This window comes from Neospora caninum, chromosome IX (assembly GCF_000208865.1).
Source record: "Neospora caninum Liverpool complete genome, chromosome IX".
Lineage (NCBI taxonomy): Eukaryota > Apicomplexa > Conoidasida > Eucoccidiorida > Sarcocystidae > Neospora > Neospora caninum.
The window spans coordinates 3,802,356-3,872,126 of NC_018390.1; the positions used below are offsets into that span (position 1 = coordinate 3,802,356).

The 69,771-nt window shown below is 56.0% G+C and overlaps 6 protein-coding genes across 6 annotated transcripts in view; 1 reads left to right on the forward strand and 5 right to left on the reverse strand.

Annotated features, from left to right (window-relative positions):
- Positions 1-1,998: 1,998 nt before the first annotated feature.
- On the forward strand, positions 1,999-7,635 carry NCLIV_042990 (conserved hypothetical protein; the record flags this gene model as incomplete). The annotated part of the gene is made up of 7 exons (XM_003881216.1): positions 1,999-2,631; positions 3,150-3,521; positions 4,509-5,289; positions 5,662-5,831; positions 6,077-6,419; positions 7,070-7,214; positions 7,599-7,635. 7 exons carry the CDS (start codon positions 1,999-2,001, stop codon positions 7,633-7,635), a joined length of 2,481 nt encoding a protein of 826 aa, XP_003881265.1.
- A 3,545-nt stretch (positions 7,636-11,180) lies between these two features.
- NCLIV_043000 (conserved hypothetical protein) lies at positions 11,181-12,657 on the reverse strand (the record flags this gene model as incomplete). Its single annotated transcript, XM_003881217.1, has 3 exons — positions 11,181-11,216; positions 11,797-12,005; positions 12,645-12,657. 3 exons carry the CDS (start codon positions 12,655-12,657, stop codon positions 11,181-11,183), a joined length of 258 nt encoding a protein of 85 aa, XP_003881266.1.
- Positions 12,658-23,531: 10,874 nt separating this feature from the next.
- NCLIV_043010 (hypothetical protein) lies at positions 23,532-24,488 on the reverse strand (the record flags this gene model as incomplete). The annotated part of the gene is made up of 4 exons (XM_003881218.1): positions 23,532-23,594; positions 23,819-23,917; positions 24,216-24,311; positions 24,429-24,488. The coding sequence occupies 4 exons, from the start codon at positions 24,486-24,488 to the stop codon at positions 23,532-23,534; spliced, it is 318 nt and encodes a 105-aa protein (XP_003881267.1).
- A 9,207-nt stretch (positions 24,489-33,695) lies between these two features.
- On the reverse strand, positions 33,696-60,267 carry NCLIV_043020 (hypothetical protein; the record flags this gene model as incomplete). Its single annotated transcript, XM_003881219.1, has 24 exons — positions 33,696-34,407; positions 34,863-35,467; positions 35,830-36,177; positions 36,590-36,745; positions 36,980-37,240; positions 37,724-37,942; positions 38,704-39,011; positions 39,541-39,717; positions 39,918-40,025; positions 40,417-40,627; positions 41,307-41,549; positions 41,864-42,511; positions 43,205-44,181; positions 44,513-47,263; positions 47,506-50,839; positions 51,175-51,353; positions 51,638-51,806; positions 52,235-53,245; positions 53,737-55,824; positions 56,341-56,604; positions 57,019-57,447; positions 58,126-58,607; positions 59,194-59,398; positions 59,929-60,267. 24 exons carry the CDS (start codon positions 60,265-60,267, stop codon positions 33,696-33,698), a joined length of 16,224 nt encoding a protein of 5,407 aa, XP_003881268.1.
- A 3,912-nt stretch (positions 60,268-64,179) lies between these two features.
- On the reverse strand, positions 64,180-64,875 carry NCLIV_043030 (hypothetical protein; the record flags this gene model as incomplete). Its single annotated transcript, XM_003881220.1, has 1 exon — positions 64,180-64,875. One exon carries the CDS (start codon positions 64,873-64,875, stop codon positions 64,180-64,182), a length of 696 nt encoding a protein of 231 aa, XP_003881269.1.
- A 3,698-nt stretch (positions 64,876-68,573) lies between these two features.
- NCLIV_043040 (ge13384, related) overlaps positions 68,574-69,771 on the reverse strand; it is a gene marked incomplete at both ends in the record, with an annotated part of 3,064 nt that continues 1,866 nt past the window's right edge. Inside the window, 2 exons of the mRNA XM_003881221.1 lie at positions 68,574-68,653; positions 69,413-69,516. Of these exons, the coding sequence (XP_003881270.1) occupies positions 68,574-68,653; positions 69,413-69,516 (184 nt within the window). The remainder of the gene's footprint in view (positions 68,654-69,412; positions 69,517-69,771) is intronic.

Here is a 69,771-nt window from a genome sequence, read left to right on the forward strand (position 1 = left end):
TCTCCGCCCAGTCGAGAGTGGTTTCATGTCTCTATACGCGAAAGCCGTCTGCGGCCTCTGCCTGGCACTTTGGGAATTTTTCTCGGCTCTTTGCCCGTTTGGTTTGCTTTTGGAACCCTTAAAGTCGCAGCATATCTGGAAATAAATTCTCGGCAAGTGCTGGGCCCGTAAACCGTCTGCCTGCGCGGCGCGCCCCGCGGATTTGCCGGCACCGTATATTCTCACAGGGGGGGGGGGCCTTCCCGCGCCCCAGGGTCAGCGAAGAGACACTAAACATTGGGCAACAAAAGCGGGTTTTCTGGCAGCAGGTGGCCCGGCGCCTTATCGCCGCTTCCGACTGTCGGGGACGCCGAAAATGCAGTGAATCGGTTCATCTCATTGAGGGGAAGTTGCAGAAAACACACGAAGAATCCGGGACATCCTTTGTCTGTTTTACCACTTGATCTCCGCTCCAAACCGAAGACTCGCATTTTGGTCCTGTTTCGACTCCGTCCCCTCCGTCGCAATCGGCATGAGGGGGCGTGGGTAGCTTCGATGTTTCGGCATTTGGGGATTTCTGTCGTTCGGGAAGCCTGTTTCTCCCGAATACGTCTTTTCCTCGCGGTGCGTCGGTTCGCCTCTGTGGCTTCAATCCATGTATGGATCACCTGAGTCGACGTTTTCCCCCGGTGGAGACTGCGCCGCCGCCCCTTGTGCGAGAGACAGAGCCCCAGATTTGTCTTCCATGCTCAGAGCTTCACCACTTCTATCCATCCCCTTGCCGTGTGAGAGCGGTTCCTACGCCTCTCGGTGAAGAAAGCATCGTCTGTTGAATCTCATGCTCCTTCCGTTGCCGTTCGTTTTCCAAGCAACCGGCGGCAACGGGGACGAAGCCCCGCACTCTGCTCGCCTGGCACCAAATTTTTTTGCATAGCCGTCGTACCTCGGGAAGAGCCTCAGGCGTCCGAAATGGTTATACAGTTTCTCGTGTCGTGCTTCCTCCCTCCGTTGTGCATGCTGCGATTTTGATATACTTCGCACACCACAGATCGCGGGAGGGGGATCTGCGGTTTACCCGATGGTGAAACCGACTCGTCTGTGCGTCCACGTGGGCCTTTGCGCATATATTTTTATTTTTAAATGTGTCTGTGAATAAGGAAAGAGGTAGAGCGGAAGCCGTGTTGATCCCTCTACACACACACACGTGCAAATTACAGATAGTTCTGCAGCCTCCGTCCATACATATCAGATGTACGGTCTAGTATTCATCACATCTACATATTTCCATGCACTTCAAACACACTGTTTACACGTGTCCGAAACACAGTTTGAAAGATACGACGGACAGCAGGTTTGCACAGGAAACGTTCTGTGAGTTCCCGAGGCGCAAGGTGTGAGGCGCCCAACCCCATCATGGACTGAGAATTCTGTCGGAGCGACAGTCCGACAGTAGCGCGTTCCCGGTTTGCATTGTAGGAAAATCCGTTTGCGCGTTGTCTCCTCGCGCCTTTTTTCTAAGAACCGGTTTTGCATGCGTCGATAGTTTCTGGGGATTGGACTTAGTAGACGGCGCGCACACGTGGCAGCCCCCGGCGTACCCCTCCGCGTTTTCTATCTGAATTTGTACGTTTGATCAACTACCACGCCGCTTCGCCAGATTTGTGGTGTGTTTGGATGGCCTCTTCAGCTGAGTTCAGCTAAGCTTTCTTTCGGGCGCCGCGTAGGGGTCCGGTGTGGAACTGCAATTCGTTTTCTGGCGCAGGCCGCCGCGGCGGTTTGGTGCCAGGTTTCGATCTGTTTGCATTCGCACATGTGGAGAGACATCTGACCGCTTCGTTTCCCAGCTTCGCACTGGACGTCGTTTCGGAGGCACGCACTCCGTTCGCTTGCTTCGTCTCCGTTCCCCCAGTCCTCGCCTTCGCGGTGTAGGGCGGGCCAAACAGCGGCAGCTGGACCTGTTTGCCGGCGCCGTTTTCCGTATTGCATCTTTCTTTGTCTTTCCTTCAAGCGTTTTGCGACATGTCGGTGGCGTCATCCGGTCTCACCCACTCGTGGGTACCGTGCCCGCGGGGTCCGGCTTCGCACTTGGAGGGGCGGAGCGCGTCGTCCCTTCAAAATTCCCGCTGTGCAGAAGACGCACTCGCAGTGCTCGGACTGGACGCGTCGGCAGACCTGAGGCCGCCGCCCCACCCCGGATCTTCTGCAGGAGTCGCGGCTTCCCCCAACGGCGCCTCCCACGCTGCTCCTCCCCCCTCGTTTCCCGCGAGTTCCCCCGTGCATTCTCTCCGCGGTGCACCTTTCCGCAGTCTCAAGAGACACAGCGCTACCGACTCCCTCGCTGGGGCAGTGCCGGCCGTGGCAGACCGGGCTGGGGGCCTCCCCGGCGCGTCGCCTGGTGCAAATATGCTTTTTTGGGGGAGCGGGGAATCCGAGGACGAGTCCTCTCGCTTCCCGAGTGATCTGGGCACCGGAAAGACTGCGTTGTTCCCGATGCTATCGCAAGTCCAGCTTAGTGGTTCCGACGGCGCGGCCAATGCGCTTGACACCAGTGCCGAATGGAATCTGTTGCTGCGTGCGGAGCTCCAGAGTGCAATGGACAACGAAGCGAGAGTCCATTTGCGGGCAATGAGGGAAGACCAGAAAGCGGCGCTGGTGAGTTGTGTTCCGCAACGCACACGTTGCCTCTCCTTTCGTCGTCCGGCACCGACCCCGCGTCCGCTGCGGGAGACACCCGAAGCATCTCTGCAGGCAGAAACCACCCACCCCAGGGGGGGAGATGAGCGAACTTGACACACTTTTTTGGGGACGGCAGCGTGTGCCCTGCCCTCTTAAGCAGTGTCCGGCTAGTGAGAGACGAGACACCGCGCAGGTCCTTTGGCACAGGGAGTTTGCGTTCGGCACTGCGCGGCGCTGTACGTGTACGACATTACAGCACACGCATGTGGAGTTGCGATCGGACGAAGGTTTGTATTTACACCGACATAGACCTATTTATGTCTGCATTCTTGCCCCGCCAAAAATCTCTCAACCGTGACGATCCAAATTTATTACGTGAAGGAAACGAAACGTGGAAGCGGTTCCGGAAATAAGCTCGCTCCGACGCGTTGCGTTTCGGGACACCAATGCCTCTCAACGGGTTCCCTCGTTCTTTTCTGCGTGCGCCCTTTCAGCGAAACTTGCTGACTCTCAGGCAGCATACATTGCAGGCACAGCTGGAACGGATCGAGAAGCTGTTGGCGACTCTCTACCGAGATTGTGACGCCATATTCAGTGTCTCGGACGTGCTGGCTCTCATTCCCGACGTCGCACCGCTCGTCCCGGCATACCCTGCCCGTTCACCATCAGCCGGCGGGTCCTCTGCTTACGGGACCGCTCGCTGCGTCTCCCCTCACCACCCTCCGGGCACCGCCAGTCACGTCGACCCTCTGCGTTCCCCCAGTCCCTCGAAGTCGCCTGCTCCACAGATGACGATCGGCATTCTTGGGTTGTCGACTCTCCGTGGCCCGGCCAGCGGGGGAACTTCAGGCACCGTGGGAACCGAGGTAGGCGACGATGGGTGTCTCTGAAAGGAGGCTTCTCTACGCGTCTCCTTCGTGCAGAGAGGACGTTCAAGTCTGTTTTATCCAGGCTGGTGCCGGCTTACAGAGTGAGCCGTGTCGAGGTTACAGTTCAGCGAGGTACCGTGAGTGCAAAGGCCTGTAGATGCGGGCTGCTTGTTTCAGAACTGACCAGGTCTGCTGGGCTGTAGCCGAACCCACCCTGGTGAGCTTTCTGGACGCTGCTTCACCCGTGTCGCGCCAGGCAGGTAGCCTGGTTCTAGGAAATGGCCTTGCCACTGTCGAGCCGGTCGGTTCCTGAGGCGACCAAAGGTGCCGTATGCGAGAACCAAACGCACGTGCCTCGCTTCTTTTGTGAGTGAAACTACCTGCCTTTCGCAGTTCACGGCCTTTCCTGAGCGCGTTGTGTTCGTGGCAGGCTTCGCAGAGCACCTATGCGACTCCTAAAAGCCAGCGGGGGTCATCCATGAAAGAGGACGGGTTCTTCTTCTCTTCGACTGGCTCCCCTTTGATGTCTAATCACCAACCTGGGCAAAACGAGGGCGACTGTCTCCGAGGCACTGGGAAAGAGAGCGGCGCCGGATTACCTCTCTCTGGAGTTTGTGCGGACGCCCAGCAGTTTCATCGAAGAAATTCGACGAGATCGAGGACTGCACCCACGTATACACTGGACAACCTCGCGGTGAGCGGCAACAAAGTTAGGATCCATAGTGACCCGGCGAAGATGCTCTTCAGAGCGACACTGGAAAGGCTCGCGTGTTCGTAGCGAGTTGTTACCCTCCTGGACATCCCGAGCGGTTTCACGAAGTCCGGCCTTCAAAGGCTCTTCTTAGCCCTACCACAGTAGACGGCGGTTTGGCAGGCGCGCGCACTGTTTCGCAAAACGAGCTTCGCGCGTTTAGTCTTGACAGTTCCTTGGCGGCTCAGCATTCGGTCTTCGTGTTCTGTGGCCTCTCTTTCTCCCTCTTGCAGAGTCTCTTTTCTTTGATTTGCGACGACGCTGGCCGCGCGGGCTCGACCACGGCGACGCTCGCAGACGCCCTCCGGGAAGGGCACTCTGTAGCTTCGGGGGCCAGTTCGGGAGCGCCGGCTTTGCCTACGGGCGCTTCCGAGACTCCTTTGTTTCAAACCCCCGCCTCTGCTGCTGCTCAGCAGCTGGCCGCAGATGTAGTTGCGTCCGACGCTCTCGCGTCTCTGGTGTTGAAGACACGAAGTCGACTTTCTGCACTGGAGCTGAGAGACAGGAGAGTACGTTTTGACGAGGAGCACAGAGAGCCCATGTTCCAGCGCCACAACACTCGGTCGGCGTCTCTTGGAGCGTCGCGCGTGTTTGGTGGGCAAGATTTCCTCATGTCGTCAGTGGGCACAGCGTTGGCGGCCGCAGCTGCGGCAGCTGAGGCTGCAGATGCACAGAACGAGGAGGAGTTTCTGATCGAACAAGGGGCTTGCCAGCTGGGAACTAGCGAGAGGGCAGGCAATTCCGATGGTGCGGCTGGAGTCGTCGCCCCGTCGCCCGGATCTCCCGTCTCCTTGCAGAACGGACTGCCCAGCCCTTCAGTGGGCAGCGCATTGAGGAATGCTTCGAGTGGCGGCGATGGGACATCACGAAGCAGTGGAGGCGCTTGGGAAGCACTCAATGGATCCATGACTACGCAGGCTGGGGAAACGTCTGGAGGCAATGTTGCGTATGCAAGACCCCAGAGACGAACCGTGACTCTCCCAGGGAGCACGAAGTATTTGCAACTCCAGTCGAGTAAGGAGAACGCAAAGTTGATACACGCGAACGGACAGGATTGCACTGACGTGCCAGGACACAAAAGTGGAGTAGGGCAGCGTCCCTGAAGCACCGGTAGTGTTTTCTGGTCTCCGGGTCGTGAGGGGGGCGGCTGCCGCGCTGTGGACCGGACACGACCGACGCAAATGCATGCATTTCTGGTGTGGCTTTCATGCCTCTAAGGGGAGCGCCACGTGGGCGAAGAATCCAAGGCAGTGGAACTGCTATGCTTCACCGCTCTCGTTTTCTTCACGTCCGCGAAGCGTTTGCTGTGACGAGCAATCGCAGTCTGCAGCCCGTCTTTGAAGAGTGTACAGCTCTCTGCTGCGGTGTTTTGCTTCCTTGTTCCAGTGGACGTACAGTGCCTGCTGCACCTTCAAGGCCGGTGCAAACCCTGCGCCTTCTACTACAACCGAAAGGGCTGCCGAAACGGAGTCAACTGCGAATTCTGCCACCACGAGGTTCACTCGAAACTTACTTTAAAGCAGTGGAAGAAACAGCAACACAAGCTTAGCAAACAGGTACGTTTGAGGTTCGCAGCATTCCTGCCTCTACGATGACTGCAATTCTCTTCTCGCCGCATCCTGACGATGTGCCCACACCGTTCGGTGCTTCTTGGCCTGTTTTCGATTCTGCGCAGGCACAGTCTGAGATGCCTGGTTCTTGGATTCCCGAAAGCATAGTGAGGGGTATGTGTCGCACGCTGCTGTAGTTTTCCGTCTAACCTGTCCCACTTCGTGCCTTGCTGTCATGCCTGTTTCTTTAGGGTCGCGTGGGGCTTGGAACCGGAGAGGACGACCTTGTGGCCGTTGCCGCTGCTGCCGCTGCATCTCGCCCGGGGGGGCTGAGGGCCAGTATCGGCACGGCAGCAGAGCTCATTGGCGCATCGCCGCTGAGTACTGTAAACACCGGGACCTTGTGTCCGGGATCTGTTGGCGGGTCAGGTTCGTGCGAAGCACCAGGAGTTTTGGAGGATGCGGTGATGCGCACCTTGTTCGGCAACGGAGACATCTCTCGGAACCTGCCGGCCTTCTCCTTGGTCGGCGAGAACGGCTCGGCGACGACTGGAAGAGACGCAGTGATTGCTGGCCTGGAGCTGTCCGACGAAGGTAAGCCCGCATCGCCGGCGACGCGCCGTTGTCCATGGAGCGCTCATGGAGGGTCCGAGGAGTCGAGCGTCGCTCTCACCAAGGGAGCAGAGGCTTCCGGTAGCCAGTTAACAGGGAGGCTACGCTTTTGGCAGACAACAGTGGAGCGCCAAGACATCACCGATGGCTGTCTGTCTATTGCGAACTCTCCTGACACGGTGTCATGTGTATGCAAACCGATACACTCTCACGACAAGAGGGTCCGCTGACACTGCTGTTTACAGTAGTTGCGTAGGCTTCCCCTGTCGTGTATTGCGGGGCCTGTGTGACCCTGCACGAACGGCGCAGAGATCCAGAGGAGCACCAAACCCAGCAGAAAAAGTGGAACCTCAGGCGCTTGTGACAGCTGACAGCTGCGTCACTTCTACCAACACCGCAGCTGCAGCGGGCAGTGTACGCGCGCGAACGCGTGAAGGGAAGGGGAGTGGTTTTGTGTGTATGCCGATCCTGCACCGGATGAAGGGAGCGTTGTTTGTGTACGCGTAAACAAGGTGGATGGGCAAGTTGGGTGTCACAGAGTGCACAACGTGCTTGTACATCTGCACTCCGACCCGTAGCTGAACCTGAGTCGCGATCGACTTTGTCACGTGTGTACACGTATTCCTTCGCAGGCACATCTGGTCCTCCACCTGGCCCAGCATCGCGTCTGAGAGCCGCCCTAGCCTCAGCTGAAAGCGCCCGCGCAGCTGCTGCGGCGGCCGTAAACGATGGGGACTACCAATGCTCATCGGATGGGGGAAGTGAGGTACCCGGCAGGTCGAGTGACGAATGTGTGAGCGGGTCCACTAAACTGATTTACTCCGACATGGGCAATTCCGCTTGCGGCGGTGACTCCGGCAGCGCAGCACCTCATGCCGTCAATCCCGCCAGCCCTGGCTGTCACGCCCTACTTAGACGGATTTGACAGCGATGTGACGAAACTTGGCCGTGGACCCTCCAAGCAAAGGAACGGCTGTGGTGCCCGTGACGGAGACTGTCTTTCTCGCCCAGGCGCTGCGTATAGGAGTCGTCGCTCGGAGGATCCAGCAGGTGGCAACGGTATCTGCGACAGATGGGGTTCAGATTTGAGCATCCCACATCGGAGCAGGAAAGAGACAGGAATCCTGTTTGCTGTTTTGCCTTTAAAAAATGCCTCTTCAGCTGGGGCCAGCAAAAGGTTCCAGGTAGCCAGCAGTGACCGCGCGGTTGCAGCTCTTCAGTATCGGCGACCGAGGGTTTGCCTGCTTCAAGTCGTCAAGGCTCTACGACCTTCTTATGTTCAAACGATTGACAGGCGACCGAGAAAGAATTGCACCAAAACGCAGACAGGCCGTTATGGCTGGCTTCATATTTAACAATCCGTAGGATTCAGGAAGGCAACATTTGCTTCTGTCGGCCGTCGGTGACTGGACAAGTGTCGCTGGTCAGGGCGTGAAAAAAATGCCCTTATGCGGTTTGTTCGTCACGGTAGGCTCCCCGTGTTAACGATACGGAGAGACGCGCGTGCGTGAGCTCCCAGTGATGAGTGGCACCAAACCAGTGCTCGCCGGCTGTGCGTGGCAATGCGCGACGTGCGCAGCCTCTGTGAGCGCAGGCACAGGCGAGAGAGTGGCGCTACGTGAGTCCGTGTGTGCTGAATCGTGAAGGACGTCCGCAGCGTGCCGAGGGCATCCGTTGATATTTCTTGCAGCGTTGCGGCATCGTTGTATTCTTTGAACTATGGTGTCCACCTGAACCTCATACTGTGCGTTTGCATCTGCACTCAATGGGACCTTGCGATCCTCGCTCATGATCCTCGCAAGGTTTGCCGTCGTGTTTTAAGTGTTGCGGCCTTCTGCCCAGTCCGTTTTCACGTTGTTGTGATGTGTGCCCTGCTGGACTGTCGCCGTTGTTTATCCCACTTACTTGTGGCTATCACGGTATAGTGTCACAGCTCCGGTTCACTAACACCTACCGGATGCGTTCGTGTTTTCGGTCCGGCGCGTTGGTTGTGCTGTCCACCTCGTTTCCTCGTTTCATTCGTGACATGCTTCACCATCCAGCAAATTGTTCTTATAGTGGGACTCGGCAAGGGAGCGGTACTAATCGGCGGTGCCCGTAGTTGTCAGTATGGGGAACCCTGGCTGTGCCGTGAGAGAACTCTGCCCAAGGTCCGAGCTGTTTCTGTGAGGGGAATAGGGTCCTCAAAAGCGTGTCGCCGTGGCCATTGCGTCAGGGAGCATCGCGTTCGCTGTACTGTCAAAGACGTCCGAATACAAGTCCAAAATTCCAACTACGTTGCTCCCTGTTCTCAACCGGAGCGTGACATGCTGTGCTTGTTGGAGGGCTTTCACTGCCACCACGCGTCTTCATTGTGTGTAAGGCGAAAGCGCTCGCAGCAGAAGCCGTGCTGAATGTTTGTCATCCGGCGACCAAGGCATACGCCTGCCTCATTTGTATCAAAGCAGTAACTATTCTCACAGATTGTTGTAGTGATTCATACGATTTGATTTGTGGGGTCACGAGCAATAAATGCCCGCACATCGACACGCTCGATGGTGGCGTGTAGGCGGTATCGGAAGCCCCCAAAGCATTCGGAAGTGCGTGTAATCGAATATTTGTGCCACTCAAGATGAAACTACGTGACGATATCTCTGCAGGTGGGACGAATCGTTCATTCAGTGAATCCTACGCATACGTGCTGTTGGAAGCATGCGACACTACTGCACTGGGAGGGAGCAACGATGATGTGTTCAGATTTTTTCTTTTTCGCTGTCGCTCGTCCGGCTACACGTGAGAGTCGTAGACAGCTCTAGTTTGATGTCGGTAGCTGACGACGTAGTCGTCCAGTCTCTGTGCAGTGGTTTCTTGTGGGACAGAAGGTTGTTTGTCTGAACATGCACGCATATGTACGTTCACTAGCACAGGAGTGCTGTGACAACTGATGCTCCGGTGCGTTCGCGTCATACAAAGCGAGAAGTCGTTCTGTCATGGAACGGGTTTTGGTGCTTTCTGATGCAGCCGACTTCCGTGGATTAACGGCGTGGTCCTTTTGTTGCCACTATTCTATAGAACTCATCGTGGCATAGATTGGTCAGCCAGATTCGCGAATGAAACGAGGAGGCAGTTCACCTCCATCAGCGAGTATTTCTGTGTACTGCCGTTGCACCGTGAGGGGTCCAGACGACCCGCATTGTAGCTACTCGCCTCATCCAGTTTTATCAACTATCAATGAACGCGCAGCGGCGCCTGTTGTCGACAGCGATCCCTGACGTGGAGGAGGATGCATGCCCTTGTCGAAAAACAGAAGCAAGACGTTCTGTTTTCCTTCATAACGATTCGAACGAGGTATGTCCAATGGCTCTCAATTTTCCGGTGTAGGCGACGCTAACAAGGCTCGCCAGCAGCTTATGCCCATTCTTGGCTTGTCAGTGTCCCAGCAAGATGACGAGAATGTATTCTGGAAGCGTCCTTCCCGTGGCAACGGCTGCGGGTGAAGCTCTGCGTGCTGATTGAGAGTAACTCTGCGCGTTCTCTGAGGATTTGAAACGTCTCAACAGTACCTCAAAAGCAGCGCATGCAAGTATGCATACGTTCGTGGTGTGCCTTGGCATTCCTCTGTCGGACCCGGCGTTGCCAGTCACACACAAAGCCCGTGTCGGAGCCGAAAATGGACACCTGATGGAGGATGGTGACTGAAGTCAAGGCGTATGCGTCAGAACAGAAGCTCTACGTGTTGGAAACAAGTTGCGTAGCGGCCGTTTTTTCTCTTCGAAGGGGAAGCGCATTCTGAGATGTGGAAAATGGATTACTTTGCATCCGAAATGTCAGGGGTGGCTGAGCTGTGTGCATGTCTGGGTAATGCTGATGGTTCAAATGTGTTTTGCGGAGTTCGCCGTCTGCTCTCAACGCTGGGCGGCATGGCAAACAAACGCAGGACATGTGTGCGTAACGCGACTGTTCAGCCGCTTTGAAGCAACAGTGTCTACTGAGCCCCGACTAGCGAGAACCGCGCCTTTCGTGCTCTTCTTGTGGGTACGGGCGATGATCCAGAGCTAAACCGCGAATGGCGAGCTGTTCATTATGTGCGATGGATAAGGCGTAAAAACGTTTACGTGCACCGCGCAAGCACCTGAATACTGACACATTACTTGTGTGAGTACTAAGTCCGCGACCAGGACGACACATCGTCCTTTGCGATCGGATCACAGGCCTTCCTAAACAAGACTAGGGGGCCGATGGGACAAGCAGAACACTGCACAGACCCGAGCAGAGCTCAGCCTCGTCCTCGTCATCATTTGTTTGTTTCGAGGTAGAGAACTTGTTCACCTGAGGCAGAGCTCACAGACGGTCAGCACGTTATATGCTGACATTTTCTTGCCCCGTTAGACTGCAAAGGCAGCGAGCGAGATCTCTTCCACCTCGTCCTTTTCTTCAGCAGCGACAATCGATGCCTGCAGGTAATGTTGCGAAGAAACACATTAATGTTGAAGGCGTCGAGACGACGTAGGGATTTTTGGAACGAGGCAGGCGTTACACTCTGATGCCACAAATGCAGGTGTGACAGCGCCGTAGAAGGTCAATCGCCTCTCTTTTTGGCCGTAACTAAATGCCACACTGCGAGTGTTCTTGGGTGTCATCGACTGCGTGGCTACGGTGCTTCCGAAACGCAAATAGAGACGAGCACCTCGAGTCCTGAAGCTACTGAAAGCACAATGCGTACCCTCTTATTTCGTCGGCCGCCGCTAGGTTTCCCTTTGCGAGTCAGGGGTGACGGAACCCTGCTTTCTTTTCCTTTCTCTGCAGCGCAGCGGAAAGAAATTATAATCACAAAATATTTGCGTCTGATATATATATATATATATGTAACATAAGTAGGCTTTTCACTTGTGGGTAGACGTATATATTCTGTCGCCGACATGCCAGTGGTTTTCGTATCGTGCAGTTGCTCTCAAACCGAGTATCGCGGATTTTTAGAATGCCGTCCGCTGGTATCGTTACACCGAACTCGAGCGAGAAGTGGTGTGGACCGTGCACGACTGTCTATCCTGACGCTTTGAGTACGTGTCTCAGAACGTGCCCTTTGGTAGCAGTTCTCGGCGGCGAATTTCCTGTTTTTCCCAAAGGAAACGATGGTACAGAGCCTAAGCATACATGCGCACGCATCAGGCCAACGCCGATTGCTGCATCAGACCAACGCCGATTGCTGCATCAGATCATGCCATGTTACAAACTCGAGCCTACAACTGAATCTCGTATTACGATGTCCCAGCTAGCCAAAGACTGGAACCACCTGTAGCCACCTGAAGCCATCCCAGGTTCAATAGAGACCGGCACCCCATGCGTTCTTTAAAATGCTTGATGCTGGAGATCACCTCACTTTCAACAAGAGGAGTCCTTCGATTTTCTTGTTATTGAAGTCCCAACAGTCGTAGTTCTTGTCCAGCACGTGCTCTATCAGGTGGTACACTTCAATGCTTTTCAACCAGTCGGTAAAGCTCCCGTCTTTGCTCAAAGCAAAATCCATCGGTGGATAGAAGCCTCGAGGGTCTCCCACTATGGGGACACTCCCTCCATACAACGTTGAGTCTTCAGCATTGCCAGAGCTGGTAGGCGACACAGACGTGGCAAGCGCGGCATCCGATGCGTGGACGCCCGAAGAAGCGCCTCCCTCACGCTGCCCCGTCGGAGGTCCTGGCACTGCTGCGACCAAGCCGCCGGAGGACGACGTGACAGTGGAGTCGTAAACGAGGCCTGTGGCGTGACTGACAGGTGTAGCGAAGTCCACTACCCTGCACACATTTTCAGGAAGCACCGTTTTGCTCCAAAAGATGAAGGGATGCTGCCAGACATAGCGCGGGCCGGCAGACTTCCGGATGCAGCGACTGGAGGCACAGTGTCGATTCTGTTGCCGCGGAGTTGAAGACATTACAACACGAAGATACGCAAACGGAAAGCAGTCCAGGAACTGGTGAAGAGCTGAATCCGTGCCCCTGGTTATTGTAGGCAGAAGGCAGTGCTGCTGATACTTTGGACTAAACCAGTATACGTGTGCGAGAGAAAAAGAGGCCAGTGTACTCTTTGGTCACCGCCAAAGTTGCGGAATGTGTAAGTGCCTGCGACGGCGCATTTCATCGTCAGTCACATCATGTATATCGCTGCACACGGCTTCGTATGATCGAGTACGGCTAGCTGGCTGCTTGCCGTCAATACAGTACTTTCTTCAACTTCCCTTCATCATGATGATGGTATCTACGAAATAGGTAAAGCTAGTCGTTGTATAAACAACACTGGTGTTTCTGGAACTGCAACCCGCTGGTTTGGTTCCTTTCTCGAGGTCAGGGAAGTCGACTATCCTCCTCTTGGGCTGTTGCTGGCTGGCCATATGTAGTACATCAGGGGGGGTGATGACTTGAGAGCGTACGTATAGTTGGTCGCAGCCTCGAAATCGATCCCAATCTGCCGTAGCTTGACGATCAGTTCTCTGATTTACACATCGCCGGATCAAAAGTGTCTTCCTGCAAATACCAGTGCTCCCTGACGGCACGCGGTCCCAAACGGCAGGACACGCTTTTAGTGGATGTGAAAGGAGGGCGACCGTCATCGGATATGGCATTCTAGAACATGCTCGGCGTTGGGTTCGTCGCGCCAGTTGTTAGCAGTGCGTGTGTTGCGGATTGGGTTTTTTTCCAGTTTGAATGAGTTGATCGTGACTGCAAGATGCGCAGCGTGTGAGTCCAGAGCCTCAGCGGTAGTCGTAGACGCGAGGAACATGCGGATTTCTGGGCTGTGAACCACGCGTCTCCTACGCTTCTGAAGACGGCGACGTTACACATCTGGTGCGGAAGGCAAAATGTGAAGTACCGTGTCGAACCAAAGGGAAACGATTTGGTTTCCGTCCTTACGAACCGTAGACTGTCTGCAGCTTTCGTGTTGGGAAAGTCCAGGCAATGATGGTTTTTCGGCAACCCTGCCGCACTCTCGTTCGACACAACCGAACTTTGTGCCCTCTTTCCTGCAGTGCGATCAGTGCAGCACCAAAGTGACAAAACTATGTGAACCGGAGGAGGTTGGCCAAGGAGCATGTTGACCCTTGTTCCTGCTGGTCTGCTCCAGAACAACTCGGCAAATATTTCTGCAGGCACGTCTTTGTGTACCACTGATTCCCTGACAAACGAATGCCATGGCCATGCCATTACTATGGTGCACTGGATATATGGGCATTGTATGAGTAGCAGTTCTTCCTCGATGCCAATATGGGATAACTAAGAGAACAACCTGTTGACAGACAGATGAAACCCTTTTGTAGGTAGGTAGGTAGGTAGGTGTCTACGTAGGCTAGCATACGTTCCAGTTAAAACTTTTCTTTGACTCTGAAGCCAGGTACTTTGTTCCCGCTCGGCCCATTCTCTCAGTCCCCAAAGTGCCCAGCCACGGCAGAGCTTCATGGCCAAAGATGCGACCTCAACGTACAACTGATTTTCTATGACGGGGATCCCTAGGGGGGGCCTGTTTTGGTGTTCCGACGTCCTACTACTTTAGCGGCCATCACAATGACAGGAAAACTGAGTAGGCGGCCAGCTCGTCAGTGTGCAGGCCAGAGAAGGAAACCAGGTGCCCGAACGCTGCTACCCAAGACCACTCTCTACATGAGTACAGCCGAAATCCATTGCTCAGATGTTCGTACATTACCAGCGTAGTGGAAGTGATAACCTTGAGATGGGATCTTTCATAAGCCGCTCTTGTGACTCCCATGAACGGAGTCACGAAATAGATTATCTGCGCTCCCCGTAGCTTCGCTAATGGATGGCCAGATAATACTGTGCATCCATATAACCTGACCCGTCTCTTACCGGCCGCCGCCAAGTGTTCCTGCCGTTTCTGTTCGCAGAGCCGGCGAGCGAAAGCGCTGTGGTGGTGGCGGAGCTCCTTTACGTCATCAACCGAGAGGCAGTCCATTTCCTGCATGCGTTTCACAGGTACAGAGCTTCAGCAGATTGTCCACTAGAGCGGATTGGTGAGTAGCCACATCCGCCAGTTAGGCGTGCCTGCGTCAGGCACGATGCCTCTTGACAGTCTCGCGGTTTGCGGAGCGCCCCCCAGGCTGTGTCGTTTCACGCACGCACTGAAACACCCGGGTACAATCGCTCGATCATCAATGCCCACAAGTATGCCAATAGAGAAGAAGTTGCCGAAATTTATTGACCTGGGGTTCCCTGGGAACGGACATGCTTACTCCCTGGACAGCCCGATGACGACTCTTCAGTTGCAAGATAGCAAGCTCGATACCCCGATCGAAAACGGGGTTAAGTTCACGAGGCCCCGGACTGGCTTCTTTCTTGCGAGCGTCTCGATGGTGCGAGGGGGACGAGCGAACTGACCATCCTGCAACCGCAGCAGCCCATGCCCGGTGGCAGAGCTGAGGGACGAAACAGAGACAACGAGAGAATACCCGCCCGCCCCCCCCCCCCGCCAACCAGCTCTACCACTTCAGCTGTATGGTGCCAGGGAGCCGTTCCACCTGATTCTGAAGCTTCAAAGAATCGCTCGTGGAGCCTAGCTATCGGAGGCTGCATGAAGCCTACCAGCAAAAGCGCGGCGAGGTACGAGAAGTACTGAATTCTGGAGGCGGTGACTCCTGTGACGCAACGGTGTTTGGCCTTGCGAAGACTCAGTGTGCGGACAGAGTTTAACGCTTTCGTTAATGAAACTTCTTGGCCTTCTGCTAAAGTGGTACTACATGGCTACTGTAAAGGCGAAGTTTGCAGGCGTACGTGCTGCACCAGTAGCCTCCATCTGGCTAGTATTCAGCTACGGAACAGGCGCGACCAAACAATCGTTGCGCTAGGAAGACTGTGCCCGCTTTCCTAGGCCTGACAAAAAGAGAAATGGGGACCTGAGGCAATTGACCATCCATGAATGAAAGGCAGCGATACCTATGCTAGGGAACCCCACTCCCCTTTTCGAAATAGACTTGCGTGTGCGGGGGGGAGAGGCGGAGTCTTCCATGTTCCGTGGAGGGTTCGGCGAAGGAGGAGCTTTGACAGAACTGCTTGAAGCTTGTTTTGTGGAAAACGGATTCGGGTCCTCTACTTCGCCTGCCGCTTCTCCACTGACGCTCAAACCATCTAGGGGTACACGGAAACAGGAATGCTAAGCTGTCACAGTCGCGCACACCCGCGAGGACCGTGGCGCCCCTGGACGTGGAAAGATTGTCACTGTGATCTCTGGTGTATCTAGTGAAGAGAAGAATTAGCTGCTGCTATTCCAAATGAAGCAAAGCTACCAGAAATGTGCGTGGGTCAAAAGCGGACACGCCTACTGAGCAGGATGAGGCAAAGGAGACACGGTAGCTGCTACCCCACAGAAATGTGACGACCGCAGAACGCTGAATCGTTTCCCAGTAGATCATGTCGTGCGCTTCGCAAATACCCACTCCAAAAAGCTTGTTGCCGAGGATGACCGCCTCTTTTGAGAAACAAGTGTTTTGCGTCATTACTGCCGTCAAGCAGCATCCGTTGCTGAACCCGAATATCAGCTTTCAGATCCTGATCTGGGCCGCGCAAAAATACGGATGAAGGCGCTTCTGCTGCCGTGGCTGCCGTAGGGTCCGACAGAAAAGCTAACGGTAGAGCTGCATGAAGAACATCTGTAAGATTTGGGCTCGCAGCGCTCAACTATGAACATGTTCTTGGGTGGAAGAGGAACAATGAATAGTAATTCGTATTGTTCTTTCCAGGAAGAAAACCACGAACTGGTTGACATAATCTGTGCATGATGAGGGTGCGTTTACCTTCAGAAGATTCGTCGACGGACGGCCCGTTGTTCTTGGGGCCTCTCTTTCTGTCAGCCTCGTAAGAACTGTCTCCGTCACCTATATCCGGAGCAGCGACCCTTCCTGAGCGATCACCACTTTCGTTGCGGAGCCGGTCTCCTTCGAGTTTGCCCGATCGCGGATCAAGCTCCTCTGAGGCGGCAAGCGCCTCCAAATGCTTCTTGACATTTGCTAGAAGGACATGCTCGGCAGGAAGACAGGACTTGCCAACAAGGCTGGCGGCAACGAATGCCGTTGTTGACAGGGAGACGGCCTTCGGGTTCTGACAGGAGACACAATTTGCGTTAATTGACTTGTGGTCATATGCGTGTTGCGCTATCGTCAACGAAAGTGAAATCTTTGGTCCCTCTTTTCCACCCGTGCGAAGTTGCGACTGCTCGACATTGCCAGTGTCGCTCGTCTTCCGCTGTTGTTCGGCGGCGCGTCTCGCCGTCACCTGGCACTGGTTTGTGGCAGACCCGGGAGGAAACGTAGAGCGGTATGTGCTCATGGACATTTTTCTTTATAAGTACGCGCTTATTCATTGCGTTCTGCGCTAAACGCCTGCAGTTAGACGGATATAGTGGAGAACATGTTACTACATTGCCTGCAAAGAGTAACAAGATGCCTGGCATTGCGGCGTCCAGGTGAAAGTCACCACCGTCTCCCCCTACGTTAGGTCACTGACCGTCTATTTACCTTCGTGTAACAAATGTGCCTCAATTCTATCCGTACGGCGTACCTCTATTTGCCGAAGGGCCAAGCCGATTTGCTGGAAAGTAGCGACGACAGCGGCAGCCTTGCACAGTAAAGGTAGAACCCGAACAAAACAAGACACGCAGAGCCCACGGGACCATGAGCCTTGTGTTTCGACGGAAGCTGGGCGTCCTAACAGCTCAGCCGGTCCTACGTAATCTCGCTTATTTTCGCGCGCTGTCGGTTCTGCGCTTTTTTTGACAGGTTCTCTTTCGCAAGCATCCAGACAGATGGGGTCAATCCCTCGCATCAGACGCAATGGCGGCTTGGGGAAGCGCCACCACTTGGCACTGCCTACGGCCGAAACTGTTCTAGGTATGACCTGCATCCCAGCACCTGTCAGCGAAAGCAGAGGTTCACTAATACCCACCTAAACATCGTGTGTCTGTCCATGTAAGTTTTTTCCCTGTTGCGCAAATGAATGCCTCTCACCCACTCCTGGAAGAAGACCCGACTAAGGAACTGTCGCAGTGTGCACCGTATGTAAAATGCTGCTTCTGGAAGGTCGGCGGCCTCACCTGCGCAGACAAAAACAACTCAGCCTCCTTTTGTGGATCAACAAGACGACTGTGCCCCAAACTACAAACCATCTATTTCAGTTCGGGAGGTGCACTGGAAGCGCGGGAGGTTTCTGCGATGAAACATGCGTAGACGGAGCGCTACGCGCGGCAGTGTAGGCCACTCCATAAACACGAGTGACCCGTGCGAATGTGCATTCCTATAGATGCACATCTACGTCTGCATACTATGTACTTGCCTCATGAACGGTGTATCAGACTCCCATAGGCTTTCGTAGTACATATAACTGTGTCACATGCTCATGTCTCATTACAGAGACCCGGTCCCTCGATTGAGGGCAATCGAGGCCTGTGGAGCAGAAATCAGTCGTGCACGCTTCGGTAGGCCGCCAGTGCCTTTCTTGACTTAAGAAACGAGGACCACCTGGAAGCAATGCGTGTTACATCATGCCAAATCATTTCTTTCTCCTCACAGCGCCTTTTCATCTTCTCAGCTGCCTCATAAAGAATCCAACGCTGGGGCCGTACGCTCGCTTTCACAAACGACAATGCTGCTACAGCATGATGCAGCGCTTCCTGGGGCCTGTATTTGGATGACATCCAAGGCAACCGGAAATGCTCACCACGTGCTTGAACGGCTGAGCGGACATTTTGAATGCCTCGACCAGTGCCCATGGCGCCTGTGTGGAACGTAGTTTCCAATCGACCGTGCAATGATTCCTGTTCGTCGGCCTACCCGTTAACATTTTTGCTAACCTTCCAGGTAATCATTATCTATTGTGAAAGTGGTTCTTGATGCCTACCTGAGGCTGCGGACTTGCGTAGTGAGCACAGACAGTGCGGTGGAATGGAAGTCATACTCGGATGAAGCAACCACAGTATCACCTGCGTCGTTATTGTATACATTTTAACAAGAGCCCGGACCTCTTCACCAGCAATGAGTGCGGTTTGCCTCTTGCAGCCAAGATTTTGAGCACGTGCCTCTTTCTGTGCAGCAGATAACGGAACCTTCTCTTAAATCACACCCTGGCGCCGTGACGCCATTACGCCCGCTGAGGCCGGCAGTCCCTACGTCAGCTCAGGTTGTGCGTCCACTGTCTCTTAAAACACGTAACTCACCTGCTTAAGGAGCAAAAAGTAGACGCGAGATTGAGCCTTGTTTGAGCGAGAAGCGTGCAGACACCTGTCCAGGAATCTTTCACCGCGGTGTCTGGCTCGGTTAGTTCCGTTTTGATCACGTCTGCGATACCTTCTTCTAGCAACGACTTTTCTGGACAAGACATCAGAATTTGCTCTTGCTGTGAAATCAGAGCGGAACTGTATTGCAGTAGGCGAAAATATGACACATTGGGCAGAACTGAGTTGCAACGAAGCCCACTCACGACGCTAATAATGCAGGTGCAATTTTGAATTTCGACGGGAACCTATAACTAAGAGGATTTGACAATCATTCACAGTTCAGACATCACCAGTAATCTTCTCCCTGGAGGGGCAGTTGTGAGCTTCGTCGTTCATTACCGGGCTAATAATATGTTGTATAAGTTGACACCGGATCGCAAAACAATCCATCGGTTATGTTCCGCATGTCGCTAGAGGTAAAGTTATCCATCATACACGATGCTGTGTAGCCCATGTGCTTATGATGCTGTGGTGCCTTCACGTTACAGCAGCTTTAACCATTAACACATGTCAAGAGAGACGATGCGTAGTTTCCATTTTCCTGGAGATGGACTGCAAGCACTGTGTGCAAATAAGGTGACTGAGAGTCCACTGACGCTTCGTGTTTTCTTAACGAGCGCGACAAGTGCCTCGAGGCGATTCCTGCCCGACACTGCGCACAGGTGCTCAATCACACCTGAGCGTTCTTCGGTGGCGCCTAGAATCGATGCAACGGCATCAAACGGCACTGCAGACGGCTCCTGCAATCTCTCCGGTGTTAGCGTCCCGTCGTCCTCGCCTTCCGTTTCCCTGTCTCATACCAAATACACCACATGCCCGATGAGTGCACATGCATGTGCCAACTAGTGGTCCCGTAAAACCAGTCAGCCGGAAAGAACGCTAACAGGGAAAGAAGGTATTCTCCGTGCCTTCGGCGAAATCAATCAAGACTCGTTTTAAGATGGATCGTTTTCTTCCTTAAAACAAGAGTCACAACGCTACGCGAAGTATAGTTGAAAGAAGTCTTTCGTAGATTCATGTGGGTACTTCACTAGAGGTATATCTTGTCTGACTCCGAAAGAACCAAAAAATGCGCAGCTATCCTTTCCAAAAGCTTGCTGCCCAGCCGAATGAGCTATGACAGATAGAAGTGATTAAAGAAGCTTTACTGTTTTTCCTGAGGACACCAGTCTTGAATGGAATGAGGGGCTGACCGGAGCACTTCGGCTAATGCCCGCAACTCGTCCCTGTCATCCGGTTCTCCTGGAAAAGGCCTTCTGGCGCAAGAGGTCAGGATCAAGTTCTCGAGTGTTGTTGCCTCGTAAAGATATCTCACAGTTGCGTGCTCCTGATGTTGCCTGCTGAATGTAGAAGTGGTGCACAGTTTTGTGAAGTCAAGTGGCAGAGTCCGCTTTCCGCCAGGGCAATACACCAACTTCAACACCGAACGCAGCCAAGCAAGTGCACAAAACATTTCTACGAGCGATCCTGTGAGGCACTGGCTACTAGGTGTTCAGTCCGAAATACTGGCGTACCGCGGACCGATGCAAACATGCGTTCGAAGCGAAGGACTCGGGCTACCATACTTGTCCACACCGCTTGCCCGGCATCGCAACCTTAAGGCCTAGACGGCTAGCATACCGGACACCGTTTTCCAGCGAAATTGAAGGGTAGCGTCGAAACTGAACGAATGTGTCAGCCGCTCCCTCGTGTGTCTCCTGAAGAGCTGCGAGGGTACCTGGACCCTCGGATGCTGACCCTATTTCAACAAGCTGTTGTAGACTGACCGCTTGTGAAGGTACGCATGGGCGTTCAGGACTGCTATTTTGCACCTGAGGAAGGCCACTGCCCCAGTTGCTGCATTGTCTTGTTTCCAGTACAGCAATGACGTCTCCGCCTGTCTCAAAGCGGTTCCAGCTTCCTCATACTCTTGGTCCTGCGCAACGCAGTCAGAGAGTTATCACAGTCCCCATAATCCTTCGTGAGCGCCATGCATCCGCAGTGAAGAGCAGCTGGATGGGTCTACATGTGAGATCGTGAGAGTGATCATTCCAATACAAATAGAATCTGACTTGACTGAGGGAAGCAAGCACATCCACGATGGGCTGCCGATTCGGATATTGCCGCCACTTCTGATGTTCATGCCCATATACCGGAATAGGTCATCAGCACTTCATCCAAAACTGTGGATTCGTCTGCCATACCGGGGTACATCATACCTGAATATGCTGAATGGCTGTTTGGGTGTTTGCAGTGCATGCCACGTAATATTGCAGTTCACATTCTTGTATGTCTGCACGCTCGTTGTCGGGTTGGGCCGGTATTCCGACGAGTTCGAGCTGGCACATAAAGAAGTAACATTTTATCAGAAGACACAGAACACGTTCCATTGCAGCCAGCGCAGCCAATGGTCAAGCGGTCCGGCTCGTCCCTATCTAGCGAAAAAAGAAACCTATGTAACCGTTATAGCACCACCTCTGGTACTGATTTTCTCAACCGTGCAGGCGCTTCCTCGCTAGATAAATGGGAGAGCAGCTCTCCTACGGATGTCCCTTTCAAAGTCAGGAGGGGGGGGGGGGTGGACATCAGGCAACCGCAGGTACATACGTAAGTGCTCGACAAGCAGGTGAATAAATTGCCAGTGTCAAATGCTCGGTGACGCAGGGAAGAAGGTACTGGCTCTGTTGATAGGCAGGGTCACTAGTGGCCCCAGTTACCCAATGAATAGAGCGTAGGAGTCCTTGCATAGAGGTACATGCAATTTAAAAACACAAGATTCGGCAGCTAACACGTGCGGTAAAGCCTTTCAGGCTGGATGTCCGACTTGTTCTCGCGAAGATTCAATATCCTTGAGCACAAGTTGTATATCTGCCTGGAGTCGGGGAGCCGCGGGTTCCAACCAGGCGGCCATGCCGCAGCCTTCTTCGTATACGTCTTCTGCCATTTCGTTGATTTTAGCTTTGTGGATAATCGCTGCGTCTAATCAGCCCCGTTGGCAACTAAGAGCGATTCTTGTTATGAACTACGAGATTCATGGAGAGTGTGAAGACAGGGCTGCTGCTTCCGCTCTAGTGCCGACGCGCAGAATACATGAGGATGGCAAGGCGCTGCACCACAATTACATTTTGATGTCTACAACACATCGCTTCTGTTTTTCTTCATGTTTTCCCCTGTGACCGTTGCGCCACCAGAGAGAAATATGTGCAGGGCTGACTCGGTTAAACCCGCTTCTCCCCACTTGGGCGAGCGGCCCAACCTCGTCGCCGCCGTTACAGGGAGCAAATGACCTTTGCAAGAATTGGAAGACGTGAGGCAAGATGTCCGGCGACAGACAAAGGACAGAGGCGCCTTGTAGCTCCAGAGATTCTAGGGAGACAGATTTTCTGCTCTGTGATCCTTGGTATGCCACGTTCTTGCTCATAACAGGTGACGCGCGACGCCCGCAAGGGGGCCCCACATGGGTTGTCCCACAACGGGGTACCGAGGCCCCGACGGGAGCGACATGACCTTGTCGAGGAATGACGCGGATGTGAGACCCGATGGTGTGGTTAGAATAGGACAGGCACGATGCGCAGCTAATGGGAATGTCGACGAAAGGTTACACAAGTGTGTTGTCACCTGCTAAGGCGCTCAGCGGATTCGATACGGTTGTATTCTTCCACAAGGCGTTTACCGAAGTTTTAAAAGGGAACCTGCTTATACAGGAATACGGTGCTGTGCCTGCATTACTGGGGTCCAGCTGGGACCGTGAAGCAAAACAGGCAATGCGTTCGGTCTCGATACCTGCTGGACGTCCCCAGGTAGAGCAGTGAGATTCACCATATGAAACACGGATGGTGGAGAGGCGGTGCGTCTCATGTCCTGGTAATCTGGCCTTTATTCTGTTGTGTTGCAAGTGCAGGAAACCCTACCCAACTGTTCGTGTTGGCACAACCATTGAGAGCAGCACAGAGAAAAATGTTATTTTCTCTGAAGAACAACTCACAAATAAGAGGCGTCACATACCATCAACACTACGCAATTTACCACCGAGGGCCAGACAGCAGGATCAACGCGATTGGAGGAACCCGCGAATAGTGGTTGTACCATAATCTGCTAGCGGGGACCCGACAGACTAAAGACTTGTAAATGGCTCCATGTCGCGCATTTATCACGAAAGTACATTCTAGTGATGTGGGAAGATTGTTACGTGGACCCAGAGGATTATTCAAGTTGACTGGCGGGCCATACTCACCAGTGTCGGAATATTTTGCTGTACCATGTGGGAGGTGGTTCTCTGAAATCGTGGCAGAAATCTGCCGAAGGCAAAAAATGCCAGGTCTTATACTGGTGGTCATTCATTGAGTCAATCTCTTGGGAACATCTGTGTATGTTCACATCGTAGTACTGTAGCTGTTTAACTGGAAATAAAACCATCCCTCTACATTCTGTAGGGACTCAACATCGCGTGGGTGAGACCGTGTGGCTGTTGTCCCACTAGGCAAGGCCGGTCATCCTCTGTACGTTGTGGCGATGCTGACACAACTACTGCATGTCCGTCCACTTTTGATGCTCATGCAGGAAACATGATGTTGGTGGCCCCTCGTTGCGATGATTCCGAGGCGTATCATCCCCCTGCTGCGACTTATAGGGAAAGTCGTCGGTTTGCCAGCAGTACACGTGCGAGGCTGGCGTTCTTGTCACTCGTACTGCTGCTGTTAAAAGATTCAGATTTGTTTGCAAAGTACGAAAGAGATGTGTATATCGCTTGTAAGAGGCAGTCCCCCGCGTAGTTGACCTAGAGCACAATTGACAGCTTCTCTTGCTGTGCCAGCGGGAAGGGGCTAGTTATCGAGCGTACATTCAAAAAACAGTGGCTTAGTGGCCTCCTCAGCATTTGAAGGTTAAAATCGACAGATTACCTTGGTAAAAGACAAGCAGAAGAGCTTCCTCCTGCACATAAGCCAACAAACGGACTTTCAAAAGGCGGGATTACTCTACAAAAGTCTGCAATGTGTTCTCCGCCCCAACAAATGGCAGACGGCAGCAGATGGCTCGCCTGGGTCAGTTCGAACATGACACGATGCCCGCGTATGCACGATTTCTGTCAGCTGCTCCTTCGACGAACGCTGCTCAGTTTTTCAGAAGCGCCAATTTTACCTGTACTCATAGCTCACCTGGGCTGTAACGTCGAAGGAGAATCCTTCGCCCACCACGCAGTGCCACGGTGCCCCGTATTGGCGGTCAAGTGTGTCCTTGATAAGTTTCGTTGCCAGCTGAATTTCGGGAGGCAAAAAACCAGAAGTCTGCGCATGCTTGTCTCATTAGTTGGCGGCCTCCGTGACTTCACTTCGGGGTCTTCATTTCCAGGTACCTACCGACGCGCGGTCCGGTACTTAGAGCCTTGTGTGGGGGTTGTAATCAGATACATGCGAGGGGCGTCTTCTCGAGTAGATAGTACAAGTGGCACTTCTATCGTTAAGTGCAAAAACGTTGTTCTGGGTTGCCACTCCGGTCTCGTTTGTATGCGGTAGTTCTACTTGGCTGTCCATCCGAGTTGCAGTGCATACTCACCTCAAAGTTGGGACCCTTGCTGTCCGTGTGTTTGTCAATAGCGCCGATAATGATGTCGACAACCTCTGCTTGCATGTCCGTGTTCATCATAGAATGCTGTTCGCAGGAGACATAGGCATTTTATTCTGATGATGCATGTCCCACGAAAAGCGGCCTACCGCTAGCGACCAGACAGGAATCGTGGGATTTCTCGGGAAGGATTCTGCCTCTTACTTTCACCAACGGTCTTTGCATGACCTGCTTGAGGTCCTTGTTCAACCCTTTCTCTCCCATTTTGCTGTCTCTGGAATATTGGAACTCCGCAAACGGGCGCCCCACCTTTTTCTTGATGACACGGGGGCGCCTGTGTTCGCGGCTGTTCTGTCGACAGCTTGGGAGTTGCCAGAGAGTGTCGGGATAAACGCAACACACACCACCTTTTTGAAAAAATTTCTAAGCAAGAGAGAGGCGTGTGCAAAAAACCGACAGTCATTCGCTTGCATTCGCTTACTGCTTACTATCTACTACTGCTTCACCTGTAGAAAGGGAGGAAGAGAGTCGTTCAGAGTTCCATCTGGCGTGACAAGGCGGCATCGAACTGTTTCTCTTCGTATCGATCAGGGCATAAACTGTAGCAGCGATTGTAACCGGAGATACATCCAATACAATAATTTAACCTCTTATTTCAAGTTATTTGACACTGCACTTCGGCAATCGCGCCCCGCATCCCCACGCGTCATTTCCCATTTTTGCTGGCGCTACCGCAACTTGCCCGCCGAAAATGAGTACGAGGTTTAAATCTGTTCAACTGTTGGGAAATGTCTTCCGAAAAACCAAGTGGAATCTGGCGTGCTAGCCGTGGCAACTGACATGTAGGAAGTTAACGAGAGAAACGTCGACCGCCAAAGGAGCTGACGGTCCATCGACTTCACCGAATTAACGATCGCTGTAGCAACAATTCACACTCCAGAAAAGCACCTCAGCAAAACGCCATTGACCTGAGGTTTCTGGAACATAGCTGGATTCAGATATGGAACACAGTGACGGTCTTCGGCGCTTGAACCTCGTGATTGCTACCGGCAATTGACAGAACAATGTAGAAGTAGCAGAGGGAGGTGAAGATGAGAACTGGTGACGGCAAAACTCCTGAGCAACAGTTCGTTTCGTCGTTGTCTGCTTATCGTTTTTCCGCAAAAAAACGCTGTTTTCTCACCCCACCGAGGAGGCAACTATCGGTGAACACAGTGGCACGAAGTAGTAGAAGCCTGGACGTGTCGCCCTCCCCCAGTTCTCCACGACAAACAAAAAGCGCAGAAGGTGTACACAAAAGCATGGGACACCCCGCATATTTCGAGCGACCGTCAACAAGAATGATGGTGATAGACAGACACTATGAAAGCCTACTCATTCCAATGATGCCATACGGAGACGATGAAACCGAGGCCGGCAACAAGGGAAACCTTGATTAGCTCGAACGGCCATCACGAAGAGGCATCTGTGGCTGAGAGTAGCAGTTGGTGGTGGCTAGAAAGTGTGGAAGCTTTCGTGAATGTTGAGTGTACATTCTCACAGCTTAAAACGCAGTAGCCGACCGGTGGCTACCGCGACGTCTATGCAACACCACAGAAACTGCTACCAGGGCTATAGTGGTAGCGCAATCTGACCACATATTGTAGAGGATCTGACTTGATCTTCTGCTCCCACAGGAGAGATGTCTGTCTTGGCGACACCGGTGCATGGTAGTCCACGTCTCTAGATCAACCGGCAAGAACGACCAACACAGCCAAAATTGTGAAATTGTACATATCATCCCTCCAAGTGGTCTCCCGCCCATTCGTCCCCCCAAAATAGTCCTTCGATGCATGATGACGACTGCCGTTTTTGAGAGCCCGTCAGCTCATGCGTGCGGGAGGTTGTATCTTTATGTCAGTAGGTCGATAATAAAGGGGAAACTAAAATCGCTTCCGAACACTAGGTCCAGCGCATGCGACCGTTGCTACCTAGAATGTTCCTGCGGGTCAACTTGAGCCGCTTGCTGAAGTAACTCTGAAAGGAAAATTTGTTTGACATGAACCTATGTGCTTATCCGGTACCAACTTATGTATGACACAGAGGGGGTTTGTGCATCGACACGTGACCGAAAATTTATGACCATAGAGGAAAGACTGTCACTTCTGTTCGCTGTTTTAATCCTCACCTATGAAGAACCGTTTTTTCATTTCCTTCCTTCCTCATGGGAGAGAGGGGAAGAGCGTCGGCTGGCCTTTCAAGAAATTTGACCCTGTAGCGTGCAAATCCAGCCTGAAAATGGCAATGAGCAGAGGTACGGTTCACTAGCGTGTGAACGTGCGTTTGTTCTTCATGTGGCTCTCGTCTCGCACATGCAATGGACTTTGCCTTTTTTTTCGGAGGGGAACAGCAGACAGCAACAGCCACAGAGCCGTTTCTCTCCATTGGTTGACCCATTGTTCGGAGGTGGCTCATGTGAAACTCCAGTTGGTCGTTGTTCTTTTCTGAAGACGTCACTGGACACGTTGAGTGAGCTAACCTCTACAGCGACACGTCTTGGATCGGGTGTACCGGAGACTATTCTGGATCATCGAACAGTCCTGAGAATGATGCTAGGTTGGCGGCAATGACGTCGTGGATTTTTCGTGTGGTTCCTAGACTCGACAGAGTTATACCGATAGATGCAGACAGTTCTCTGTATTGCTCTGATCTACTATACGCCTCTGAAAAGGCATTCGGGAGTCTGACGTCATATATGAACCGGCGCGGCCACATGAATATATAAAATACTGGAAGTATGAATATAGTGCAGTTTTCTGCAATCCCAATCCTCCAATGAATATATCTGTGTCGTTCGTGTCGTAATATGTTTTCATGTTGGTCCTGTTTTTTGGGATGTTCCACTCTTGAGCTAGCCTGACCGAATGAAATTCACAGCAAAGCCACATCCCGACCACCCTTCCCATGAAACTTGCTCGAGCGTTTTGTCGCGAAGCACCTTGGCCTATTTTCTCGTTTCTATCTGTTTGCCTCAGCGCGAATGAACCAGAATCGGTTGCAGAACTCCATCAGAATACAGCGCTCCGAGATCGCCGCCCTCATCAGGTGTGGCACCCGTTCCGATGAAGGCCAACAGGATACCGTCATTTACATATATATTCCTCTGACTAGAGATGCAAATATGTTCCTATATGCATATTCTTGTATATCTACAGCGAAGTCAGCTGAATTTGTTCTGCATGAAGGGACTTGACGAGGACAAGTTCTCGGGTGGAGGCTTTCCTTAATATCAACACATTTTTAGTTCTTTACAGTTTTGGACTGGAGCCTCTATGCCACATTCCAACAATAGCTCTGCATGCTGTGTGAATGCGCCAACACTTCGAGGATAACCTCTGCATGGATGGCATTGTATCAAGATCTCAATGTTTTTTATTGTGCCCTCTGCTTCGTGGACTGAAGTCATGGTTGAGAATCCATTTTCAAGCACGTTTGCGGATATGTACACACACGCATGCCAGTGAACATATAACCCACTAATTTATTTTGGAGTACATATTATCACTCCTGTAAATGTCTACTAGCGAAGGGAAAGAAGAGCGCGCTAGGTTGAAGGCTGAACACATGCTTCGCGAGTGTCGAGTTGAGAGAGCTATGGATATTCTCTACACCCTGTGTGAGCTAATCGTCACACGCATGGTAAGCGCGCTTCCCACACCAGTTTTCTTTCAACGGTAACCAAAACGTTAAGGGTTGCTGTATTTTATGCTGACAAAGATACACTACCCAATCTGAAGGAAGACAATTTTGGTGCGTGTGACAATGTACAGTACACGTATAAGGTACGTGTCCCGCTGTGAGGAGATAACGTTTCTACTTTTCCTGTAATACCCGCGTATGAACCCCTCCGCTACGCAATTCTGGGCTTACTAACGCAACATTAAATGTGCGTGGACTGTCGCATTTCTGTGTTCAACGACCCTTACAATTACATGAAGCTGGACAGAGCCGTGCATCCGTTCCCATTCTACCAACGTTCCAGTCATGAATCCACTACATATATCATCAAAAGAAGGCACAACTCATTAGTGAGATGATGTTTTTACACAATCCCAAGCCGATCCACGTTTTGCATGCAACCACAACCGTACCGAACTGTTAATATGATAACAGCGAATTTTATAGTGTGCGAGTGTTTTTGCGTGTGCTGGTGGCATCGTGCGGAAGAACTACCTGACGTCAGAGAAATGCTGTCCATCCGATCTGCTCTCCGCAGTTCACAGCGTGCTCTATTGTGAGCCGAGACTGAGTAAGAAATAACTCTCTTTATTGCTTTCCGACAAGGAGCGCGCACGATTGCGTCCAAGTCTGTAGGTGGCTACCCATTCTGTAAGGTCGGTTCAACAACTCACGGTATACCCTGGCGGTAGTCACCTCTGGTACCTCATCCAGGTCACAGCTCTCTTCGAGACGTCTTGGCAGAATCGTTTTTGCCTGTGCATCTTTCTCCACGATGTACCCAGCACGGAAGTGTGTGTATGCCCAATGCTAATCCCATGCCGCACGCCCTCTGCTGCTTTGTACAAACAATAGACATTGACGAACTCAAGACAGTAAGGAGACAATTTACCATCAAGTACGGCCAACTGTTTGTGGAGGAGGCTGTCAAAAACGACAAGCAGGAAGCGCATTTTAAGGTAGGCGGACGCTAGTTACAGTAGCCATTTTGCCGTACCACATTGATAACGTATAAATAACGAAATGATTCATATTTTTCGACTCTGAGAAGTTTTCTGGTAAAAAAGGAACAAAACCAGGGGCATTGGCGTGCGGTTGCAGAGTCGGTCGAGTGGTATGCGTATAGCTCAAGTGAGTGTGAAACATGACACAAACAGACGATTCCCTTCACTTGATTAACGCACCTCCCACTGTTGGTGACTTGTGTTGTATCTACAACTGCAGCTTGATGAAGCCGCGCAGTTCGTCTACTTTCATTCCTAGTCAAACGCTTTAACACAGATACCAAAGAATAGCTCGTTTCCCGCATACCTCTCGAAACCTAGCACGGTCTGATGTAGAAACGGTTCGAGTCGGAATTTGGGAGTGGGAGGGAACTGCAAAATTCGAGCCGACGCAGGACAGTCTCCCCGACACGGATTATACACGCCTACATTCCTCTCAGATGCATACATGATTACCTGTTTCCGCAAGCATGTGTGTCTGTATACCTGCGAAGCTGGTACATTCCTTGTCTCTGACTCAACCGGTGGAACTGGAGATTTTGGAGGTCCTCAAGAGTGTTGCCGAGGAGTACGGCGTCACCACCCGTTTGTTGGAGTCGCACGCAGAAGTACGTCGACAGCCAAAAAGCGACAGACTTCCAAGCCACTTTTGCTGCCTCTGCATGACAAGAATACCGCTGAATAGGAGATTGGTACAATTATATCCTCGCGGAGTACAGCGAAAACGTTGTTCTGTCTCAGAACGTGTGCTCTCTCCGCACTCAACCCAACCGACAGAGTTTGGAACTATTTGCCGAGGCACAAGGAAAGACATCGTCGTTTACCCTCAGCTACATATCTGCACGGTCGACTGGCGCCCACATCGGGGAGCAGTCAATAACGCCGCGTGCCTCCATTTCCTCTGTGTTTGTTTTTCCTCAAAGCAAAAAGGATCATCTCCAAAGTCAGTCGTCTTCCTTCCCCGGGTAAGCGCAGCATGACGAGAAACTGTCACCTTAAATAAATAGATACGTTGTTAGAGAGATGAAAAGAGCATTACTAGATGGATACACATGTGGGCCAAGAGAAGTACGGATCGATAGAGAGATAGTCCAGTATCAAGATGGGCAGTGGAGTATTCTGAAATGAACACAAAAAGATATCGAGCCAGAGACAGACGCATACGCTCTCCGCGAGTCACATGAGCAGAGAGGTGAAGCCCGAGGAATGAGTAAATAAGTCGCCAGTAGACACAGATAATGGAGCTGTGGTTCGCTAATGCCAAAAAGGCAAACAGAATCTTCCATGCAGACAGGGCTAGGAAGATACTATAAAAGCGTAGGCGGATAAGGACATTGACCCAAACTAGGCTTGCCCTTTTCTGTTGGCTCCGTCGATTGTCGGAAGCGGACGTCATCGCTTCGGGTGCACGTGAATCTTCCGAAATCTAATGCGCTTTGGCACAATAGATAACACAAGCGTGTGTGTTGAGTACGGAAGGCAGATCAAGAAGGAAAAGACACAACGGGGGCCCCAACACACTGAATGAGGAGATTCTGTCTGACTGTTCTGCGCGATGACTGTGACCCATGGGGAAACAATCAACTGGATATAGCCCTCTTCGGCGTGCCTCAGCTATTCGCCACTCCAACAGGACATTCCGCCTTTCCCTCCTGCACAAGCAGTACAAAATCAATGCGGCATTGATGGACAAGTGAGTGTCCTTATGATCGATTTTGTTCCACAAGCTGGATTTTATTCCACGAGCTGAGAGCGTCCTTGCATAAATACTTGAATGCTTGCCTGTAATTGCATTCGTCGGACAAAAGCACTATCCAGCCTTCATAGGCACCGCTGTCCGTCGGTTGTAACAGCTGGGTCGCCTGGTGAGAAACCTAAGAGAAGAACCATCCTGCGTCTCTGCATTTGACGAACTAGAATATATATATATAAATATATATATATATATATATAACCTAAGCTCTGGTTAGAGCATGCGTGAATGTTGGAGGCAGCTGTGCACATTCACTGCACATCTCTACCTATATTTGTATTACATGCATGGGGAATCACTCAGGGAATGTGCAGACAGGTTTACGCATATGCATTTCGTCGGGTCTATGTATGTATAGCTTTCCATACACATGGCGTTTTTGCATTGTTTGCCCCCCTGTATCCCGTGTGCAGCCTCATCCCGTCCGTGCGTCTTCTTCGTCCTACGGTAAATTTCTTTCGCTGCCCCCGTCAGAGGAACCGGACTCTACGCAGAACTGCCCTGGATTAAAACCGGATCAATCGCTTTGTCTCCCTGCTCCATCCGAGCCCCTTCGTGAAAAAAGTAGACATGCACCTTTTTCCTCTACCGACGTTTCCTCGTTTTTTTATCGCCCCGCCGTCCCTCACGAGGGCAAAACGGTACCCGACGTCTCCACCCCGCCGCAAAAGCACGGAATGCTTTGTAGACAGAAATCGACCGCTGCAGTTGCCTTTCCATCTCTTGCGCCTCCGCCGCCCTATCCAGGTACACCACGGGAACGGTTGCAAGAAGAAACCAGAACTGGCGTGACGATAGGGCCGCCGGGCACCTTGGAGAAATCGAGGCGCATAAAGGGAAGTGACCAGCGCTGTTTCTTGTTCCTGCCACCGAGGGAAGCACAAAAAGGAACTTCGCTGAGCACACGGAACGCTCGTGTCTTCTGGAGAAATGACACACGCACTCCCTCCTGAGCGGTCTCTACGTAATCACCCTGTCTGTTCCTTGTGCAGTGTCGGCTTTTGACTCACTTGCGACATCATTTGTCTCGCCTCTCTCACTCGTGCATTCTCTTCTTTCCTGTTCTTCTCCCTTGTCGGCTTCCCCCTAGCGTCTCTCGTCTTCAATACTCGCGTTTCGAAGCCTGCACGGTTGGCCACAACAACACCGAGAACACCAAACGATAACTCGACTCCGACTGCCGGATCATTCCACAAGCGGGTGGACCTGAAAGAAGACAGAATCTCGAAGGCAGTGGTCAGTGCTTGTGGAATTGGTATAGGGGAGAACGCAAGGTCAGACAACCAAGCAAACGGTGATGTGGACCCTAGAGCCCAACAGAAAGAAAGAGAAGACGGGAGAGATAAGACCGAACATCAAGGCGATGAGTGCGGCAGAGACAGCAGATGCATAGACGACCACGATCGAAAAACAGGAAAAGAAGACTTCTTTAAGCTTCGTGGAAGGCACGCGGAAACAGCGCCTGCAGTGAAGACAAGTTCAGCTATATTTGCTTGTCCTGTCGTCGCTAAAAATGCGTTTGAAAAAATCTGTTTTCCGGAGCAATCGTATTCTCCCCCCGCAAGAACGTGCGCGGCATTTCCAGACTCTCCAGAGCGACATGCCTTTCAGGGCTGAAAAGGACTTTCGCCTTTTGTTCTGTCCCTTCTGGTCGTCCCTTCTCCCTTCTTTCTTCGTCTCGTGTTCATCTCGATTGCCTCTCCTCGACGGGCAACGAGGCCGAATGCCTGAACTCATTCTAGTTCTGTAGCATCATTCAGCAGTGTGCGTGTACGAATGCACATTTGCACCTGCATGACTCAGACGCCTCCTCTCACGGACGGACTTCTTCATGTCCATCTCTGCTTGTGGACATCTATCTCACTCTGTATACAGACATTTGGTCGAAACCTTTGTATTTTTGAGTCACTCGCTGAGTGAAGAGACGGTCGAATCAGGTCGATAATTCGATGTGCATGCATTTCAGCAGCCTCCACTCTGTGACGCTATCGAGTTGGCCGATTGCTGCCCGGTAAGAGTCGCTTACAGACAACAGCGCCTGTCTGCCTCGGAGTATGGTGTGAATTGCGGCTCTCATCTGTCTCAAGCGCTGACCAAAAAAGGTCCACCATAACGGAAAACGCCTAAATATTTTAAGACGCCACACTGAATTTGCGCCTCGAAATCACAACCAAGGCGTAGGATTTCGTCTCTCATACAGCTTCCACGTCATGCCGCCAAGAACGACCGCTTCACCTGAAGGCCCGTCTTCTCTCCATAAAAAGATATGCATCTGTATCCCCGAAAAAGCGTATCGAACTCAACGAAAACGTGTGTGCCATCCCTAACGCCATCGGTGTTGCTACAAATATATATATATATATATATATATATATATATATATATACCTCCTCCACTTTAGAACTCTTGCTGTCCTACACCCGCCTACCTCAAAAAACCCGTTCCCGTCTGCCCCATCTGGAAATTGAAAAACTTGGCGACTTCTATTACAAGAAAAACCAGCGAATGCAGTGCTGGCGGCTATCCCTGGCCTTCCGTTTCTCGACTTTTTCCCCTCCGTCTCGCTCGTACGTCGTTCTTTTCCATCCCACATAATTTCCGGCGTGCTCTCCGCCCCCTTGGCATCTTCCCCTCTTCGGGATGCCTGGGGTTTGGCCTGCACCCTTTTAGTTGTTACTTGTCTTCGCCCGGAGGTCGCATGCCAAGACGCGAGCTCCCAAACTCGACCTGCCGCCAGCGGCATCCTCTATTCCTGTACAACTGACATTTCTCCTTCAGAACACATGGATGATCCTTGGGCGTCGCGCGTTTCTCTTCGCTGCGCCTCGCCTTCTCGTATTTAGTCGTCGCCGCACAGGCCCCGGCGAAAGCAGTTTTCGGGCTCCCCTGCATGTGACGATGAACGCTGCCTGAACCTCCTCTGCGCTCCTTCGCTGCCTGCTCCAAACGCCCCCTTTCCCGTTTTTTTTGCCGTCTGCAGTTGTTCTCGCCCTTCTCTTAGTCTTCGTCTTGGTACTTGGCGTACTGCATAGTGCGCCAGCTACCCAACTCGACCACGGCACTCGTGCTGCTCTGTGCCTCCAACAGTTCTTGGTAGATTTGTCGCGTGAGAGATGCACTTTGGCACGGGACTTGGTAGAACTTCTCGCCTCTCCGCCAGGTCGTCGCAGCATCTCTATCGCCTCTGTCTTTCCCTTTTGCCGCACTCCCGACCCCTGCTCGCCCGTCATCGCTCGACGCCGCGAACGACAGCGTCGCGGAGCCCGCTCCTTTGCCTGCAATCGTCTGGCCGCTCGGGTCTTGGCCTCCAACGAGCCTCCCGCCCCGTGCAGAAGTTTCGTTCCCCGCGGGCTGCGCGGCGCTGGGGAGACACGTGCGGATAATGATTCCATGCGTGCTCGCGCGCACTTCCTTGATCAACGGGATGCTGATGTGCCAGACAATGTAAGCTCGCGTATTTCTGCCCGGCTCTTCGGAGTCCTCAGACGCCCCGCCGCTCCCCGAAGTCGACTGACTGCCCGACGCGGAAGGCGGCACGCCGCGGTTGCCATACAAATCCACAAAGAACACATCTTTCGGATAGAAGAGCAGCGCGAGATGGCGCGCCGGAAGCGTCTCTTGTCGCAGGACCGTGATGCACTTTAGGAGCCGCCGAATGACTTGGAGGCCCAGACACTCGCGCAGGGACGCTTCGCGCTCGTCGTAGGGCCTGAGAAAAAACGGCAGGGCGTCAGAACCAACGCAGATAGGAACGGGAAACCCCACAGGTTCTTCGCCTCCACACACACCAACACAGAAATGCACACTGTGCACTGAAAACCGAGCCTCTCACACGGTGTGTCAACGCCCCTGCTCAAGTCCGGGGCAAAAAAGCTGACTCTGACAGGACTCGCCTCGCCGAGACACACAGCACTGAGACCCGCGATCTCGAGCCGATGCCCGCGGAGAGAAAACGCCGCATCCTTGGCCCGAGTTCCTTTCCGTTTCTCGAAAACACCAGGGCCGAACCTGGACAGAGAGACGAACTCCAGGCGGGACACCGCAGACGGTCCCAGCCCGGGTGTGCAGTGCTTGCCACACATGCAGACACGTCTGTAGCGCTCCGGGCGGGGGGACGCGTCGCATGCACCAACCCGGGAGCGGCTTTGCGCCTTGTCGGTTTACCTGATTTCGCCGTACTCGCCCCAGAGCATCCTGGGTTTCCGGCGTCGCTCGGTGCGGCATTTGCTTCCGCCGAGAGGCTTCGAGACTTCCGCTTTGATCCCGCGAGTCATGTCCGAGACGGCCTGACCGACTTTGTCGAGGGGCTTCACGAGGGAGCCGGCGAGGCCCTTGCCAATGCCCTTGAAGAACCCGCCGACGCCTTCGCGCTGCGCACCCTCGATCGGCTTCGTGACGATGTTGGTGAGGGACCAGACGCCTTCTCCGATGTTCTTCCCCGCGTTCAAGAACCCGTCTCGCATGCTGCTCGCAGTCCGCACGCGCTCCCGCTGCCGGCGGTTGATGTACTCCGAGTCAAAGGTCAGCGTGGAGAGGAGCGAACCGAGGCCCGCGCTGACGCTGTCCACGGCGTTCGCCGCCAAGCCGATCGTGTTCTTGCCGAACTCGTAGGGCATGCGCGGGAGATTGAGCAGCGACGACTGCCCCAAAGACGAGAAAATCGAACTCAGGAGAAGGTGCGTGTACCGGTCTTGGAGACACGCCAAAAACGTGCGCGCGCTGCCGCGTATCGCCCGGAATTCCCCTCGCTGAAACTGGAGACGCGCGCCCTAAAAACGCACACGCCGCGAGACCCAAAAGCGACAGAGACGCCGAGAGGGAGTGAAATCGCGAGTCGGTGCCCGACGGCCAGGAGCAAGAATGGGGCCAGAGGCGAGAGCAAGCGATGGCATTCAAACGCTCGTGAAAACAGGGACGGACGACGGGGCAGCTTTTGGTGGGAAAGCAAAGACTGACGGGTGCCGGCCATGCCGCAGAGGCAGGAAGAGGAGACGCAGACGCAGCAGAACAAATAGAACTGCGAAAGAAACGGCACGGTGCAATAACGAGTCCACGATCAACGCCAGCAAGAGCCTGCTGTTGAGAGGCGCAGACGTGTGGGTGAAAACGCCTTGTGCGCCGGGGCCCTTACCATGAGTTCGAGGCGTCCTGAAGCCATGAGAATGCGCAAGCCGACCTTGAGAAGGTCGGAAAGCATGTGCATCTTGTCGAGGACGAAGGAGCACCAGCAGTAGATGTCGAAGCGCTCAATCACGAGGCTCTCGAGAGATAAAACGGTTGGCAATGGCGGAGGCACGTAGCCATCTTGCAGCGGATGGTGCACCCAAAACTGCAACTCCTTCCCTGTTACTCCCGCGCGTGTCAGCCGGCCGCCCTCGCTCGAGTCCGACCCCTGGCCCGGGCCAGTCGACGCGCCGCTTCCTCGGATACCGCGCTTGCCGCGCAAACCCAGCGAGTCGAGGCAGGCGTGAAAAAAATCCTGCGCAACGGAGCCCAAAAGGCAGGAACCGAAACACAACTCACTTTCGTGTTTTTCCAGGTGGCCGTCGCTACCAACGCATGCACAGAAAACGAGCGTGACCAAAGCTGTACACATTCCGATGTACACATGCATGAGAGGGAGACTTGAGTGTTTGCTTTCCGCCAGTTCGAACTTGTGCTCGCGGCCATCTCGGCGCATGCAGCGAAGCCCCTCCGGACCTGTGTAAAATGTGCCTGGACGTGTCCCTCGTGTGCAGTGTGTGGCTTCTCCACACGGCATACAAAAACTGATATACGCATCTCTATACTACTCATACATGTATGCTACCATTCGCATGTGTACATGGGCATGCGTGGAGACTTGGAGGCAACTGCACACGGCCTTTGCGTCTGGCGCCACGGGGACCTACGTTCAACCCGTTCAGCATGTCTGCGTCGATTTCGACTTCCAAGGTGTCGACCTCCACGTGGACGCGCCTCAAGGCCAAGTCGCGACTCAGCGCGTGGTGGCGAACGACGAAGATGGTCAAGAAGCTCCTGGAGGCGTAGCGGTCGGCTCCCCAGGCCTTCGAACACAGAAAAGGCAGAAACCACCACAGAACACGGAATCAACCTCTCGAGGGCCGCAGACGAAGAAGGCGGCCTTGCCGTCTCTTTCGTTTGCTGTCTCATGCGCCCCTTGTTCGCGACCGGGCTTCCGTCGAAGCGCCCCGACTACGAGGAGACCCAGTTCGGTGCACTCGAGTGCTGTCTCGCTTTGCTTGCGGCGTGGCCCAAACAGACGTGGGGTCTAAACGTACGTCTCCTTGACTGCTGCCGGCGCCTCCTCGATTCGCGAGAAGCACCGGCTTCTGGGCGTCAGCCAGTTGGTTGTCGATTTGAATGTCAGCCAAGCGAACGAGCAGCTTTTGCCGCTCGCCTTTCTGCTGGAAGCCCAGGGCCACCTGCGACAGTTCCGCGAAGCAGAGCTCCTGTCGCAAGCTCTCAGAAATGAGCGAAATGCCGAGCTCCGCCATGTTTATGGCCAAGTGCATGCTCGTGAGATCCTCGCCGCTGGAGTCCTGGAAGGGCCAACAGCATCGAGAAACCCACATCAAGCTTGGAAACCGGACCGCAACGCGACAGGTCGGCGAGCCCGAAACGCGAAGACGAAAACGGAGACAAGAGCCTCACACAGACGCCACGCTACCCACACATGCTAGGGACACCGCCAGGAAAACCTCGCCGTGTCTGTGCGTGCACTTCCAGGATCCGCGGCTCGTAGGGGGCCTGACGGTCTGCGTTTGCCTGGCTTCGCGTTTTTCCACTGCTGCCGTTCGACGCTTTCGCCTGACCTTCCGAAACGGTCGCAGAGACATTCTCTCCGAAGACGACACGCCTCGGACGCCGCTCACCGAACTCCCGAAACCGACCTCAAAAGTCCCGTGCTGTGCGGCCGTTCTTTGCCCCTCCCTTCTTTCTCCCTTTTTCTCTCCCCCCCCCCCCCCCCTGCCTGAGACTGGTCGCCCGTTCAAACGGCTTTCGTTTTGACTCTCTGGACCTACCTCGACTCCATCCGGCGAAGACAGATCGCCGGTTCCAGGCTTCGAGCGGATTTCGATGACCACACAGTCGCCGCGCTTTTCTGTTCGGACGATGATTCTCGGCATGTTCCGCAGGCCCAGGCTCACTTCGTACCGCTTGTGTTGAGGCACGCGAAGGTCCAGAGCGATCGGCTTCTTCGGCGCCACCGTGCGACTGTCGATCCACAACAGCACTTGGCACTGCGCAGCAGAGGAAACGAGAAACGTTGAGGAAAACGCGACGAAATAACGCAACGAAACACCAAGCGACTCCCCTCGAGGACCGCCGTTCACTACCGATGCCCCAACTACCGACGTACCAGGGCAGACACTTCTACAAACATCCATATAGACACGCATATCTACACCTATATATATATATATATATGGACACGTACAGACGGAGACATACATAGCCGAGGACGACAGGAACAAGTCGGTACTGCCCGATAGACAGACGCGGAGGTTCACTGACAAACAGCTGATCGGCATGTGTACTTGTAGGCATTTTGTGTGAAACGTTGAGGCGCATGTGCCGCCCGCAGGGCGCGACCGCTACACATACAGATCCCATCCCAGCGCCAGAAAACACCGACTCGATGTAGAAATACTTCCAGCAGGCCGGGGACAACTCAAGGCGGGAGAGCAGCGAGCGTTGGTGACGCTGGCACTGGGCACCGCCACGCCTGTACTGTCGTCCGTCGGGCCCGAGACGCCCCCCTAGATGCTGTTCCACGGTTTTTCAAATCTTCGCTGGACACCACCAGTACACGTTTAATAAGCACTTACATGGTCATGAAAACAACACAACTCTCGGATCCAGTCAAACGCAAACAATATCGCATCCAGGAGAGTCCAGCTTCTCGGCTGCGAGTTCGGGTCTCCGCAGGATCCCCCGCCTTCCTTCACGCTCCAGGCGTGTTCTGACGTTGCCTTTGGCTTCCCCCCAGGCTCCTGCTCACCGGTCGCGAGGCGTAGGTGAAAGGGAAGGGCCATCCAAAGTGCACGCTTTCGCCGTAATGCGCGAAGAAGTGGAAGTCGAAATCTGGTACCTTCTGGGGCGCGCTGTCGCCGTCACTGCCCGAGCGCTGCGTCCCGGAGGAAGAGGCGGAGTTCTGGAATGCCATCTCGTAGTGGTAAGTGTGCACCATGACCTTCTGTAGGGCTTTGCATTTGTTGATGAGAACGTAGCCCCCGGACGCGTCGCAGCTGTGGCGGAGCGAGACGCTCTTCACGCCGTTGTCCGGGCACACTTCGACGTCAAACACGCCTGCGAACAAACCGCGCGAGGAACGGCGAGCATGCACGAGCGAAAAAGGCCTGAGCGACAGGCGCCGCGCGGAAACGCATGGCCCGAGAGAGGCGTCGACACTCAACAGGCGCGTGCGAAGATGCATCACCGCGTCACACGCACACGCACCATTAAGAATCTTACGTATACACACGTGTCCACACGGTTGATTCTTGCGTATATATATATATATATATATATATATATACATACATACATACATACATACATACATACATACATACATACATACATACACGTGATACGTGGAAGAACCCAGATGTGCACATCTCTACATGTCTGCGCCTATTCTGCACGTTTACATACACGAAGTACATACGCCGGCACTACTGCGGCAAAGGTACATCCATATCTATCCACCCCAGATATCATATATGTATGTATATATATGTATATGTAGGTACATCCGTATGAACGAAAACGCGTAGGTAGAGATGTACATGGAGAGTGAGAAGTGCGTCTGGTTTCTGGTCTGTTTTCGTTTTACCTGGAGCAGAATTGCCTATTCCGTTGTAGAGCACCAACCAATTCTGGCCGGCGAATTCCTCAGACGCGATGATCGGCCCAGACCACGCGTAGCCCTCGGTGGTGCCCGGGCGAAACTGGAAGGCGAACGGCAGATCCGCGCTGCTCCAGTAGATCGGATAGCTCGAGTTGGGCTTGACTGCAGAAGGAAACGCATTGGAGAATAAGAGACACGCGCGCGCGTGTCAGATCCCATGACTCGCAGATGGGCCCTTCTGCGTCTTTTTCATGGCTTACGGGCTCCACACACACAGAGAGCGGCACCCTGGAAAGCAGACGAGTGGGTTTTTGCCTTCCCTTGTCAGGCTTCGGCGCGCGTCGCTTTCTCTCGGAGCTCACCTTCGATGACAGGTCCTTGGGTGCCGTACTGCCGATAGTAGATGACACCGTGCAAAAAGTTCGAGATGATGTATTCCGGCAGAAGCGAGACTACCCTGCTTAGAACGCCTGCAGACAGGCATCACTCCAGAGCCCCTCGCCGACATGCGTGTCGAGAAGAAAACCCCGCTCTGCGTCCTGTCCGTTTCCGCATGCCACACACAGCCCCTTTGAGACAAGCACTGATCTGGTCATTCGTGAAGCGTCTTCGCTGACGAGCATGAGTGCCTTGCGCGGCGATCCTTCCGTTTGAGTCTGCATCTGAGGCCGAATTTACCCCGAGATCAGCGCACAAAAGCGACGATCAGATTTCGCCGCAGACCGGCGAAACCCCTTCTCTCGCCCCCCTCACGCGCAGCACACGAAAACGTCTCCCCCTCGCGCTAGGCGGCGCCGACTGAACCTTTCTTTGGATCTCTGTCCTTCCTCGCCCTCGCCTCGTGCGCGTCTCTCCGCGTACCTCCTGTTTCTGCGGGATCGATTTTCTCTGTGTTCATGCAGAGCGTGAAGCAGCGGCCCTGCGTGACGGCAGTTGCGTGGCTGAAGCCGCCGAGAGCCGGGACGTCGATCGAGCACTGCACGACGCTGGACGGGGCTCTGGAGGCGCGGGCCGAGGCACCCTGCGCGCTGGACTGGGACGAGTACGGCAGAACGAGGCTGACCTCGGGAAGCTGCAGGCAGCGGAAGCAGAGAAGCGCACCGCACATGCGGCCACGGAAGAGAAGCCGAAAGCGCCACACGAAACCGCGGGGAAGCACGAGGAACGGAAGGGCGGAAAACGGGTACTGGTGTACAGCTACCGTGAACTGCTTCGCTGCGTCTTTCAACTGGAGTCCGACTCAGCAGCCTACGTGCGGCCCTCCCAGTACGTATTCGATATATGAGTAAATATGCACAGCTCCCCATACCGGCACAAACGAAAAACCGCAGACACATACAGAAGCTACACGAGCTAGAGCCACCACGAAACACTGCCGCACGCGCGGACGGGAGAAGGAGAGAAAGTGCGGGAGAGACAGAGTGAGAGAGAGGCTGAGAGCAGAGAGGCTGAGAGCAGAGAGGCTGAGAGCAGAGAGGCAGAGACACAAAACGCGAAGCACCGAAAGAAGGACGGTAACGAACCACGAGCGGCACACACAGACACACGGCCACGAGGAAGGGGGGGGGAATGTTCTGAACACCCCCAGAAGTGGGCACTTTGCGTCTTGCAGGAGTAGCCCTGGTAAGCGACAAGAAGCCAGCGAGAACGATCGGCAGCGGGAAGCCACGTCCCGTGAGAAGGACACACGCACACGCCCTCTCGAGGCAAAAACGAGAGAAACGACGCTGGAGCGCTCTCGATCCGCGTACCGTCGAGTCGCCAAGCAGAATGATTTGATTGTCGAAGACGGGGTATTGCTGGCCGTCCTTGACCGGCAGGAACCCGAGGCCCGTGCGGTCGATGAAGCATCGCGGGGCAGAAATCACGACGGAAAGCTGCTTCTCCTGGACGAAGGCCAGCGAGGAGGCGACTTCCGAACTGTCGCGGAGAACCTCCAGTTCCACAGGCGCAAAGTGTTTCGCCGGGAGGAGGAGGCGACTGACCACTTCGTCCTGAAAAAAAACGGAAAGCCTCTCCGCCGTTTCTACCAGTGGATTCTGGGCGGGACGCACGCAACGCCTTCGTGTGTCACTCGATACGACTTTTTCGCTTCACCGTCGCCTTGCTCGTCCTTTTTTTCGCCGTTTTTCTCTCCTCACCACGGCCACATGCAGGGCGCGCTTCTTCCCCTGTGTCTTTGTCTGTCCCTCTCGCTCTCCTTCCCCTTTCGCTTTGATCTTCTCCCTTTTTAGTGGCTGCTTCCACTGTCGCGTTCCCTTCCCTCTTTTCTCTCATTCCCCCTTCGCGTTGCACATTTTTGGCGTACCGCGGTGTTCATGAGATCGCTGATCGTCGAGGACCATCCGGCCGTTTCGAGTCGCGCAAATTTGAGTTTCATTTTCAGCTGGCGGTTGGGCGGCACGTCGTAGGCGTAGAAGGTGCTCTGCTTCAGCAGCGTCGCGCGCAGGATAGGGTACGCCTGCATCTGCTGCAGTTTCTCCACTCCCGACAGGGACGCGGCGAGGAGATGTTTCACCTTCATATCGATGGCGGAAGGCACCAAGCTCACGTCCAGGTCCACCGGCGCCGCATTGATCAGCGTCAACGCCGGGAAAATGCTGATTTCTCGGATGTCCTTCTCCGCAGGCAGACCGCTCTTCCGCCCCTCGATGTTCACCAAAAAGTACATGTTGTGCTCCGCATTGATCAACACACCGTCTGCACTGCTGCGCCGGCTGCCTCCAGAACTCCGCGAGTCGCGGTGCTCGCCGTCCTCGCCCGCCCCGCTCCTGCGGTCAGCCACGGAAGCGCGCGCCGCTTTGCCGCGCCGCTCAGCCGCAGCGCGTATCGCGGGCGGAACGTACGCGCTTTGCCGACAGCGCAGGCCTTCCATGCGCTGCCGGGTGTCCACGAGGTCCGTCCACCCCGCGAGACTGCTCATGTCTGGAGGAGACGGAAAGGCGTCCCAGGCAGCCTGCAAAAAAGCAAAAAAACACCTCAGCCCCACACTCGGTGGGAGAACGCGAGAGAGAGCGGAGGCGGAAAGGGACAGGCGGGACAACACGAAGACAGAGAGGGGAAGGCACACGGACAGAGAAGGACACGGAGACAAAGACAGACACAACGGGGCAAGAGGGGGGAAGGACAGAGAGGACGGATGGGGGAGCCTTCCGTGCAGGAGGGAGACCGGGGTTGGCACGTGCCGCGCGTTTGATAAGGCAGGCGCGCTGCTGCCGTCGAAACGCCGGGAAAAAGGTGGTGGGCAGCAGTGTGAAGCAAGACAAGTCAGCAGGGCCAGGAAAGACGTGCGCGCCACACACGCACACGTTGCTGGAAATCAACGAGCCCACGAACACCCTGCCCGACACCTCGGAACCGGAGACGAAACACCGTGTCTCTTGCTCTGACTATCGGATGCTATTTTGTGTTTGATTCTTCCGGCAATGTCTCCGTCGACCAACCGCCAGAGACGTCAGATCTCCCGAGAAGAGAAGGCACAGGAGGCACAGGCACGCGGTTCCCGGTCGTGTGTGTTTCCTGCACGCAGAGGCCCACAGGGGTATCCCCGCAGCAGGCGGCCTACGCCCCCCTGAAGGAAAAAGAGAACCGTATGAGCAGCCGCGTGGACAAGACGGCAGACACAGTGGCAGCCACTGGGGGATCCTACTTCGTTGCCGCTCGGCGCGTCTCGATCTTGCTCTCTTCGCCCGCGCTTTGGGTCTTCTTCGCCCTCCTGCGCGAAGGCCGCCGGACGGAAGCAAAGATAGCACCAGCCGGCGCCGAGGATCGCGGGTTGCGGCACGGACATGAAGTGTTTATCTTCGAGGAGAAAGGTGTACGAGTAAGTTGCGCGATACAACTCTCTTTTATCTCTCTCGTCTTCGCCACGGTCAGCGCCGCCGCCTCGGGAGGACGCCCCCGGCGACGCGGGCGAGACGCGGCGCGTCTCTTCTTCGCGGCCTCGACCGCATGCGTCGCTCAAGGCGTGGAAGGAGGTGACGCGTGAGGGCGTCCCAGACAGAGAGGACGGCGCGCGGTTGGCCATGAGCGAGGCGTCCTCGTCCAGCAGAAAGACGTTGTCGATTTGCTCTTGAACTTCGCGCGCGACTTGCTTCTCAATCAGGAGTTCCTTCTCCTTCAGCCAGGGCGGGACGACTCTCAGCTCCGGATGCGAAGAGAAAATCCGGTGGAACGAGGACTGCCTGGGGGACAAAGAGGCGCTGCCTTCGGCAGCCATCGCGGACGACACGCCATATACTGCGTCCGTTCGCGCCTTCCGCGCCTCCGCGCACGGGAGGAGCAGTGGGTTCAGTTGGCTGTCGAGGAAACAGAACTGGAGCGGGAGGCCGCTGTAGTTGAAGAGCTTGACGGTGGACGTGACCATGAGCAACTTGTAGGACGGGTGCGGACTAATCACCTCGCAGACGAGTTCGTGCTTCGCCGACGGAAAGGGGAGAAACGGGAAAACCTCCTCGCTGAACGGGAGCGACGAGCTCGCCCCGGGACCTCCATACGAAGGGGCGCCGCGCGGCGCAGAAGAAAGCGCCGACGCGCGGACCGAAGCGCCGATCCCTGGAAGCTCGGAAACAGACGAAAAGCCGCTGTCGTCGGCAGCCGCAGCGGCGTCCAGGAAGTCGCGGTAGCCTGACGAAAACGACAGAACGTGGGAACCCCGAAACATGTGGAATACCAGTCGACCATCTGTTCGGAAAACGCAAGAAAAGACTCCACGAAGCCCGAGTGCCGGCGGTGCGCGCGCCGTCCCCGTGTCCTGTGTCTCTGTCTCTTTTCCACACCTGCATTACCCATAACTGCTCCTGTTGTACCACCAAGGGTGATTAGCAGAACAAAACCAAAGGCAGTCCATAGGTCAACTGTTCGTATAGTTGTTTGCCTAGCACCACTGAGTGCCTTCAGGGTGCGTGTAGTCCTGCGTCTGACGTTCTGGCCCGGCCCCCTCTGTGCCGCTTCTTACCGGAGGATCCCGCAGGCAGGATGAGGCTCTTTTCCCTTTCGCGCGGGGCCGCGGGGAGCATGGAAAGCGAACCTGCCGACCTCTGGAGGCTGTCGCGCATCGACGACGCCTGGCCCACGGTCGTCCGCTGGCCGAGAGCCCCGGAGAGACCCGCCAGGCGCCCCCCAGACGCGCACAGATCGGGCACCGACGGGAGGCTGGCGGCGCTCGCCGCGGGGCTGCCGGCCCCGTCAGGGCCTCCCGCGACGCTGGTGGTCGTGCCGCCCAAGCGGCGGATCCCGCCGAGAGTCTTGGAGGGACTCGGCGCCTGGCCCGCGCTTCGAGAGCCCGTGCGAGACAACGCTTGTGCGTGCAAGGCAGCCGTGGCCGCCGCGCTCTCGGCGTGGGCCGGAGACACTGTCTCGCGGTCGTCGCCGTCCCTTTTGCTGTCGGCGTGGTCGGGCGAAAAGGCCGTGGGGCGAAGTCCCCGCGCCCCGCCCTCGCCAACGCCGAACTCGACCGCGGGGCCATATTCCCCGGAGAGGGCTTTGAAAGGACCCTTCTCGGCGCTGCCCGTGGCCCTAAGCGTCGCAGAAGACATGCTGTGTTTCAGTTTCTGGAACTGGCGACTCGCAAAGGTGTGCGGCGCGAACGAGGCCGACGACTTGAGAGTGCTCCGGCCGTCCGAGTCCGTTCCACTCCACGGCCCGCCGTCTGCGGCGCTCTTCCGGGACGCACTCTTCCCTTTGCCTCGGGCGCCCGCAGCCCCGCCCTGCAGCGACGCCCAGGAGAGCGCCCCCGTCGCGGCGAGGTCTGTGTACTCTGGGAGGTCCAGGAAACCCGCGCTCTGTGCCCCAGCCTGGAGGGTGTCGCCCGCGTACGAGAACGGCGGGAGGAGCGTGACGCAACAGTTGCGCATGATGTCCACAGCGACCGCCAGCATGCCTCGGGGGAAGGGCCCGATTTCCGCCGGGGAGAGGTCCCACGCCAGTTTGGGCGGCGCGCGGCTGTCGTCCTCGCTGTCCCTGCTTCTCGGGTGAGTCTCCTCGGCGCCGGCCCGGGCCCGTCCCGAGAGCGCCCCGCTGCTCCCCGAGGCCTCCGTCTCCGACCGCGCTTGGCTCCGGACGAGGAACGCATTCGCGGTCGCAGCGACGTCCTGCGTCATGTTCAGATTCCGAAGGATCGCCGCTCGCGGCACGTCGGGGAACATCGCGCAGAGCCGGTCGACTGCGCCCACTGGCGGACACCGGGCCAGGTACACCCGCTGGCGGCGCCGCGCTCGGCGCGACGCCTCCTCCGTGAGGCCCTGAGTCAAGTCGTCCAAAGGCATCGCCGTGCCTGTCGGCTGCAGCAGCACGAGGACGCCCACAGTCTGCTGCGCCTTGGTCCCGAGTCCAGCGTTCGAGGCACTCGCCGCAGCGGGCATCTCGCGCGTGGTTTTCCGCTCGAAAGCCGTCGGCAGCGAGGCCGGGCGGAAGAAGGAGGAAAGCTGTCGGTGGCGGGACGCCATCCGCGCTATGGAGGGCCCCACGACCGATTGCGGCTGGGCGGCATCCGCAGCGGCTCGGCCCTTCGTTTCGATCAGCGTAAACGCGTAGAGGCAATTCCCACTCAAATTAACGTAGCGGAACGCCGCGTTCGACTTGGTGTCGTCCTCGCCGTTCCGCGCTTCCCGGTCCCTCGCTTCGCCCGGCTTCCAAAACCCTCGCTCGTCCTCTGGCCTGTCGGGCTCGGTCTGCTTCGCCTCGCCGGCGCGCCCGTAGGTTGGCCGCGTGTCCGCGTCTTCCGCCGCCCGCGCAGAACTGGCCAGGTGCTCGTCTTTGGACTCGTCCGGCGCGACGCCCGTGGCGAAGAGTCCCCCATCGCGCCCGTCGGGCCGGGGCGGCCGAGCCTGCCGGGAGGTGCCTTCACTGGCGGGTTCCTCGATGCTACGCAGCCGCTCGTCGCGGCGCCCGCGCTCAGTCGCTTGGCCCACGTCCCCGAGGTGGGCGGCGAGGTAGGGCACGAACCAGGCGAGCAGCTTACACAGCTCGGGAGTCACGTTCAGCCACAGCGGAGACGTCGAGGTGACCAGGTAGGTTTTCACCGCCTTGAAGGATCGCCAGGGATCTTCGATCCCCGTCGCGGGCCCCGCAGCCGCCGACGCGGCCGACGTCGGCAGAGCCGGAGTGTTCGGCGACGAGCTCAGAGACGGGGACAGCGAGGGCGAGAGCGCCGAGGAAGGCGCTGTCGTTTTGCTTTGGAGTTGTTGCCGCGTTCGCTCCGCCTCCTCGTAGTCGAAGCGGTAGATCGCCGTGACGCAGAAGCGCTCGACGAACGGTTCCCAAGACCCCATCCGGTGGTTCAAGTAGTCGAAGCCGCAGTGCAGATCCTTCAGGCGTAGGAGAAACTGCTGCACATTCTTCTCAATCAAAATGCTCGCGACTGAGAGACGCATCCGCACGAGCGGCACGACCGACGCGCGCAAGTCGTCCAACAGCAGCAAGTGCACTCCGTGCAGCTTCACGTCCACCTTCAAAGCCCGACTCACAGACACGTCCCCGGCGCCGGCGGCGACTGCCTCCGGGGGCGCGTCGTCGGGACTCGGCCCAGAAGACGCGGCCGCGCCCACCGGCTTCTCGGCCGATGAGGGCAAGAGACGCGGGTCCGGAGGAGGCGGCCGCACAGGCGGCGACGGCTCGTCGGGATTCACCGACGGCGTGTCCGCGTAGATCGTCGTAGCCGCGGCGAGCAGGAGCGCGATGTCGCGACTCGAGACGCGGAGGAAGAACACTGAACGACAGCATCGGAGCGAAGCAGCGGACATGCGGAAAAGGCAAGAGGTGCCTATCGCGGACGGACAGCGCGCGAGCGACAACGAACAACAGAAACAAAAGACACGCCCAAAGGAGAGACAGCGGGAGAGAACTGACCCGACGCGAGCACCAGGAGCCACGGACGCAGTTGTTGAGGACGCACACACGGGGCGCGAGCACGAAGCAGAAAAGCCCGGATTCTTGTGTGTTTGCTCTCACCAGGAATATCAAAGACGAGGACGAAATCGGTGAGCAGGACTTTGTCTTCGTCGGCTTTCCCCGTCGTCGGCGGCTCCGTTTCGTCCCCGCTCTGAGTGTCGTCTTTCTTCTCACTCCCGCCTGGCTGCTCCGGCCTGCTCGTATGTCTGCCGGCGTCTTCGTCCGCGTGCCCGTCCTCTTCCTCCGTTCCGCCCTTGCGGCCGCCCACCATTTCTTTGATTTGTTCTGGAACGAGCGTCGCCGCGAACGGGGGTTTCCCCGCAGTTCGCTGCTTCAGCGCTCTCTGCAGCTGTCGCGTGGCCAAGACCGAGCTGCGGTAGGCGTCGCTCGAGAGCCGCGCCGCGTGCGCGGCGCCCGACCCGTCTTTCCCGCCTTCGCCCGCCAGCCCAGCTTGTCCTGACGCGCGAAGGCCTCCGCGCGTCTCGAGCACGATAGCCTCTGCCTTTTGCTTTCGATACTCTTCCTGTGCGTCTACCGAGCGATAGCTGCCATGGCCCTGGACGCGGAAGGCCTCGCAGAGGAGCACGGCCGACGACTCGTCGAGGACGGGGATGAGGTGGACGTCGGCGAGTACCCCCGAGATCTGCGCGAGAGACGGCGCGCGCCGGGGATCGCCTCCGGCATCGGCGTCGCCAGGCCTGTCCCCGGAGAGAGACGTCGAGGATCTGCGCGACAGTTTGCGAGGCGAGGAGGGACTGTCTGCGAAGGGCCCGCCTCGGCGTCGCGGACTCCTTGCGGCGAAAGGCGAGAAGGGCGGGTGGACGTCGAGGCGCGCAATCCGGCAGTCGAGAATGTCGATGTTTTTCATTTGAAGGGCGTCCGCCGAACTGACCATATTCACGTAGAAGTCGTTCGTCCACTGCAGAATCGGCGCCGTCGGCTTCTTCAGATCCGTGTAGAGAATGAAGCGTCCGCTCGACACGGTGACAGTGATCCGAAACGGTTTGTCTCGAGGCCCCATCTCAGGAAGCACGGCACTCGCGGGGAGGAGAACTTGGTCATTGGACGCCCGCGGCGCCTCGCCGTCGTCCTCTCCGCAGCAGGACGCGAAGCGTTGAGGCGCGTCCTCGTCCGCGACGGTTGAAAACCGAGCTAGAGGGCCCGAATCGGCGCTCCCAAACGCGGCCAGCGGCGGCTCCGCCTCTGTCTCGACGGACGCAAACGCGCCGACCTCGCCCGCGCGCTGCGCCCCCGCGGCCGCCGCGACCGCAGCCGCAGGGCCCACGAGGGGTGAGGCCACATGACGCCCGCGGGCTAGCTTTCTCGGCCGGTCGCCTGCGTCGGCGCACGCGTCTCCGTCGCTGTCTCCGTCGGGGGCGTCGCCGCCGTGTGCGGGGCCCGCAGCCGGCGCGCTCCGGTGCAACACGGGCGGCGCGGGTTTCGGGTAGCAGCGCATCGTGCTGAACGCCCAGGAAGAAGTGAAGTAGGAAATAAAGTCCATCAGTTGGACCATGAGCAAGTAGATGGTGGCGTTGTGGATCGAGATGTGCATGCCGCCCTCTTCCAGCGAAGACGCGAACTCGATTTTGATGGCGGGGCGCAGCGCGTCCACGACGCCCTCACTGTCGATCTCTCCCTCGCCGTCGGCGGTTGGCGCCTCCGGGAAGTTCGCCGACGCCTGCGTCCTCGCCCCCGCAGAGAACAGCGACGTGTACGCGCCCAAACTCGACCGCTTCCGCGAGAGGAGCCGGCGCTGGTCGGCGAAGAAGGCCTGCATCTCGTCGCGGGCCGACTCCCCACTGCGGAGTGTCTCCGCTCTCGCGCCCCTCGCCTCGTCTCGCCACGCGAACGAGGGCGCAGGCGCCACTGCCAGGGGTTCGCCTGGGGCAACCGGCGCGCCTGCACACTCGGCCAGACGCTTGTAGAAGTTTGCGCTGGTCGAGCGGATGTCGTCGATCGCGAACGACTGTGCGCAGAGAACAAAGCGGTACGTGAAGTAGAGCGAGAAGATCGTGACTTCAGCGCCCGCCACTACGTTCTGGAGGGAGAAGAGCGCGAGGGGCGCCTCGGGCCCAAAGGACGCCTCCAGAAGCAGCTGGGGGACGGTCATGCGGAGACGGACGCGCACCGGCGAGTCCTCGAGGGCCTGCCGGACTTGCTCGACGCGCTCCGCGTCAGCCTCGCCACTGCCGGCCCCAGCCAGGGGGGGGGACAGGCCGTGCGCCTGCGCCTGCGAAGCCGTCGGAGACCCGCCAAGAGCCTCCGGCTTCGCAGTGGGGAGGACGCCCGGGGTGGTCAGGACAACCGGGGCCGGGCGGTAGCTCTTGCCTGCGAGGTTTTCGTTCACGACGTCGAGCACGAAGGTCAGTTGTTGCCGCGAGAGCCGCAGCCGCCAGGGCGTGGTGTCGAGCTCGACGGCGACGAAGCCGCGCGAAGACCGGAAAGCCACCGCGACGTCCACGGTCTCGAGGAGACACCCTTCGACGTGCCGCGAGGCGTGACAGGCTTGCCGCCCTGAGGCCTCCGCGCGCGTGGTCCTGAACGCAGGCGCCAGACTCGAAGACCTCGCAGACGCCACAGGCGTAGACAAAGACGAAGTCGAGTTGTCGACAGCCCCAATGGCGAGGCCGAACATCTCGACGCTGAGGGTGAAGACGCGGCAAGACGTGGACGGGGATCCGCGCCGCTCGTCGTCGCCGGAGACCGCAGTCGGGAGCGGCGTTCGCGAGCCGCCCGGCGCCGCTTGCCCCACACTCGAGGCGCGGGGTTCGCCTTCCTGGCTCTCCGGCGCCAGCGCGTCGCCGTCTGCAGGGATCTCGTCTTCCCACATGTACGCGTTGCGCACCCTCAAGTGTCCCAAGTCTAGCGTGATGTAACTGCCGAGGCCAACCAAGTCGACCGCGCAGTGCGACGCCGCGTACGCCAGCGCCGACGAAGACGAAGCAGCAGAGACACTCGGCGCGCCGGCCGAAGACGAAGCAGCAGAGACACTCGGCGCGCCGGCCGAAGACGCACGCTCAACCCGAGCAGAAGCGGAAGAAGAAGAAGAGGCGGCCGGAGAGCCTTTGTTCGCAGAGGCAGAAGAAGACGCGCGAGAGAGAGTTGGAGACGGCGTGATCGGGCTGCGAGCAGAGGGAGGCGGCGAGCCATACGGGCTTCGCGCTGAAGCGTCCCGCTTCTTTGCAGGCACGTACGGGACGTAGCCGGGGATGATTTCTTTGTCTTCACAGAGGATAAAGACGGGGCAGGCGATTTCAACCGCAAACAGAAAATACGAACGCGTCGCAGCCTGCTTCATCGCGTGGTACGATTTGGTGATAAAAACGTTGAAAATGCCGTCATTCAAGTACTCCAGCAACTTCGTCACGTCCTTCTGGTAGTACACATAGCAAACCTGAGAAACGCGACCGAAACATACGCCATCAGAACAACACCCTACTCCTCGAGATCACCGTTCGGAGAGTCGCCAGTACTCCCTCTACGCCAGTGCATGGAAGCTGGCCACCCGTGCGTGCATGCAAAACGTGGTTTGTAAAAATATATGTCGTATATAGATAGACGGATACGGAAAGAGGAGTTATGCATATCCGCTTTTTCCTCTGCGGAGACAGCTATATTTCCATATACGTATATATATATATATATATATATACATATGAACATATATATGAATATATATATATATATATATATATATATATATGTTTGAGCTTGAGACTTGTGACTCACCTGGTGTAAGACGCCTTGTAGACAGACTGAGTAAGGCAAGGGAGTCTTGGAGACAGGGTCAACACCAACATAGTGGCGAATTCGAGCACTGAAGAGGGAGGCCGACTGCTGGGACGCGGCACTCGACCTTCTGTCTGTCTGGCTTCGAGTTCGCGATCCAGAGTCTTTGGGCAGGGATTCTGAAACGAGCCAAACATGCATAACACTTCCGTTTCTCTAGGATGCGTTTCGCGCCGTCCGTGTTCCCTGGTTGCTTGTCCCTTTCTCGGTGTCTGTGTTCCGTGAGACGCATTATTCCCAGTTCCGCGCGCGCTTCTCCCTCCTCTCTCTCGCTCCTTCTCCCGCCAAAACCATTCCCTCCCTACACGCTCTCTGCCTTCCCGTTTCCTGCCCCGCGCCGGTGCCTCTCTGCAGTTTTCGTGTCCTCGCTTTCCTTGTTTCCGCCTTTTTTTGGTATTCCTACCTCGAGAGCCGCTAGACGCCGACTCCGTTCTCTCTCCCCTCGGCGCCAGAATGCACCGCTCCTCCATGATGATCGCCCCGCCGCCGACTTCGAGGTCTACCGTGCCGTCTCCGTTCTCGAACATGTTGTATTGCATCTCGAAGTCGCGAATTCCCATTCGGGAGAAAATCTGCGAAGACCGACATCACCCCGAGTCTACAAAAACAATCACGTAAGGTCGAGCCGTTCTGCCACACTTTCGCTCAGCCCTAGGCCTCGGCCCCGCTGCCTGCCGGTCGCCCACGCAACCGGTCGCGGACGCAGCACTGGGGCGTGCAGGCGCTGCATGCGTCTTTCTCGAGAAAGGAGCAGATGGAAATGGATCCCCCCATAGACGTCTGTCTCGCGACGAACACGTGCACCGACGGACCAGGCACTGCACAGCAGACGGTTGAATGCGTGTTGTCCTCTCTTGCGCTCTTTCTCTTCTCCCCTTCTCTCCCTCTGTGCAGTCATGCATCCATCTGTATATACACACACAAATCATGCATAGATACATAACACAGATTGCGACACACGCCCCGGCGGAGCGCGCGGCTCTGCGTTCCGGTCCCTTACGTGCTTCTCTTTCCAGAAGGCGATGGCGGCGCCCTTGACTTTCAGATTCAGCATCACCATGGGGTGCATTCCGCCTTCGGTTTGGCCGCCTCCGGACGCGCCAGCGGCGGGCTGGGAAGCCTCGACGTGTCCCTCGGTTGCGAGCGGCGGCATGTCGCCGCCGTAGGCCAAGCCTGAAGCCATCCACGCCTCAGCGCGTTCATCGCCTCTTCCGCCCTCCCGCTCCCCCGCGGTCTGGCTCTGTGCCTCCTCGCCCTCGCCTCGCCACGCACCTTGGGGCGCCTGCCGTCGGCTAGGGCTCGCATGGCCCTTCGCGGTCGCAACCTCATCCGGCGCGGGCCCGGGCGGGGGCCGGGGCGAGGCCGCGTTCAGATGCTGCTGGACGTCGATGTAGGCGAGCGACTGCTGGACGCTGTGCAGTGTCTCCTGCATGGCTGCGACGGCCTCCTTGGAGAGAAACGTGTAGTCGCCATGCTTCGCAGTCTCCCGCAACTCCTCGAGGTGGACTTGCAACTTGTTCTGCATCAGACGCTTGTACTCCCGGAGCGTCTCGAGAATCTGCTTAATGCTCTCCTGCTGCCAGTGCACCTCCACCGTTGCTGTGGCGATCGCGACCGAGACTTCCGGCTGGTCCCCAGGTCCAGGGGCGATGACCGGCGACGCGGAGGCGGCCCAGCGCCCAGCACTCGCCCCGAGTTGCGGGGCGAGTTCTGGATAGGCATAGCCGTCACTGGGCTCCGCTGTCGAAGCGACGCCCGGGCGCCGCCTGGGGACGAAGGCAGTCAAGTCGACTCGCACGGACTTCTCGCGCTCTTCGATCGCGTCCTGAAACTCGGAGTCGTCGTCGGCGTCGCTCTTCCTCTCCTTCGTGTCGTGAGGAGACAGTGGCCCAGAGACTCGTGAAGAAGGCGACGACGGCGTTCGCGGCCGGGCCCCGCCGGAGGGCGACGGCGCAGGCAGCGGGATCGACGCAGCCCCACTCGCGGACCCGCCCGAGGCGCCCGACACCACCTGGAAACGCCCGGCAAGCAGAGGCAGGCACGTGCACAAATCCCTCGACGCGAACCAGAAACAAACGGTCGGTGGGAAACCAGCAAACATCCCATCAAGCCCTTCCACCGCCCTCGCTTCCTGATTCAACACGGCACACACTATGCATGGCCTGCACCATCACAGCACATCTGCAAATGGGCGTGTCTGCACAAGTATATCGATATCAACATACTGATACCTACATATATATATATACATGTATTAGTGTCTATATTAGGTATTCGACAGAGGTCGCGACGTGGACGGGGTGGGGAAGGAGGGTACGTTTTGCGGATATCTGTATGCTGCGCGATGCGTGGGCGAGCGGATGATGACAGTGCGCCTTGGGCGGTTCTCTATGGGCAGATGTGGCTCGGAAGTGTTCGGAAACGGCCGTCGAGGAAAGTGCGACTTGTTTGAGCGATCGGCGTCACTCGCAGCCACTGCCCCTGCCGCTCCCCTTTCCGTACCTGAACAGATGTCGCCATCGTCTCGTACAGCTGCGTGTCGGTCAGTTGCATTTCTGTCTCGTGGAGAGTGAGGAAGAGCGGCGAGGCCGTGGACGGGTCGGAGACGAACACCCGCTGGAGCTCAGCCCAGCCGGAGTACTTCCCCTCGGCAACGTCCGCCTGCAATTGCACCGTCATTGAGCAGAACTCAGCTCGTAACACTGCCACGCCCTCGCGTCCACGCGCGCCCCAGTCCGCGGGCGCAGGCGGAGGAGGCGCGTCTCCAGAGAGCGTGAGACCATTCCGCGCGAGAGCCTTCGGCGCGGGGCGCGTCGTCGGGCTTGCCGCGTGGATGACGAAGCCGCAGTGATCGATGCAGCAGCTGCAGCTGACGTTGAGGCGTCGCTTCGAGGGCGCGAGCGCGCCGAGTTCGGACTCTCCCGAGAAGGGAGCCATTGGGCCTCCGCCTTCGTCTGTCGCCGCCCCGGAAGCCGCCGCAATCTCTTTCGCTGCTGACACGGTCGCCGCGGAGAGCTGGACGTCTTGGCCGCGCGGGGCGAGCCTCCGCGCGTGCTTCGCCTCTTCTCCGGTCGCCGGCCCGCTGCCTGTCCCTCGCCTGTCTCCGAGGGCCCCGCCTCGCGCCTCAGCTCGGCCCGCCGCCTCGTCGTCGCTTCCAGGACTTTCGCTGGGCTCCCCGTCTGCGTCGCCCTGGCCCTTGCGCGCCTTCTTGACTTCGATCAGCGACTTGGCGACGGACGCAGGGACGGCGAGGAGCACGGCGAGGGCTTCCGGGGTGAGTTCGAGGAAGATTTCCTCCAGGAGGAAACTGATTTGGAGGTCTTCTTGCCGCTTCAGGTTGAGGTGGACGCGGATGGGGATCGGCCGGAGCAGCGAAATCTCTTCTTGGTTCGGCGGCTGGCAGATGATTCGCGTCTCGTTCAACTCGACAATACCACGCAAGTCGTCGTACGGACACGTCCCGTCGGTCCGGAGCAGCAGCGTCCCGAACTGGAGGGCGACCTGGCCGCAGCCTTCCGTCGAGAAGTGCAGGATGGGTGCCGCGATGAAAACGTCGATCTGAAGCAGCGCCGGAAACCGCTGCACAGCCGCGGTGTACACCGTCCCGCCGCGCGCCTTGAGGTGCTCCACAAACTCCGTCTTCTTCATCTCCTCCACTTCTTCCAGCTTCGCCCCAGGCGTCGGACCCGCATCGCCCTCGTCCTCGGAAGCCGCCGAGCCTGCGTCGCCTGCGTCGTCCGCCCGCGCGGAGTCGCTGCCCCGCGGCTCGTCGCCGTCGGCCTCGGATGCCGCAGCGAGGGCCTTCCTCTGCGCGATCGACTTCTCCTCGCGCTCCCGGTGGCGGCGGATATCCTCGGGGTCTTCGAACACGAAGAAGGAGAGCAAACTCTTCAGCAAGTCTGGCCGCACGCTGGCCACAAGAGGCGCCAGACGCATGACCACGCCGAGAATGTTCCCCGCGTCCGTCACGTCGTGCGAAAGCTCGAGGCGCGCTGCAGCCTGCTGGAAGGAGGGCGAGGCGCCCGGGGTAGCCGCGCCCGAATCGCGCAACAGCCCGCCACCGGACGAAAGCGGCGACACAGGCAGGGGCGCTGGAAGCGCATCCGGGGCCGGAGACCCAGGAGTATCGCCGCCTGCGGCGGGCGCGCCTGCGTCGCCTTCTGCTCGGACGTCTTTCCGGAAGTGCATGATGATTTGGTCTCGGTGACGCACGCAGAAATTCGACAAGGAGAAAGAGAAGGTCCACTGCGAATTCTCGGCGCCAGACGCGTCCTGCTTATTCTGCAGGTTCAGCGAGGCGCTCCAGTTGAAGAGCTCGATGGCGAGGAAGGCTGTCGGCGACGAAAAGGAGACAGGCAACGAAGAGGCGGCAACCAGCGAAGACGACAGCAAGCCGTCGGCCCGAAGCGAACCGGCGGCTGCGGCTGCGCGCTGCTGAAGAGCGAGCGGCGTGGAGAAGAACGCGACGGGCCCAGAATCGGCCACAGGCTCGGCCGACACGTCGTCGCGCAGAGAAATGCCAAAGTGCACGAGGTCGAAACTCAACTTGTAGATTGTCGGCACAGCAATGTTCTCCATGATCGCGTCGCTCTGCATGCATAGGCAAAAGCGGCCAGCCCAGCATCAAAGACCGACTCGGCCACGCCCGCTGACCAGGGCCCTGGACGCCTCACATACATCTCTATATCTATATCTATATCTATATCTATATCTATATATATATATATATATATATATATACATATGTATGTACATATATATATACATATGTATATATATATATATATATGAATGCGAAGGCATATACAAGCATATATATGTTGAATCAAAATGTGTCTGTGGCCCTTGACAGTGCGAGAGGCACTTGCGCTACGAGACTCGGGAGATACTCGGAAGGTTCCTCTCTGCGAGGCCGCGCATCCACGGGCCCTCTCGCTGCGGCGACGAAGACTGCACGCCGCTGCCAACCCCCGTCGTCCCTGTCGCGTCCTCAGTTTACACGTGCATCTTCTGTCTCCTCGTCAGGTGCGCGCGTGGGGCGCCGGGTTGGCTTCGCGGTGACTCGGCTCTCTCTCGCACGTGGTTGGCCCCCGTCTCTGCGCTTACTTGGACAGAGTTTACGATGTAGTTCACTTCTTCCTCGGTGAGGAGAGGCTGGTCCTCTTCGCCGTCGTCCTCCGGCTTGGCTGCGTCAGAGTGTTCCGGAGGCGCGGTCGGCTGGCGTTGCCGGCGGCCCTGCGTCGCCCACTCCCACCAGCTGAGCCGCTCGGGCGGCGGCGCGAGCTCCTGCTGTCTAAGCAGCTGCCGTTGTTGCGTCTGCTCGGCGATCCGCGTGAGCGCCTCCTTGCAAATCGCTTGCCACTTTGCCAGCTGAAAAGGCGACGACGACAAACCGGCGACGGGCGACAGATCGACAAGTAAACGCCGAGCGGACATACACGCGAGAGGGATGGCGAGAAGCAGAGCGTGCGCGGCAGCCGGCGACTATACCGAATGAGATGAAGACTGGGGGGACGGAGGCAAGCCGACAGACGGGAGGGACGGGGGCAAAAGAGACACAGGGACAGGCGCCGGCGGATTCGGACACGAAGGTGAAAAGGCCAGGACCGCTGTGCGGGGCTCTGGACATCCTCCCGCACGTGGCGCCTGCGTCGGACGCCCCGCGTGGGCGACACGAGAGGCAGAATCGGCCCGGAGCGAGAACGCTCGAAAACGAATCGAAGCAAGGACCGGAGAAGGCAGAACAAGGAAAGAGAGACACAGCGACACAGACATCCAACTCACGTGGCGCACGCCGACGACGTCGTAGAGAGTCTGGAGTCGGCGCTTCTCTTCCTTGCTCAGCGGCAGGACACCCCGAAGATTCGCCGAGGCCTGGATTTCGCGCGTGTAGAGGCCGATGAATTCCTTCTCGGTGACGCCTTTCAGACCCTCGGCATCGAGGCGGACGGCGTTCACGTTGCGCAGCAGCAGGCTCTCGCATCTTCGCCGTCTCTGCGCAGCCTCGTGGGAAATGTCCAGAACCGCCTTCAACTGCGTGCGGCCGATCTCGATGCCTTGCGACTCCTTCTTCACCTCGAGTCGGGCACAGAGCTCCCCCAAAGTCGTCGAGTGGGAAATCAACAGACGCATGTGCAGCGGCTTCAACACGTAGTTACGCTCTGTGATCGGCGCCGAAAAGAACGCCTCCGCATCTGCCGTGGACAGCGGCACCTGAGCCAAACGCGCACGCACACATGCGACTGCGAAGAAGCAACTGGCTACGGGACACAGGAACACCTGCGGCGACGTCTGCCTAAATAACCTTGTGCACGAATGTGTTGAAAACTCAGCTCTCTTGACTTGCGGCCACAAAACCCGTAGAGATTTTCATACCGTCAGAAAACGTTATACAAGCATACATATATGTATATATACGTGTATATATATGTATATATATGTATATATATATATATATATATGTATATGTTTATACGTGTGCATGTATTGGTAAGCATGTAGGTGTGTGTATGTGGAATCACAAGCCTGACGCCCCCCCCCCCCCGGCTGTCATTTCGTCGGCTCCTTTGGGGAAGAACTATGGACCGTCACGACACCCGAAGTCGTAAACGCGAGAGATGGAAGACTGAGAAACGAACACGCGCAGAAGCAAGAAAGCAAGAAGCCACACTGGACCTAGCCAGACCGCTCCCCCTGTCTCCGGCGCGAACTAACACATACGCCTACATAAATTGTATATATATATATATATATATACATGTATCGGAGCACGCCTGTGGTTATTGGGTGACGAGGCCGTTCGGACAGGAGCGACATCAAAGCACGCCTCTCCCCTCAGCACTCGTACCGATGCATCTCCACCGCGGCTGTTTCAGGCGGCGCGAAACGTACCCCTGCGGGAGGCGCTCCTCCACCTTCGTCCTCAGGTCTCGTGTCTCCGCCTCTGCGCTCCGCATCCAAGCCTCGTGAGGCGTCCGAAAGCGGGGAGGACGAGCGGGAAGAGCTGGACGAGGCTCGATGTTCGCTCGCGTCCTGGGCACGACGACGTCCGGTCTTTGCCTCCGGATCAACTGTCTCTGCCTGGCCCTCTCGAGAGCCTCCAGACGCCTGCGGTAGCGACGCCGCCGAAGAGGCCGTGGACCGCGGAAGAGAGCGGAAACTCGCTTCTCGGCTTTTTGCCCGTTCGTCGTCTCGGGTGTCTTGAGACGGCGCGTTCTTTTCCCTTTCCCGAAGGGCGAGGGAACAATAGACGGCGAGGCCGTTCAGTTCGCAGGCCTTGTAGAGGACGAGCGGCGCTCCCGTCGCTCGCGAGATAGCACTGTCAGAGACGCTGCGCCGCCACAACGCGTCGGTGTTGTGCACGGAGCAGTCCGCTGTAGCCAGGTCGAACGGCAGAGAAGCGAAAAAAAAGAACCGCTCAGTGGGAAGCGACTGGGGCACGTCTCGATGCACTCCAAAACTGGATCGAGCAAAGATCTCGCGGGCGCGACGAACGCCCGCAATTTCCACAGCCCTCCAAAAGGAGGATAAAACAGCGCATGCATAGATGGTAAGGCAGAACAAGAGAGAGGAAGCACAGATGGACGGATACAAAGGTGGAGTGACAGACACACGTACAGGTATGCGTAGTACTGATGAAACAGCGGCGTCACAGGAGAGAGAGAGTGCGCACTGGATGTTCAATTTCTTCGACCTCAGCCGTCAGCTCCAACCACACTCAGAGCGACCACAAAAGGCAGACAAAAACGATTAACAGATGTATATATGTACATATATATATATATATATATATGTAACGAGAAAGGGGGAAGCCTACACTTGACGTGACAAAATACGTGTATCTCCCTGCATGTGTGTGTGTGTGTGTGTGCGGGGGGGGGGGGGTGTTAACTCAAGTCGAACAAAGGTCGCCTCCTTGAAAGTTCGGGTGTTTGTGTCTGTGCAGCGGGCGGGGCTTACCGAGAAGGACTCCGATTTTGAAGCCTCGAGTGGGATCTGCGAAGGCGATGTGGATGTCGCGGACGTCGATCTGAATGCTGTTGACAATTTTGTTCGCGAATTTGAAGAAGACGCCGCGGTCCTCCGAAGCCGAAGAAGAGGACGCGTCGGCCGCCTTCAGCAACTGCGACCGAGCCTCGAGCAGCTGCTGCTCTACCACGTCGATCTGCGGGCGGAAAGAACGGGAGAAGGAACAGGGAAACGCGGAAGCGAACCGGTGGGAGATCCACGGGGCGACAAGGCCGAGAAGAGACAGAGAGAGAAAAGGCAGAAGTACTCGAAGCCAGCGAAGCGACAAGAGCACAAAGGACCAGAGAGCCGACAGCCAAAAAACGGAGGAGAAAGGTGGACGGGAGAAGGGAAGCGGTGGCCTCAGCGGGGGGCATAGCGCAAGGGACGCACACCCCGCGTCTCGCACAGGCGTCCACGGGAAACGTTCGCCGAGTCGAAACGGTTTCAGCTAGTCTCTCTGTCCTAGATTTGCGCCTTCTTCGCTCCGCGTCACTGCTCTCTCCTCGTCCTTCCACCGATTCGCCACCCTGCTGTATTGTCCACTCTCTCTTTCTCTGCCTTGCGTCATCTTCCCTCCTGTGGACTCCTCGCCCATCACGCCTCTCTCGCTCCTCTAAACCCTATATATATATATATATATCCTTGTTCACGTCAAATAGATACATAGGAAAGCAGATTGCTCACCTGTTGTTTTTTCGCCTCCCTTAGTTGTGTAATCAGTTCCTCATCCGTTTGTTCGGGAATGGGTTTCGGTTCGAGGAGGACGTGGACGCCCTCGATTTCCAGGCAGACGGGTGCGGAGCCCAGTTTTGACCAGGGGATGGAGAGGCGAATGCGTTTGAGGCGTCCAGACACCACGCGAAAGGGCAAACCAAAGAGGTCGGAGATTTCAGGCTTTAGCTGCAAATCTTCCAACTCGACGTCTCCACTCCACACTGCGACGCTCAGCTTGTCGCGACTTATCCCCGTAACATACAAAGCCAGATAGCGACTCAGCAGTCGCTCCACCAGCGCCTCCAGCATCGTGGAAGAAAGGGAGAAAACGCGGGGAAGATATATATATATATATATATATATGGATAGGGTTGTAGAGAAGGCGGGACGCGCACAGAAGCAGAGACGGGGAAGGGGAGGGAAATTGGAAGACAACCACGGAGAGCGCGGCGGGGAGAGGAAGGACGAAATGTTGAGAGGGGGGGAGACGAGAGATCAGGGAGGAGGGAGGCCGCCGGGAGAGGGGAAGGGAGAAGCGGAGAAGAGAGTCTCTCCCTCTACATGTGTGTCTGTGTGTGTTGGCTTCAGGGCGAGGGGAGACTAGGAGCCACGCCAGCGCAACCGAAAGGGCTGAGGCCTGACTCCTCCGATGGTGTGCAAAACACCCACAAAAAACGGGGTGTACATACACCCGAACCGTCGCGGGCGAAGCCGTCGACGCGATCCAGGGGAAAAGCAGACAAAAGAAACTGTGCGCGCTGGGGAAGAAGTGGTGTTTGGGTTCAAGAGCGAGGAGACGGCGAGAAGACCAGGGGAGAAGCGGGCTGAGGCCTCGAGGCCCTACTCTACCGGAGAGAGAGGAGCGGGAGAAAAAACGTTACTCATTCCGTCTTCCGCCCCTGCAGAAAAAAGGTGCCAAGCTCGCCCTCGCCCCCGTCCACCTTCTCTGCTCTGGAGAAGCTAGAAAAGACACGTGTGCACACATCTTTGTCAAATGCGAAAACGCAGAAAAGAGCGGAAGAGAAGAGGTTGGCAAGACAAAAGGTCCGTGCCCACTTTTCTTTTCGACAAAAAGTGTCCTCGCGCTGTCCAAAAGTCTGGCTTTTCACGGCGCGAGGTGAACGCGTGACAGAAACCGCCCGAGTCGGGAGGTTCGCTGGCCCACGCTTTCCGCGGAGTCTTTCGGAGAAAGACACGAGGTGTGCGTTGCTTTCTCGTCGCTCTGTCTCGGGGAAGTCCATTCCTCACCCGGTAAAAACGGACTTGCTCGTCTCCAGTTCCGCGCAAGGGCTGCAGCTAGGCGTCCTTCTCAGGTCCCGAAAAGGCGGCAACCGTGGCGAGCGGGGCAGCACATACCAAGATCCCCAGCGAACAACATGCACGCGATCTCTCGACCAGCAAAAATAAGATAAGTTACTTCTCACGCTGAGGGGGGGGGGGGGGGGCGAGGCTGCGAGACACGAGAGTGACGAACACTGCTCTGAGTCACTCGGGGCAAATCACGAGAAGCTTAGCGACGAGCGAAAAGACGTCGCACACACCGTCCCCGAGGCCCACGCGCGGCTCTCACGCTCAGCAGCGTGGAAAAACACAGTGTCTCCGGAAAAGATTGTATGCCAGAGAACGCTGTACAGGAAACAAAGACGGAGTCTACGCGGTCTGGTGCAGGCGGAGAACCGTAAGGGACAGATGGCGTTCAGAGGGGAGAACGACGGCCGAAGCGAACAGTGTATCGGAAACGGAGAGTCCATGCTCCTTTTCTCGCAGCCGAGAGAAATGCACAGCACTGGCCAACACAGGCGACAAGTCTCTCCGTAAATTTGAGTGTATGTTTGTGGTGCTTCGGGTATTTTCACACGCGTGTGCAATCGGCACATGGCACCGAGCGGGACGTCGATTCATGCAGGTTACCTACAAGGTTCCATGCACCCATGTTTTTCCCCGGCAGAGCGCTGAAGGACGACGGTCTCGAGTAAACTGAGAGAGCGGCCCGCGTGTGGCAACATAGGCAACATAGAGGCAGGGAAGGAATCGCAATATGTGCTTGCTGTAGTGGGTGTTTATAGATACCTTTCTATTGGCTGTCTAATAAATAGCATGCAGAATCCCGACTGCTCCGCCAACCTGGAGAAACGCCTCGGACACGACCAACATAGAACAGAGACGCTCCAGGTTACCGCAGAAAGCACGCGTCCCCAGAGAAACGCGTTTCTCTGCCTCTCTGAGCTGATCGACAGGTGCGACAGTGTGCAACTCGACAGGCGATTATACGGGTGTGAATCTCGAGAGGAAACTGCGAGTGTCTGTGGGCTGAAAGAAGTGCGAAATTTCTAATCTCCGTCCACCCGCATATGTGTGCAAACAGTCGCCCCCGTCCAAGGTTCTCCACAGCACACAGAAGAGAGTTTCTCGATTCAAAATCCTCCCTCCGCAAGACCAGAAGTGCAACAGGCACATGGAGGAGCCTGCTCTGTACACGCAACATTATTTATCTCGAACTCTGCACATTTAGAAATGTCGATGTGTGCAACTTTTTGTCTTGCTTTCCCTGCACATTCTTGGATCGACGCCGCTGCCGTTGAGGGATCCCGTGGTGGGGGTGTAAGAACCCAAGAATTTGTTGATCCGCCCCCCTGGGGCGCCAGCGATCAGTGCCGTTCCTGCTTCTGTCACGCCATCCGTACACAGTTTTCATATCTAGAGAAAAGCGGCGCTCAACGACATCCCCTCCCTCGGGAAGGTCAGAGGCGTGTCCATGGCAGCTTAGCTGTCCCGTTTTCACCTTTACGATACGGGCGCCGAGGGAGCGAGTTTAACGAAAACCGCCTCCCCAAAACGAACAAGCGATGCACGCGCTCTGCCACCTCCGCGCACCTTAGGAGAGTCCAGTTCCTTCTCAGTGCGTGCCCGTTGATTCATCTGCTCCGGCGCGAACGACAAACGCGCCTTCCACGGACACGCACGAACGGCTCAGGTGTATGTACACCCGCCTCTCGGCCAGTTTATATGATATTAATTCGCACATGTAAGAGTCTACGCTTCTTCCGCACGCTTGGGCCCCTCTCCTCTGATGCAACAGGCTCCCCACTACCTACCCGTGGATGTCCTGTTTGCACCGATAAATATTCGCAGCTACCCAATTTCTACAAACAATTTAATCTACGTGCATTCGTGAGTGTTTGTGTGCGTAAACAGAGCCTCTGTCTGTATCCCCCAGTGTCGCTTTTTCGCCACTTGGTCGTGTGCAGCCCTGGGGATTTGTCGCTCGTCGCCCTCCAAAGGTCGGCATTTGCTTCTGCAAGGAGGCGATTTCTGTGAGTGCACGCAACGAGGGAAACGGGCCGTGCCCCGCGACAGTTCGAAAGACGCGGTTCGTGCGCGACGTTTCTCTCTTTCTCTCTCGACATCTGGATCATCCTAAAGTGCTGGGCGACTCGAAAAACCAACTGAGCATCGCCTCCGCTTTTCCCGGACAAAGGTCCACACGCGGGGTAGCGAGCGCGAAAGCAGCCGGAGCCGCCTTCCGCGAACTCAAGAGCCGCGCCGAAGGCGTCCCTCGGCATACCGAGGAACTGAGCAGGCGTCGTCTATACAGTGCAAGGAACGGGTGATGTGCGCGCAGCGAGAGAGACGCGAAGTCTGTCGGGAAAAACCAGGATGGAAACGGAAACGTCCGTGACGGGGACGAGGGCCACACTCCACTGCCGTACGAGGACAAAACGGGAGAAAAAGTTCGCCTGCGAAGAACAATCAAACCCAGGAAGGTGTGAGACTCGCGAGTGCGCCGCGTTGCAGCCGCCAAAGAGGGGCGTTCCGCCCCAGAAACACGCGACCGCGATTTTCAGGCCCTTCGCCTCCACGAGCAACATTCCGCACGGTCGCTCCGCGGTCCTTCGGCACACAGAGCGTCAGAGAGCCGCCGTGAACGACTCCTCGCCAGCGACTCGTCTTCCCTTCGCTGCCTCTTCCACGCTTCGTCTCCCTTCTCGTGTTCGCCTTCTCGCGATCTTCCGCTGTTCTTCCGTTCTGTCCTGCCGCCCTCGGGGAGCTGCCTCAAAAAACTCGGCCCAGGCCGGACTTCTCCCTCTCGCGACAACGCTCACATCCGACGCAGCAAGCGTCTCACAGGCCGCCGCTCTTCCCCTCTCTCTGTCTCTCTTTTTGGTTCGCGCTTCCCTCTCTTTGCCCTGTGCCTGCCGGAAACGTCTTCTGACGGTCGCCTCATCGGAGAACGTAGGGCGTGGTGAGGTGGTCCTGGCCCATGGAGACGGCGGAGGAGACGCCTTCCGCCGCCTGCGTGCCCAGGCGCCAGCCGTGCGAACCTTGCTCCTTGCAGCTGCGATCTGCGCCCGCCTTGCCGCGCGTGATGTCTCCGTAGGTTTGTTTCCCCCAGGAGAAGGGTAAGTACTTGTACTTGATCATGCGCTTGATTTGCTGCTTCATGGTGAGGACGAAGAGCAGAATGAAGTAGATGAGGAGGATCGGCCAGAAGACAGGCAAGTCGAAGACGGGGAAGAACGTGAGGGCGATCGAGATCACGACGGCGCGAGAGCCGGCTTGCCAGCACTTGAACTCGGGAAGTTGCCGCTGGAAGGGCCGATACTCCTCGGTCTCGCGCACCGGCAGGACGAACTCGTCAGTCTCCGGGTCAATCTGGGGAGAGATGAATCCAATCAGCAGATTCAGCAGGTAGATCCCGAGGCCGTACGTCACCACGAAGAAGCCGGCGAGGAGATACACCCGGAGGACGTACAGCGCCAGGAGCGCGAAGAAAACCAGCCACCGCGTCTTCGGATACAAAGTCGTCGCGTCGAGATACGACGAGGCGAGGCGCGTCAGGGAACGCGCGAGACGTGACGAAAAGGGCGAAGACACCAGATCGTCCTGTGCAGACAGCGAGGGCGTGGCCGCCATCATCTTGACAAACGCAGAGAGCGGGACGGAACGCGGCAGATGCAGCAGACGGCAAACCCACGCCGTGACACAAACAGGAAAAAGAGAAAAACAAGGGAAATATATATATTTATATATTCATATATATTTATATAGGTACAGGGCCCTGACAGGATTGGCGGACAGGCAGTGAAGATGAGGGAAGCGGATGGGAGGCGAAGCAGAAGACAGAAACAGAACGAAAGACTCAAGAAGTCAGCGCGAGAAAGGCGGAGCCGGGAAGGAAAGAGGAAGAAGGCACATCACTAAAAGAGCCTGGGCTGCTAATGAGGATCCGAGAGACAGCGACAAACAACTATATCGTGTTCGAGAAAAAAACCAAAAAGGCTGAGGCGCAGCACAAAAGTACTCACGCGGCTTGAAAAGCAAATCTCACTTCAAAAGGCTGTTTCCAGATTTCGACAGGGATATATGGAGATCGACGTGATATCTCTTTAGATGTTCATGTAAATATGTCTGCTCAGAAGTGTGCACGCATATAGACAGGTATCCTGTTACCTCCCCGGAAAGAAGGTATCACGAACGTCCATGCATGCGCTTAGGCAAAAGGCATGAATGCAATTGCGTAGTGCCGTCTGTGAGGATTTGGGCTTCTGTGTGTGGCGGTGACAGAGAAAGGGGGAAAAGCGCCCTTCTTGGCAAGCGACCATTCGTGGACCATTTGCCGTCCAGGAAGAGGCGGGGGAAGACAAACGAAGGAAAGAACAACCTCCGAGAACAGGGACGAAGCGACAAGGAAGATTCGCTAGGAACGGTGCAACGGCGCAGTTCGCTCTACTCACGAATTTTGATTTTTATCTGGGCAAAAATAAAAGGCACCTGACAGAATACACGTCAAATTTGTGTGGTTTCCACATAAACATTCACCCCGGTTTAGACTGAACAGGCACATCGAGAACAGCTACACATGGAGTTCTTTTCCCCTCCGGCTCAGTGTACCTGCAGTAGACTACGCGACGACAGACGGACGGCTGAGATGAGCACGGCGCACTCGGCGTCAGCGCGTAGCGCTTTTGCGGAGAAAACTGGAGCCGCGCGAGGCAAAGAAGAAAGAAGAGACAGCAAAAGTGTAGGAGAGAGTGGCGCTTGACGGCATATGCCGAGAGTTTCCCAGCGGAAGACAGAGTGAGAGGGAGACAAAGATGGGACGGCGTCCACGGGGAGAGAAGAAAAACGAGAAAGGGGGGACACGGACGGCGAGAAGATGGGAACCAGAGAAAAGTAGAGAGACGGTCTTTTGAGATGACAAAGCGAGTGCTCTCGCGCGGCTGTCTGCGTTTTCTGTCCTTCCCCAAAACAATTCTGGAAGGGGACGACGAGGGGGTCGGGGCCAGGAGAGACAGGTGGAGAGCGAAGCGGAGAGAAGAGAGTCGCAAAAAACGAGTGAATGCGCTCCACGAGACAAAAAAGGAAACGGAAGAAAGTGCTTGCGACGGAAAGAATGTGAACGAGAGGCGACAGTTTCTGGCTTCTTTGCCGCGGGAAACAATCAGCTGGACCGCCGCCAAGAAAAACGGCATGCGCTGTTCAGCGAGACACGGGTGTCGTGACCAGGCGCGCCGATCCCCCAGTGTATGTACGCCTGAAATCGGTTGACACACGCGCGGAAAACAGTGAGCGGCGAGACTGCAGCGCGTGGTGAGGCACAAAACAGAGAAGGCGAGAACGAACGAGACGAGGAGGAAACAGAGAAGAAAAGAAAAAAGAACGGCTGAGAGAAGAAGAGATGGAGAAGAGAGCGGTAGCCCTCCCGGTGCTTCTCCATATAGAGAGATCACAGCGCAGGTGATGCGCATTGCACGTGTCACTGCGACAGATGATTTGGTCAGGTACACGTTAACGGCAGAAGGCAAAAAGGGAAGAAGAGAAATGGCGTCGCTCCCTCTCTGCGAAAAACCGAGGAATTCTTCCACTTTTGTCGTGTTTTTCGTCCCACCCTGCTCTTTTCACCACAACAGCCGCTATACAACGGCCAAAACATTCTCGAGAAACAAGAGGTATCAACCAGTTCCTCTCATCAGCTTGCCCCAGCGCGTTTCACCGTTACGCTTTATTGCTCTACGCCCCGCCACTCTCTCTGCTCTCGTTCCTCGCCCCTGGGGTGGATCATTTGTACGCTCCCTAAAATATGTTTTCTTTCTTTCCTCATCTCCATCCTTTGCTTTGTAGCTTTCTGGTCGTCGCCTCTCTCTCACGGCGTCCCTACACCATATATATATATATATATATATATATATATATATATGCATATACGTGTATATATATGTATGTATTTAATTGCAAACATATATGTATATACGTGCCTGTTTGTATATGTATACGTATATATATATATATATATATGCAGGTATCAAAACTTCCCCATGTGTAGAGGCGTACATGTAACTTTGTATAACGACAAAAATGTTATTATGATTGCCAGCATGCTTTTGTGTGGCATGCGTCATCTGCTTCTTTTGCTGAGCGCTCCGCTCGGGCTGTCCACGGCTGCATAGAGAGGACACCTCGTCGCAGAAAGCCGCCTCTTTCTCTCCTTGTCTTTCCTGACAAAAGATGAGACAGAGCGGTACTGCCGCGCCTCACGTCTGTGTTTTCGACAGAGACGCTGTTTCGATTGTGGATATGGGCATTCTTCTAGGACGAGTAAATGGGCAGAACCGAGAGTTTTGTATCGGGTTATATTCCGCCTCTCAGTTTTGTAGACGTATGTGTAAATGTAGTTCCCTAAAAGGCAGAAATGCAGTGCCGCAGTGGCGCCCAGCAAGATCGGTGTGTGCGCTGGCGTGTCGAATTGTGCATACTCATTCCTCGTTTCCTAAGAACACGAAGGAAAGGAGGGGGAAACGCGAGAAGACGAAAAGAGCAACGCAGGACAAGAAGAGAGAAAGAAGACAGGGATAAATTTTATCTGGAGAGACACGAAACGACGTGTGCGAAGGAAACACAGAAACAGGTCGAGGGACACGAGAGAGTACCAGGAAGAAGCACGGAAAAACCAGCGCTCATGAAAGACTCCTAACGGACGAAGAAATTGGAACAAGTGAGAATCGTTCCATGTGGCGGAGTGGACTTTTGATTTGCTCACAAATTCAAGTGGAGGGGCGTGGCGCGTGAACCCGGCGCGAAGTTAGGCAAGAATCGGACCGAGATCCGCGCAGGGAGCAAAGCAGCAGGCGCTTTTTCACCGGAGAACGAAAAGGGAGACGAGAGAAGCTTCGCATTCGCGCGGATTCCTCTCTCATCACAGAGATGTGCCTGTGTGCCACGACCACCCCGATACTCCCCAGGGACCGCAGGCAGCCTTCATTCGAGGAAGGCCCCGGAGGAAGCGTTTCCGAGGCTGCTTCAAGCACAGAGCGTTTCTACCGTATGGACAGAACAAAAAGTGTTTCGACACATTGCAAGGAAACTGGATTTCACTCTTTCGCCTTGGGAAATGGGAACAGCGACGGGGCGCGTTACCGTTTTTTTCGCCGATTCCGTTTTCTCTTCGCGTCGGGGGTTTCCCGTCCGCTTACCTTTCTTCCTGCTCTTCTCCCTTCGGAAAGTTGGCACTCGTTCCTCGTCTGCTGTTTCCTTCTTCTCTGCTCCGACAACGCAGTGCGCGTACCCGTTGCTCCTTTGCGCTTCCCCTCTTCTTCGTTTTCCCGCGTCGCTTTCGTCTAAATCAGCGAGACGTTGTCCACTTTATCAAACTTTCCCTTGTTGGACTGCAAGATGCCCACAATCACCCCGAAGAGGCCTGTGAAGAAACGCGCACGCGCAACACCAAAGGAAGGTGAAAGACCCAGAAAACAGGGAGGAAGACTGCAACGGACAGATTCTTTGAAGCGAAGGGCTCTTCAACAGGGAGAGATGTCCAAGAAGACGATTGCCACTGGCGGATTCTTTACACAGAGACAGCCCCAGCGTGCGACTGGACGAAGACTCTCCATGACAACTTGGGCGCTACCCCATGACAGGCGTCTCCCCCCGTCTTTCGTAGAGGACATCCTAATGGAGGAAGGCGACAGAGACAACTCGACAACGACAGAGGGAACACTTGCGAAAAACAGGAGAACAGAGTCACACAGACGCGAGGTAGAAGGGCGCCAACAAAGAAAGAGTCGATCACAGCTCTGCACCCTCACCAGATAGAGAAACCAGGAAGAGAGGAAAGCACTGAGGGCTCCTCTCACTCTCCAACAGCACAGAAAAGGAACGATCGTAGGACCAAACGCCTTTCATACCCAAATGCCAATGCACGGCTCTCTACAGATATGCAGCACAACGTCCATGTACAGAAAAATGTACGTATGCACACAGATCTAGGGCAGTATGGTTACCGGCCTATTCATTTCTCCAACAGCAATACATATATAAATAAATATATATATATATATATTTGTGAACGTATGGCGGGGAAGTGCAGGAATGTTGGTGAACGCAGTTGATTCGCTTCGAGAGACACACGCTTCTTGCCAAAGTTTTCGATTCCCTGAAACGGATGAGCTCTGCCTACCAAGGGCCGAAGCAAAGATTTCCACGACAAGCATCTTCACAAACAGCTCTGGCCGCTGTGCGTCGCCGAGAGCCGCGCCGCTGCCCGAGACGCCGACGCTGATTCTGAAAAGAAGAAAGGAGAGGGGAAGAGCTCGGTTGAACAAACAAGCGCGCAAAGTGAGGAGGACTGCAGAAACAAGCTCAAGAGCAACGAAAAAACCAGGAGGGGAAGGAAAAGGGAGGCAGAACAAAGCGCGCATCAAGCACGGCGCGTTCTCGTTGGGGAAGAGCTCGTTTTCACCGCGGCTCTCGAAGAGGGAAGAAAACAAGAGAAAAAGACAGCAGAAAGCAGAGGGAAGACGAGTAGGAGAAGAAAAG